The 71,611-nt window shown below is 36.4% G+C and overlaps 5 protein-coding genes across 9 annotated transcripts; 3 read left to right on the top strand and 2 right to left on the bottom strand.

The window, feature by feature from the left end:
- Positions 1–15,850: 15,850 nt before the first annotated feature.
- LOC147543203 (uncharacterized) lies at positions 15,851–18,807 on the bottom strand. Its single transcript, XM_086636183.1, has 4 exons — positions 18,443–18,807; positions 17,859–18,098; positions 17,693–17,729; positions 15,851–16,554 (listed from the first exon to the last, which is right to left on the bottom strand). Exons 1-4 carry the CDS (start codon positions 18,495–18,497, stop codon positions 16,158–16,160), a joined length of 729 nt encoding a protein of 242 aa, XP_086492309.1. The 5' UTR covers positions 18,498–18,807; the 3' UTR covers positions 15,851–16,157.
- A 3,680-nt stretch (positions 18,808–22,487) lies between these two features.
- LOC147543202 (uncharacterized) lies at positions 22,488–26,474 on the bottom strand. Its single transcript, XM_086632433.1, has 3 exons — positions 26,308–26,474; positions 23,436–23,848; positions 22,488–23,349 (listed from the first exon to the last, which is right to left on the bottom strand). The coding sequence occupies exons 2-3, from the start codon at positions 23,844–23,846 to the stop codon at positions 22,711–22,713; spliced, it is 1,050 nt and encodes a 349-aa protein (XP_086488559.1). The 5' UTR covers positions 23,847–23,848; positions 26,308–26,474; the 3' UTR covers positions 22,488–22,710.
- Positions 26,475–28,066: 1,592 nt separating this feature from the next.
- LOC147543201 (U5 small nuclear ribonucleoprotein helicase) lies at positions 28,067–51,787 on the top strand. Of its 5 annotated transcripts, none has more exons than XM_086632420.1 (50): positions 28,067–28,239; positions 28,413–28,623; positions 28,784–28,845; positions 28,929–29,097; positions 29,206–29,656; positions 29,929–29,994; positions 30,338–30,442; positions 30,621–30,920; positions 31,166–31,282; positions 31,375–31,434; positions 32,417–32,488; positions 32,567–32,683; positions 32,787–32,948; positions 33,351–33,416; positions 33,494–33,646; positions 33,731–33,814; positions 34,671–34,745; positions 34,832–34,963; positions 35,048–35,113; positions 36,099–36,164; positions 36,292–36,414; positions 36,661–36,810; positions 36,892–37,104; positions 39,586–39,741; positions 39,841–40,065; positions 40,151–40,252; positions 40,336–40,416; positions 40,525–40,605; positions 42,215–42,418; positions 42,500–42,616; positions 42,711–42,833; positions 45,112–45,201; positions 45,277–45,402; positions 45,511–45,573; positions 45,814–45,902; positions 46,378–46,468; positions 46,661–46,810; positions 46,885–47,076; positions 47,188–47,253; positions 47,600–47,755; positions 48,415–48,558; positions 48,684–48,751; positions 48,847–49,012; positions 49,107–49,169; positions 49,633–49,728; positions 49,820–49,987; positions 50,267–50,437; positions 50,612–50,761; positions 51,056–51,187; positions 51,431–51,787. In XM_086632420.1, exons 2-50 carry the CDS (start codon positions 28,517–28,519, stop codon positions 51,527–51,529), a joined length of 6,285 nt encoding a protein of 2,094 aa, XP_086488546.1. In that variant the 5' UTR covers positions 28,067–28,239; positions 28,413–28,516; the 3' UTR covers positions 51,530–51,787. The 5 variants fall into 5 exon arrangements, with proteins under 5 accessions (XP_086488546.1, XP_086488550.1, XP_086488547.1 ...); XM_086632424.1 differs by having other exon boundaries at positions 28,089–28,239; positions 28,491–28,623; XM_086632421.1 differs by having other exon boundaries at positions 28,089–28,239; positions 28,419–28,623.
- A 6,009-nt stretch (positions 51,788–57,796) lies between these two features.
- Positions 57,797–60,766, top strand: GRF12 (general regulatory factor 12). The gene is made up of 7 exons (XM_086632418.1): positions 57,797–58,182; positions 58,636–58,942; positions 59,312–59,399; positions 59,521–59,630; positions 59,741–59,889; positions 60,279–60,346; positions 60,478–60,766. Exons 1-7 carry the CDS (start codon positions 58,110–58,112, stop codon positions 60,481–60,483), a joined length of 801 nt encoding a protein of 266 aa, XP_086488544.1. The 5' UTR covers positions 57,797–58,109; the 3' UTR covers positions 60,484–60,766.
- A 2,296-nt stretch (positions 60,767–63,062) lies between these two features.
- On the top strand, positions 63,063–65,071 carry LOC147543199 (Pentatricopeptide repeat (PPR) superfamily protein). Its single transcript, XM_086632417.1, has one exon. The coding sequence runs from the start codon at positions 63,193–63,195 to the stop codon at positions 64,687–64,689; it is 1,497 nt and encodes a 498-aa protein (XP_086488543.1). The 5' UTR covers positions 63,063–63,192; the 3' UTR covers positions 64,690–65,071.
- Positions 65,072–71,611: the final 6,540 nt, after the last annotated feature.

Genomic DNA, 71,611 nt, shown 5'->3' with positions numbered 1-71,611 from the left:
ATTTTAGAAGTGTTCTAAAAAGAGTAGTTTTGACTTTAGGAAGCTCTCAAAACAAATTTGGAAAAATTTAAAAGTTTCTAAAAGTTTTAAAAAAAATTTTAGAAGTGTTCTAAAAGGAATTTCAAAAATTTAAGAAAAGTTTTAAAATTGGAAAATAGCAACTTAGAGTTGCATAAGAAAAAAAAAAAATTTATTTTTTTCTTTTTGGAAACTAGGGTTTTGAAAAACCCTAGTGTCCGGCCAGGAAGCTTCCTGGCCGGACCAGAAGCTCCTGGATGCGTCCTCTGGACGCGTCCAGAGCAGCTGCTGAGATGCGTCTTGAAGACGCGACCAGCAGCTGCGACAGAAGCTTCTGGACGCGTCTTTGAGACGCGTCCAGAGCAGCTACTAAGGACGCGTCTTGAAGACGCGCTGCTTCCTGGACGCGTCTAGGACGCGTCCAGAGCACTCGACCAGACGCATCTTGGAGACGCGCCTGGGAGGTTCTGGGTGTCTCGGACTAGTCCGAGACACCTAGTGCTGGTCCGGTCCAGTACCAGACACGTCTAGGACGCGTCTGGTACATGGACTAGCGTCCTGGCTCCGGCCAGGACGAGACCAGGCCTTGATAGGCCTCGACCAGGACATGCCGGCCCTATGGGCCGTGCTATGTCCGGACCTTGTCCGAGCCCTTTTTGGGCTTGGGCCGGGACTTGTTTAGGACTTGTCCCGGGCTTTTTCGAGGCTTTTCGGACCACGAAAAGGGACCATCATTCGAGTGGGAGTTTTTGCCAAAAATTTTTCCGATTCCAACCAAATAATTCCAAAATCAATCCGGGCCATCCAATAGCCCAAAACGGATTTCTCTTTAAATTGATTTATGAAATCATTAAGAATCGAACCAATATTTTTTCCGAAATTGACCCGGGCTTTCTCGAGCCCAAAACGGAGTTTTTCTTAAAGATGATTTTAGAAATCATAAAAGATAAAACCGGAAAGCACCACTAGTAGAATTCTTCGAATTTAGACTTAAGGTCCGTAATGTGACATGTGATGTCAACAAAAGTATCTCCCAAGATAATCATGCATATATAATTCTTAGCCTTGATATATTATATGATTGCATGTGATGTGAATGCGGGAAACTAGTATGGCCATAGATTTATTTCTTTATTCTTGTTTTAAGCACGGATGGGTGCATGCTTTGTAATTAATTTTAATTTCAAGTTTATACGATCTGCTAATCGTTAGAATCTTGTAATTAGAGTTTAGGGTCTATGAGTCCATTGAAGAAACTCGAGGATGAAATCCAAAGGCGAGTGGGAGAAATCAATGGAGGTTCAAAGATGGCGATCTAAGACGAACCAAAAGGCGAAACAAGAAGAAAACCAAGGATGATTAGATCTTCTAGGTTAGGGGCCATACTAGGATCCATGTCTGCTTGATTTACTTTCTCGCGCGCATTTACTTACTTATTTACGCTTTATGTCGTGGATGTTAGTTAGGCTAAATAGTTCACTATAACAAACGCCAGACTAGCGTAAAAGTCTCCAAAAGTAATCTTGAGTAATCGCCTATCCAGATTAAGACACTCGTTGCGCCCTTGTTCGAGGAAGGTGGGTCGGCCTTCGCAGAGTACCTCCTCTACCTTGGGACAATGCGGGTAGGTCTATAGAAGAGGCCTACACGTCTAAATGGTTCTACTCAACGAGATCAGCAAGAGAGTCTTGGATACTCGAGGCAAAAGGATAGATTAGTCATTCATTAATGAAATCTATCAACCAAGAGTCATAAGGTATGATCAGTGAAGTAGTTCGCTCACCCGGAACGACGGAGTCAAAGGGTAGGGCCTTCGTCCGCTTTACTTCGAAGAACTGGGGTCTTGGAATCACTTATTCAATCGGGGACGATTTTATATTGAATAATGTGGGAAAACTAATGTTTTTCAAAAACGATAACGAGTTTTAAAACTTTGCCATTTCTTTTATGTAGTTCAAAGATGACAAAAGATATTTTCAACTTCCGCTCACTTCTCGACAAGGAGAAGCTGAATGAGCACAACTTCCTTGACTGGGAAAGGAACCTAGGAATAGTTCTCAGGATGGAAGGAAAGCAACATGTACTAGAAACTCCAATTCCTGTATTGGATGATAATTCGACTAAAGAAGAGATAGATGAAGAAAGGAGTGTGCGGAAAAAGGCAGAGCCCGTAACTTGCTTAATGCTAGCAACCATGGAACCGACTCCGCAAGAGCAGTTCATAGACATGGATGCTTACTCCATGATGCGACAACTTCGGGAAATGTTCCAGAAACAGTCGAGATTGAAGAGGTTTGAAACCTCTAAAGCAATTATGGACATGCACCTTGAAAAGGGAAAACCAGTTGGGCCTCATGTTCGCCAAATGATCAGGCTCATAGGCAAGCTGGCTAAACTAGGTTTCCCTTATAGCCAACAAACGGCTACCGACACTATCCTTCACTCCCTCCATAGTGGTTTTAATCAGTTTAAGATGAACTACAACATGAATGGATGGGATAAAACGTTGGAGGAACTTCATTCTATGCTTCTAACAGCCGAAAAGGACGTCGCTATAGTGGAGACTAAGAAGGACGTTCTTATGGTACAAAAGGACAAAGGGTTCAAGAAAGGTGGAAAACAGAAGAAGAAAACCGCGTCAAAAGGTAAAAGCAAACGAATTGCCAAACCTAAAGACAAAGGTCCTCCTCCTGACACCAAATGTTTCTACTGTGATGGCAAGGGCCACTGGAAAAGAAACTGCCCTAAGTTCTTGGAGGACAAAAAGAATGGAACAGTAGCTTCCAATTCAGGTATAAACAGTTAACTTATCAAATACTGAAAATTCCCAAACCTTGGTATATGATACCTAAAATTGCCCTTTCATTGTGAATGTACAGGCGCAGCTGGGAACTGAGTATTTGGCTAAGGAAGACAAGATCCAAGAGGGAGCAGAAGCCTCGACTGCTAAGGATGCTGAAAGGGATCGAAGTCTACTTTAGGCACTATTCTAGATTAATCGTTTTCTAGTTTTTTAACATCATCTCTGTACTAAGTATTATGGAGAATCAATAAAGAACTTTATTTCTAAATTGAGATGTTAATAAGTGCTAAATTTAACAAACTATACCAAAAGATTCTAAAATTGGTCAAAAACCTATAAGATAGGTTCATCCCAATCGGAAAGGGATGAGGACAACAAGTCCACTATAACCAAAACATGAATCAAACTGACAAGAAAGAAAGCCTTGAGTCAAAAACAGAGATTGATCTTCAAACGTACTTCTAACCTATCCATATTTGGAGTGTCCAAAAGGATTAAGATGAAGAACACGAATCAAACTCTATCCTCCAAAATCCATTTAGTCTAGACATAGCTTCTCACAAAACTACCAAAATTCCGTCTAACAGCTAAGCTTGTAAAAGCATTACAAAACTAGCTAATATCTGACGCAATTTCTTTTAAAATAAATTTGGGCTTCTTCCATAACCAATCAAGAGAACAAAGTGTTTGTTGCTCATGATAGTATTCTTCTAATAATTAGCACACCTGGTCGTCTGGGAGAAAAACACTAATTATTACAAGAATAAGTGGGAGAAAAGTACAAGTCGATTTAATTCGATCATGAGAAAAATCATGGAGGGTCATGAAGAACAATCATGAAACTTGTACAAGACGATTAAAGTCGACCAAGAGCAACAAACTGCGGCTCCTCGGAAAAGGAAAGGTTAAAGATATGATCTTATAAACCCACCGCACAAAAGCGAATGTCATTCGCCGGAGAACTCTCAAAACAAGTGAAAGTGTCTCTAAAGGAATATCTTAAAGTAATTGAGAAAATTCCAAATTGTTGTTCAAAAGCCCTAAAAGGTCAAATCTCAAAGACACAGAAAATAAAGGTTATTTCTGAAGAGATAAAAGACCTGCGCAGAAACGGAAACTGACTCTAGATTTTGGCTAGAACCCAAAATCATCGTGGAATCCATATCTCGTCAAGACATGAAGCTTGATAATTTAAGTCAACAAAAGACCTAAATTGGTTTTCCAAAATAGAAAACTGAGAAGGATGGAAACATTCGTGTTTCCCGAAATGAGACAAGAAGAATAAAGATTCTTCCAATCAAGTTATGTCCACAAGCATGCTTCAGAAATCTATCGACGGATTAAAAGCACGCAAGAGTTAGAATCTTCGATTCAAAAGGCAATCAGAGAAATTTGATTCCTGGAGAATGAAGAAAATCTTGAATCACGAGTTTCAAGAAGGTAAGTGGGAGTAAACAAACCTTCCGGGTCCGTATGCAGAGTACATACAAAAGATTGAGTACGACATAAGGTGTTGTATAACAGTAACGAACTGACTCAATAAAGGACCACACACAAAAGGATAAAATGCCATTTTGGGCATCTGAAGATCTATAAGCATAGATCAAAAGGATGATAGGATTAGAGAGACTCAGTACGCTGAGATGCTTGAGATCCGAAACAGAAAATCTAAGACTCGGAAAGTCTAAAAGAATTTCGACCCAAAAACTCATGACAGAGGGCGTTGCAAAACTCGGAGTCTAAAAGACACCGATGAGCTAGCACGCATGAGAGAGACATTTATGTTCGAAAACATAAAGTCAATCATGTTGGACATGATTAGCATTTAAACATCCGAATTCGGATTGGAAAACCGAAACACTACTTAGTACATCCTAGAAGGCTAAAGGATGAAGTAGTACAAAGTTGAACATGTCATCGTAGCAAACTTCCAGACATGGAAGGAAAGTAGGCTAAAAGTGTTTTAAGCCGGGAACTGTTGCAAATACTACACAAAGAATTAAAGGCCTTAACTCTAGTAAAGATTACTAGATATTATCAAGGTTGAAGATAGTAATCTTCAAATTAATTGATAATAAGCAAAGTTTAAAACCGACTACCACGATAGTCAAACTAAGCTGTCACCTAAGACATAGTATGAGATTCATACACAGTCTAAGGCATGAGGTATAAATTTTAAACCTCGACAAGTAAAACTGAGTGGGTAAAAGGAGTTTTACGGAAGAGGCTCAGATTTACAACTCTCGTTATCAGAAATAATATGAATTATTTCACCAGTCGTCTAAACTTGGTTTAGTGTTTAAACGACAGTCCATCGATAATAAAACGTTCCGAATAGGTTTGTCAGATACGTGATCTGATGAATGAAACCCTATTAAGTGAACTTGGAATATTTATTATCAAAAATCCCTGGTCCAGGTCATTGCATGGACAACAATGACTCACGAAGACTAGCACGGGAGTCGATGGGATAGCGCAGTTTCATGGGCTATAGGAATAGTATATTCTATTCGACTACGTGGGTGTATAAAAGGTTTATACACTGGATAACCCTCAAATGAGAAGTACATCATTCGTGATGAACGTCAATACTTCTCATAAAGACAATTGGAGAGATTCCTCAAAACATGAGTGCTCCACTCATCTTATGTAAGGAATGCCTGACTTTGGTTCCGTTAAACGCCGCGCCGTAAAAGGAGGTTATAAAGACGGATACTGGGAAGGACAGGATAGACATGAAGTTAAGTGGGAGCGCAAGAATGGATTGTGTCACCCTAATCACATTAGGTACAAAGTGTCTCAAGGCCACTTGATGAGTAGCAACTGAAAATGCGTGGCCGCGCTCAAACAGATTAAAAGTTAATCGTTTGTCTTTTACAGTTGTACTCGGATATCAAGAAAGTCTGAATGATGTGACGTATCAGATGGGATACTAAATTGACACGGGAATCGAGGCATTGCACTTGTTCTAAGTCCAAGTGGGAGTCTGAAGGAGTTGAAGGAGATGTCCTTCGACCAAGGTGACAATGCGAACAATTTGTCGGATAGGACAATTGATGTGGAAGATCATCAAGTCCGATTGATTTAGGGATCGTAGAGTTGTAGCTAGAGACCAACTACGATCGTCGAATTACGAAGTAATTCGCGGCTAACTTCGATCGGATCCTACAACGGGTTACACATAAGAGTGACAAATTGATCTAGGATATGACTAGTGGGAGTGAGATATAATCATGGGAGTGTCCCATAAACATATCTCATAGGCCTAAAAAGGAATTAGGCAAAGATAGTACAAAAAGGCCAAAAACAGGGTTTTTGGGCCTTAGCCGATTCGGGCACTTCTAGGGCTCGGATTGGGCTGATTTTTGGAGGGACGTTTCCTTATGTTATGAACATTAAATCTGCCAATTTTGGCTGGGTTTGGACGTAATCTCCTTAGGGAATTGAGAAAATACCAATAGTTGCTATTTTCGACTATTTCCCTAAATCTTATTCTAAAGGGTGTTTTAGGAAACCTAAAAGGAGGTGGATTCTTATTAGGGTTCTATATAAACACTCTTAGGGCAGAGAATAAGTGTGGAATTTCTCTCTAAGCTTTCTTACTCTACCACATCAAGTAGAGAGGAGAAAGTGAGCTAATTCCCATTACTATCAATCTAGTCAAAGAAGAAGGTGTTCTTCTTTTCCAACCACCATTGGTGTGCTAGCTATACAACAAGGTGGGAGATCAAATTGATTGCTCGTGTCCCAAGTAGAGGAGCTACACTTGAAGCTCTTGGTCTTCTTCAATCAATTCAACTAGTTCGAGGGAAAAGCGATTAAGGTAATCTACTATCTCCATTAGATTAATTACTAGTTTTGCATGTGATCCTGGGAATACTAGTGTAGACATTAGATGTCATATTTCCGCTATAAACACTAGTAGAAGGGTGTAAATCCCTACACCTACCTCAACTACCACCACCACACCTTAACCACCACTTTGTACCACCACCATACACCACCACAACTCGACAACAACCACCTCGTAGCTCCACCACCACCACTGTACCTTCACCGCCACCACCACCATCGTACGTTCACCACCACCACCACCGCCATACCTCCATTATTACCACCTACATATCTTATCCACCACCATCACCATAATTTCGTCACTATCATTCACATACCCTATCCACCACCACCACTGTATCCCAACGACCACCTTATTTCCACCATCGTGCTTCCACCATCGTGCTTCCACCATCATACCTCCACCACCACCCATACCTCCACAACCACCACTGCCGCCACCATCATACTTCTACCACCACCATCATACTTTTACCACCACCATCATACTTCTACCACCACTACCATCAAACCTAAACCGCCCCCACAACCCGTAACTATACCTTCATGGCACCACCACTAACACCAATATCACCACTACTTCGAATACAAGAGTAATCGTGGAAAGCATAAATAAATTCAATTAAAATCAAATATCTCTATGAGAAAGAAAAATAGAATTATCAAAAGTAAATTGAGTTACCAAACTAACTTTTTGACTTTTTTTTTACTTATAAGTAACATTTTTGTCAAATATACTTTTGAAATTTTTTTTATTTTTTTAAAGTAAAAGAACTTCTACTACAAGCAAAAGTACTTCTACTTTTGGTTGCCAAACGACACACCTAAACTTTATAACATGAAGTCAAATTTTAACTTAAGTGAAGTCAAAAATTCTCGCGTTACCAAACTAACTTTTTTTACTTTTCCACTTAAATAAGTAGAAAAGTAACTTATTTAGTGTTGTCAAACAACAAATAAGTCATTGATACATCATAAAGAGATAATTCAAAGATACATCAAGATTCATAAATTGAATGACCATTATATATAACTGCCTGAATTGAACCTTAAAAGTCATTGTATCAGCACTTAACGCCTATCTTGAGGGGATTAAAGCCCAACTAATCAACATCTACTTTATTTATACACAAGTTCAATAAAATTTGGGGTTGCACTTCCAAGGAATTGAACATGTGACCTTCGTGTTGCAGAATGGTGTCTAACCACTACACCAAGGTGGACCACACTTCTTTCTTCATACACATATTTCTTATCATTGGAAAATTGCACCGTATCAGAAAATTGTCGTTTATAAGAAAAAAAAAAACTCAATCTCCTTCTACCTCCACTGTCACCACCACCGCCAACTTCCACAACCAACCATCATCGCTGATTGTCTAAAAAATAGTCATCAGTTGAAAGGGTCAATAAGTTAAGAAAAGACCAAAAATCCAACTGGTCGCCTCATATCACGTCATCTGGGAGGTTGAATCCGAAAGAGGTCTACCACTCAAGCCTATAGGTTGGGGGTCGGTATGATTGCCTTGGGCGCCTAAGCCCTGCTCCTGCTCAAATATAACCAGGTTTGTCATGAGATTTTAGAGAAAATAAGGGAGCCCGCATAAGTGGAGTCGATACCTCAATCTCGAATATGGGAGCATAGAAGCGTGTCTATTGTTTTACCAACTTAATCTCGAATTTTGTCAAATATCCCAATCGGTGAGGATTTTAAGTATTTAATAAACGTGGGATATAATAGTCCTGCGGGGAGGAAACCTTCCTTAAAAGATAAACACCTATATTATACGAGATAATCCCAAAGAGAAAACTTAATACATCAAAACTACAAAATAGTAGTTTCAATCCAACACGGCGGATCTCAACCACCTCATCTCAGCCGCTCGATGAAGTCAGGTACAAAAGCTTATAAAAGATAATGAACTCTCCTCGCAGAAGGCACGACACTCAGACCACGATCACAATCTAAGCTTCAAGCTTAACGATCAATCAAAAATCCAATTCCTAAACTCGAATCACTTAAAACTCAATATTTTAACTGCAAGAACAGTCTAACTGTCTTGAGCGTCGGGTTTTCGAGTTCTTTGCAGGCTTCGCCCTCCAATTCCTGAGAAGCAAGCACGAGCTTAAGTGAAGCAGTCTCTCGTCTTAAATGATAACAGAATGACAAATTTTGGCATCATTAGATTGTCGCTAGAAGGAGGGCATGACTCCAGAAATCCCCACAAATATTCCATTCCCTCGAATTCAATAAATCGATTTTCAAAACAATGGAGTTATCTTCATCCATTGCTACTTTACCATCACGTTTTCTCTCTCAAAGGAGGGATGTGATCGGTTTTTCAGACCAAATTCCATCTCTTGTGTTTCTTCTCTTCCTCATGGTTATACTAGTTGAGATTGAAGTTCCCGAACTTAGAGAAAAACATCAATGGCGGCAAAAGAAGGGAGAAGAGTGGATAGCATTTTTTAGGTGATAATTAGACTCAAATCCATGTAACATTGGTGCAAATCACACTACAACACCTCTGCTATCTTCGCTTTCTCTCTCCAGAAACAACAATGAGAAAGATGATGAAGTAGAGAAAGGTAGAGAAAGAAAAAAGTTCTCATTGTTGTTTCTGGAGAGAGAAAGTGAAGATAGCAAAGGTGTTGTAGTGTGATTTCCACCAATGGTACATGGATTTGAGTCCAAAAATTGTTGGTTTCATGTTTGCGGATTCGGTTCTTGACAACTAATCATATAACACTTTAAGATTATATAAATATAAAAATGAAAAACTTATCTTGTTTGATCGAGGCGAGTGGTCACTCTTTCCTTAAGACAATCATGTCCCCGCAACGGTGCTAACGGTCTACGGACATTTGTCTCCCAAGATACAACGATCACGTCATATAGAAAGAAGCACTACAATTCTATATGCTCCATCGAACTATCGAGTTACTATGCTCTCAAACATGACTCTAGACGACTCAACTATTGTCTTCAAATACTCTACTAAAAGTTGTCCAAAACCTTATCTTAAAAGAGAAACTAAATTGGGTATTTATAGAGTTAGTCATGACTCTACAAATCCACAAGATGTCTCTCCATTGGGGTATGACTAACCATAACTTGTGACTTTTCACAAGTACCTATTAGATATAATTTCACTCAAATAAAAAATTATTTATACCATAAATAATTTTCCAACAATCCCCCACATGAGTGAAATTACCAACAAAAGACAGACAACATACAAACACATGACAGACAAACATACATACATATGAGAGCATAACAGGAGGTACCATGCATCGGGAAAGATAGCTTTTGGCTTTGAATCTTCCGTAGTGAATAGATACCGGGTTTACAAGAACCTTAGTGAACTATGTCTTGAACTGGGTCCTATGAACTGTAAACCGATGCAGTAGCTATCACACATGACATTCCTTGTAACCTTCAGTTCTCGGTTGTGTTCATTTCGGCCTTGAACATTCTCGGGATTCATGAGCGCTTTAGAGAAGTCGGCCATTACGACCTTCTCACGGAACCGGCACCAGTTCACACTCATATAGGTGATCTCCTATTAAAGGTATCCTGTTATACCTCATTTAGAAAAAAAGAATTCTAAACTATAGGAATCATTAAAAGATAACCTTATCCTCTCTTATTACAGGCAACACTGATTCATCCTAGGAATGGGTAAGAGATAAATCTCTTTCAGTGTTACTGGCGAGTCAGGATATAGCTTCAGTTGCCCTTTGAACCTAGATCGTGGGATCTCCAGTCATTTAGGTAGGGTTTCACCATGCCTTTACTCATTTACTTTAGGCGTTTTAGCCCCATTCACCTTGATGATAATTGCTCGCAATTGACACACCTTTATCTAATTGGATCCTGTTAGGTTGTCGTTCAACTTTATATGCATGCATAATTGATTCACAATTTCAAACTGTATAGAGCAATCATTTAATGGTAATATTATGTCAACACAAGTACGATGACTTATCATATTCCATTTTCGAATATCCTTAAAGATATTCATTTTTCTTTAAGTTATCTATTTCAGTTGAAATACACACCTGCTATGTGGATTTGGACAACTGATTGGACATTCATTTAGTTTTATAAAACTAATACATTGGTATACTATTGTTTGTAGTCAACAACCAAACAAGACATCTATCTTATATACCATTCCCAAATTAATCAAAATCGACTTCAATTCCAACATAAAATCTTCAACATTAATGGAAAAACAACTATGACATACCATAGGTCCATGTTTCCCCCACATTTCATGACTAAAACTAAGTTGTCATGAAACCAAACTCAGAAAACTAAAATTGAGTCCGTCCAACTAGAAAATGATGTTGAAAGATAACAATACTAGAATTGCTATTTTACTTTTCTCGTACAAGAGAAATAATTTGGTCGTTTTTTATCCTTCTTCTCGGATGACCTCGTCTCCTTTTTTTAAAAATAAAAAAATAAAAAAATCAATTACTCAAAGTTTTTTTTTTTTTTATAGGAATTTAGGCTAATAAAAACACCCTTCTTTTGTAAAGGCTCCACACTAAGATCGTTTACAAAATAATTCACTGTTCAGGTACTGCCTTAGTTCTCTTCACTTTTATTGTGAAACTAGGACTAGATATTTAGCCTTTGTACTTCCTTTACTGGAAGATTTCATGTTTCTCTTCTTATGGTTTCTCCGATGAAAGATAACACCAATTCATCTTGAAATGGGAAGAACATGAAAACCACCTCATTGCTTCTAATGATGAAATTATGTCTATATGTATGGTTTTACAAGATGTACCTGGATGCATCTAATAGCAAGTGAATGCATTTGTTAGTAAGTGTTTTCTTTATCACTTGATATTCTTTTTCTCCTCCATGAAAATTTTGGGCAGAGACATCAATGTCCTTATACAACCCCCACAATGTGATTATTCTTGACTCACCATTTCTATGAGAGAACCCTTACCTTACATAACGTATCTTACCTTCATTACCCCCACAATTTGAAATGAGTTTATCACTGACTTAGTTTGATTTTACAATCAACCAAAGAATGCGTCGTCCTCTTGGAATTTAAATTCGGTATCTTAATTAATTGAAATAATTAAGATATTTCAATCTGGTTATACTCAAATGCCTTATTAGGCGTGAACCAAGTTAAGCACCTATTAATGTACTGAACCACAACAAGAGACTCCACAACAGAAAATGGGTTTCATTGTTTGCCTTGATTCCATTTGGTATAGTCACCTTTTGACTTTGTAATACACACCATGGACTATGAACATAACCGTTGTAGTATGAATACAAACAACTATTTTTCAGAAACCCAAACGAGGCAAGTAAATATTAATTTCCTTTTGTTCCTCATGTCTGCTCTTGTCATTGAGTTAGAGTACCTCCAACATCAGTAAGTTGTTATGATAATCATAATTTAAGGAAAACTGTTAACAATAAACAAACCAGAGATCATATAGTTAATTGGTTGCTTCCTTATTACATTTCCTTCAGCTACACTATTTTGTGATGTCAAAATCATTTTCTTTTTGTCTACTGTTAAGGTTTCAAAATGACCATCATTTCTCATAATTCATATGAAGATATAGTCGTCATTTTAGTTTATTTAATTGGTAGACAGACATGCTAAGCGCATACAAAAGACCCTCTTTGGAGCCTCTCCATCTTCACCTTCACTTCTAAACTTGGTTTTCAATTCCCAATCACTGACTTTTCAATGTAAAGAATTGATTTTTCTCCAAGAATTAAGAACTTTTCTCATGACTCCACAAGAACCCTGATTTCATCTTTCTAAAGATCGACCAACACCATACTACGTATGATAGTAATTTACGTAATACTAATAGTATTACAATATGACTAAAAACAGAATCCTAAGCAATGATATATAGCATATTTACTGTCAAGAAAATAAAACTTATCTGGCTTAGTAATGTTCTTGTTTGCATCACCCAATACTCATTTAACAATGTTGAGAAGTCACCTGGTTCATGTTTGCATCACCCTGGTTCATGTTTGAAAAGACACCTCTTCGGCAAACAAGGGACAACAGCATACTTGTTTTTTTTTTTTTTCTCACAAAATTTTCAATTTCTCATCTGACTTGGTCATATGACTGAACAACAAGAGAAAACAACTCTTCCTCCCAATTAGTTGATTAACAGACCGATAAGGGATGAATTTAAATCTTTATCAATTGTTGAATAAAAGTTGATTACCCAAGCTTTCTGATTGTCATCCCAAGTTTTGTTTGGAGAATTTCACCTTGGTTTCTGAAAAGATGCTCTTTTAAGGTAAACTATTCGAATTAACAGGAAGTGTCAATTTGATAGTTCCCTCTGGAATGAAACTAAAACATCCTTCATTGCGGTGTTTGACCTCCACATCAATCTCTCCGACAGGTTCTGTGGTAAGGAAAAACTTTAAAGAGGCTACTTGGATCGACTACGTTCCTATCCATTAAATTTCAAACTCCACACATTAACGTGTTAGTGACTAAAAATTAGTCACCCAAAACTACTGTAATCATGTGCGATTTCATTTGACATACCAATGTTAGTACACCAAAGTCAAACTTGTTTTAAGAAATTACAAACATAAAATTGAAACAGGATCAGAAAGAAGTGATAAGCATTTAATATTGCAAGAAATCGAATCCGATAAATTGATTGTCTTAAGATTGTTGGTTTCATGTTTGCAGATTCGGTTCTTGACAACTAATCATATAACACTTTAAGATTATATAAATATAAAAATGAAAAACTTATCTTGTTTGATCGAGGCGAGTGGTCACTCTTTCCTTAAGACAATCATGTCCCCGCAACGGTGCTAACGGTCTACGGACATTTGTCTCCCAAGATACAACGATCACGTCATATAGAAAGAAGCACTACAATTCTATATGCTCCATCGAACTATCGAGTTACTATGCTCTCAAACATGACTCTAGACGACTCAACTATTGTCTTCAAATACTCTACTAAAAGTTGTCCAAAACCTTATCTTAAAAGAGAAACTAAATTGGGTATTTATAGAGTTAGTCATGACTCTACAAATCCACAAGATGTCTCTCCATTGGGGTATGACTAACCATAACTTGTGACTTTTCACAAGTACCTATTAGATATAATTTCACTCAAATAAAAAATTATTTATACCATAAATAATTTTCCAACAAAAATCGCCTAAAAAACGCTACCCTCTCTTTTCCTTCCTTTTGCCGCCATTGATGTCTTACTCTAAATTCGGGAACTTCAATCCCAACAAGTATAACCAGTAGGAAGAGAAGAAACACAAGAGACTGGAATTTCGTCTGAAAAACCGAGCACATCTTTCCTTTGAGAGAGAAAAGAATGCCTTCTGCATAGCCTCCTCAATTGTCGGCATTGAATGGATGAGTGTTTATGAGGTCCCACTATCTAATCATCTCATTTTCTATTTCGGGCATTGAAAGCGCAAATCAAAAGACATCAAGGCCTAATGATGATCTTCTCAACAAATATCTGGTAGAGGGGAGTGGGTAGCATTTTTTAGGTGATTATTGGACTCTAATTCATGTAACATTGATGCAAATCACACTAAAACACCCCTGCTATCTTTCACTTTCTCTCTCCAAAAACAACAATGAGAAACAGGAACACACTAATTTTTCCTTAATTTTTTCTTTCTCTACCCTTCTCTACTTCATCATCTTTCTGACGTTATGGCAGATGAGATTGCTTATCTTATGGAACTATCAACATGTTTTTCTCCAACAATTTGGTTTGGCTCTGCCCTTGTAAGTGGTCTATCGTATACTGTGATTTTTCATGTTTGTTGGCTCTCTCTTAAGCTTGCAGAATCTTAAGCTTTCTAATAATAACCTCAATGGTGTTCTTCTAAGTTATTTAGTTGGACCTGATATTAAAAAATTTTGTGTCAATAATCAACTTTTCTCTCTCCACATGCTCCTCCAACGGGAGCCAGCTATGTCATCTTTAGGTTTGTAGTCGGCCTCCATTTTTAGGCCAAATAGCATTTCTCGCAAATAGACCTCGATCAACGCTAGACAAGTAGCGCCCCAAATCCTGAATCTCAAGCTAGCCGTCTTGAAATTGAAGATTTGAAACCTTCAAACTGGAACCACGAGCAACACCTACCATGAATGCACAATCAATACCTGAAAAAAAAATAACTGGGCAAAACTCAACTACAATAGATTTCCACAAACTTAAGGTCTGGATAGCAAGCTCAATGTGTGGAGCTCGGGCTCCCAATTTTGAGAATCCGCAACTCTTTCAGTTTCAATGTCGGATTTCCAACAGTCTCCAATCTAGATCTAATATGTTATTATACGTGGCAGGTGGGTGGAATTTTAATTTCAATATTCAATTATGAATGATTAGATCTAAATATAAAAGTTTAAATCTTATGTGATTCTAGACAAAGATAATTTTAAAAAGATAAACAAAAAAAACTTGTAAAAAAATTAGACAAATTCAAACAAAGAATATTCTAAAAGAGTTGATTAAAAGACTAAAAAGAGGAGATCCATCCAAATATAATCGTTGGACCCCAGCGACTACATTTGGGGTTGGAAACCCCTCCCTCGGACGACTACATTTGGGGTTGGAAACCCCTCCCTCGGACGGGATGAGAATGTGAATTTGGGGTTGGAAACCGTCCCTTGATCCGGATGGGAATGTGAAGGGTTCGAATTTTGGGAGCTCACCCCATCACATTGGGTTTGCTCTCTAGGGGGAACGCAGGAAAACACTAGTGTTTGTCACCATCAGTGCATCCGAAAGTTCTGTATGTAAGAAGTTGGCTAAATTATTAGCCATGTTATTATCGAAATAAAACCCATTTAATCACCTATCACCAGCAAAAAGTACCCTAGAAAGTCAATATCTATCATAAACATAACACACCAAACTTTGAAAGGGACCCCCCACACTTTGGCACCATGTGCTCAATGTTATTATTTAGGGTTTGCAACAAAAAAAAAAAGGTTATGATCTAGGGTTGTAACTCTACAGAAACAAAACAAAAACGTAGTCTGACATTTAATCCAAATCTTTGCTGATTCAGAATAGAAGCACAGGTTAGTAAATGATTAAGTCAGAGATAATATACTTAATAGTATTATATTAGTATAGAAGAGAAGCATCTAATATGGTGCCAAATTCTCATTTAAAATTAATAAATTACTGCTTCTCTAAATATACAAAAAGTAGAAGAAGAAAGAGGGGAAGAGAAATAGAAAGAAGTATCCAAAAAGGAAGAAAAGAGATTTAAAAGATTAGGTTCTTGAGCCAATACAACCATCCATCTTGCTTTTCTATCCCTCAGAAGAAAAAGAACTAGTGGTAAGGAATGTCTTTGTAGAAGAAGAGATTCCCCATGTCTGACCGCCACCCATAACCACCGCGTCCGCCTACCGTCACCACTCGCCGCCAGTTGTTATACTAAGCTTATTCAAACCCACATGAAGAGGGCTAAAGAGAACCAAAGGCTAAGAAGGAAAGACAGGAAATTAGTTCTGTTTTGAAGGGCATCACTAGTGTCAGTATTCATGCCAGAACCAGTTGGGCCTAAACCAATTCCACCTCCTCCTAGTCCACCATTTGTAGGATTGAAGCCACCATTAGTTGGTGTGAAGGTTGAAGGGGTTCCAATTGTGGGTGTGGCTGTTCCAGGAGTAGTAGTGGATGGAGTTCCAGGATTAGTAATTGATGGTGTTGTCCCGGGGGTAGTAGGTGGAGATATAGTCACTCCACCACCACCAACACCGCCACCACCAACACCGCCACCACCAACACCGCCACCACCACCACCACCGCCAACAACACCACCGCCAGCTCCACCTGCCGCACTGCAATACATAGAGCAAAATCCAGTTCAAACCTTTAAACTCAATAAAAAAAAAAGTTCAACTTTCATCTTTTCTGTAACCATATCAAGGGGAAAGTAGTTCGATACGAAAGCCATGGATCAATACTCTAGCCTAGGTGGGACTTAGAGTTCGGGCACAATCAACTAATCCCATAACTACGTCATACAATGAAAATAAGTGGGCGGGTATCAGATTCCTATAACCCAGACACCACCGTAGTGATTAGTGACAATGCGAACTCATGGATGCATACAGAGGACCTCAAGAAGAGGATACCCTCTCCAACTTCGGGAATACATGGAAGAGGAAAAGAGAAATCCTTTAGGAGGAAAAAAGAAAGATAAATACTTCTTTCCCTTAAGAATCTTACCCAGAGTAAGAGTTTGACTCAAAGTCGAACCATCGTCTCGGCTATTTATTTTCATCAACTGTTTTTTGAAATTCTCAATGATTTAAAAGCAAATCTACAGATCGACATTAAGAGCATCTCCAATGGGACACTCTAACAAACACTATAAATCCTAATTGTCAAGTGTCAATAGAGATTCTCTTTCCTAAATGTTAATATAGAGACACTCTAATTTTTGTTGATCTCCAATGGAGATCTAAGTTTCTATACTTAATACACATGTCCATCTTTAATTCAATAGATAAAAAGTAGTTGAAAAGCAAAGTTTTCTATTGGTTGGAATATTAAAGTAACACTTAGAGAGTCTCAAGTAGACACTCTCATTTTAGAGTTTCTCTCTCTAGACACTCTATAATAAATGTGTCCACCTCATATTAGAGTGTCTAACAAAGTGTTCCATTGGAGATGGTTTTTTAACAAAATCTCTCAAAAATCAAATGTGGCACTCTAAGTGTTAGAGATTGAGTGTCCCATTGGAGATGCTCTAAGGCGTTCACTAAAACTCCAAAACGAACTCCCAAAATTCACTAACTAATACTATCTGAACTGCAAATTACCTCTTTCCTAAACAAGCATAACTTCTAAGACCACCCACATAGGTCTCCTCTATAACCATTTTCTTATCTTTACCAACTTTTAACACTCCATCTTAAATAAACAAATCAATCAAATTTAACAAAACCCAAAGTGAAATAGGGCAGAAAATACCTAGGTGTTGCAGGGTAAGAACAAGAACCACCAGGACCTGTAAAAAATTAAGAAAAATAGAAAAACAGTAAGTGTCTAACCAATTAGATCTGAAGGCTATGTTGAACCAAAAAAGAAAAGGGAAAAAAAAGGAAGTGGGTAAATAAGGGATTGAATTAGGGCTTACTTGGGTCAGATGTAACAACAGTGGCAGAAGTTGAGAAATCACAAGTACCTGGACCTTGATTTTTCCTTTGGAAATAACTATTAACAGCATAAGAACAATGAGACCTTACATTATTAGGCTGGAAACAAGCCCCATTTTGTATTATAGGTGAACAATCAGCTCCAGCTCCACATGCATAATCTAGGGCTTTCTGAAGTGCTGAATCACTCACATCACTCCTACAAACACACCAATTTGCATCTGCAACCCAAAATACAACTAGATCAGCCACAACACCAAAAATGAAAGATCCTAAGTTTTATAACATAACCAAGAATCTAAATCTTGTCTTAAATAAGCAAAATTTAACAAGGAAATCAAACAAAAAGAACAAAGTTTAAGAACTCCAAAAACAAGATTCTAACTTGATAATCTTTCATGTAAGAGATAAAAATAAGAGAAACCCATTACTTTAAACAATCTTAAATGAAGGTTTTAGTCCTTTTAGAGTCATTTTTAGACCAGATTTGAAGAATCAAAACAAGTAAAAGTAAAGAGGCATACCCATGTAAAATTTTAGAAAAAAAAAAAAAAAACTTACTTACCAGCTTTATGACTAGTTATGGCTAAGGTGAGAATTAGTAAGAGTAAAAGAGCCATGATATAGACAAGATCTCTAATATAGAAGAGAAGGGGGAGTGGGAATTTATGGATTTTTAAGGAAGTTGGTATGTAATAAACCTGAAACAGAGAGTGTGGAGTGAGAGATTAAAGAGAGAGAAAGATGGGGTTTTGGTAAGATGGAGAAAGGTTAGAGAGAGAGAGAAAGGGGTGTGTGAGATAGTGATGAGAGAAAAGATGAGAGGAAGGAGGAGATGGGGAGATATCTAGAAACAGAGTGTATGGAAGTGTGATGTTGACGGTAGTAAGGAGGTGGGGTTGGTGATTGTCTGTATGTGAGAACTTTTTCGGTTGTTACTACTTTTTTTTATTTATTATATATTTTATTTCAACCCAATCTTCTTCTTGAGTTAATTGTTGGTTTTTAATGATTCTCTTACAACAAATGTCCACATATATGATAGATCAAGTTCTATTACTTTGTAGTTCAACAAAAAAAAAAAAAAAAAAAGTTTTATTACTTTGCTTATAGCATTAGGCAAGATTCTTTTGAAAATCGAAATATTTGATTGAGGCATGTATACTATTAGTCATAATCGATGAGGATAAACGTTTGTTTGCACCTCATCGGTGCAATCAAATGCCTTAGTGAATCTAGGAAACCTAGAACATTCTCATAGAATTATCTTCGAGTTTAATTCCATAAGATCAATGGCTTATAGGACAAATTTCAAAGTGGTTGAAGAAGACGTTTGTTGGCTTTTGTCTTAACTTGTTTCTTTGTTAAGTATGGAAGAAATTATCGTATCTCAAACACATAACAAATTACATAAGTTATCTTTATATTCCCTTACTTTTGCTATTTATGATATTACTTTGATTTAGAGATCATTTAAACATAAGTAACTGTTCAAGCACAGACGAAGATATGTCAATGCACCTGATTGATAAGGATAATCACACGATTGTCAAATATTAAACTCTTCCTTCAAACCTCCTTCCATGAAATAATAAAGAAAAACTAGTTTGGGAGGATGTAGAAGTTACTATTGGGCTGAAACATCAAAGCCAAATTACATTTTTTTTTGCTCTGGGGATTTTAATATATTTCCATGGGTGGTAAAGTATTACGGGAAGGAGAGCAAAAACAGGATGAACTTTTAGACCGTTGAAGTGATTATACTTCTTTGTAAAGAAAAGTATTAAACTAGAATGGGCTCATGATGGTTCACAAGGTAACCCTATGCTCTGGTTGTTCCATAGAGTGTAATGTGATGCGGTGTGAGTGTGTGACTGTAAATGGGTCTTGGTAAAGTGGTTTGCATCCTCCATATATTTTTAAAATTCCACCCAATCTTATATAATCGGGTTATATTTCGTCTGGTTCCGTAGTTCATGTTAAATATTCAAATGACATATTTTGTCACTTTAATGTATTGACTAGAAAGTCAGATCTTCACTAACGTAAAATATCTCTCTTTATTTTATTTTTCTTTATTTTGTTTTGTTTTTCTTTTTCTCTCCCATCTTCACCTTCTTCCTTTCTCCCCTCCACTACATCCATTGCCGCTCGGCAACCACCGCCGACCGACAACTTTTTTCTTTCTCTCGTTTATGCTCTCTCCTTTGTCTTTTCTGTCTCTTTCTCTTCCACTCCTCGAAACAAAGAGTTACTTTGGATCCCAATTGACTACTTAAAAATAAGACATTACTAAAGTATGTTTGGTTTGAATCCAAAATCATGCATTTAGTATATTTGTACCTAGGATGCCTATGCGTAAGTCAAAGCTAGATAGATACGTTCTATTAAAACTTAATATTTCGAACAATTAGAGTTTCACATAAGAAATTCTCTTTCTAAATCACCGCAACATATTGAACCAACTTTATTTTAATTAAAATGTGAGAGAATATGGAATAGAATAATTTCTTTTGTTTGATCATGAAGAAGAAAGAAAATAGTTGAAAAGCAAAGAGAAATGTTCCTTTCTCTTTTCACCTTTGTTTTTGTTACCCTTGATTCTTTCCGATAGGAGTTCACTTAGAAGAGCCAAAGGAAACACAAAAGAGTATTCCTTACAAACTTTTTGGGTTTCCTTTTCTACTAACCTTTGGAATATATTCTTTAAGGTGTTGATTGTGTGTTTGAAATTCCTTTCAATTAATTCAATAATTTTTGGATTTGAGAGATTTGAGATTATGAAAGAGTTTATACTACAAGTTAAGTAATCAACTTAGTTAGCAACTTCTTTTAGCTGTCTTAATAAACTAAGTGAAGTATTAAATGAAAGTTATTTTTTGGAGTTAATTAAGGGCAATCATAGATGGGTTATAATATGTTTCAAAAAGTGTCTAAAGTGTCACTACATCTTCATCATTCTATATTAAAGCACCCAATAATTATCACCATTACCAATTTTAGGGGATTCTTGATTATTAATTGCTTTTCTTTATTTTATGTCTACCATTTGAATGGATTGGGTATAAACAAGGTTTACTATCTTCAAAAAAAAAAAAGGTTTATTATATTTTTTGGGTTTTTGTTAAATCATATATAAATTTTTCTAAATGTCACAATATTAGAGAACCATTAGCCTCCTCAATCTCATGATTTTCACCAAGATCATTAGAGGTATATCTCATATGAGGATCCAAATTAAACATGGAGCAAAATTTGCAAGTAGTTGTCCTTGAGAGTGATGATATTGTTTCATAATGTACAGCCAATATCAAATTGTTTAATAGATTGGGTATTTTTGATAACATATTAAGTTCAAATTTCACCTACATCAAATATATTTAGTGAACCACGAAAATCAAGTGCCCACCTAAAATAATAAGACTATCAGACGACTTCTACAAAAATTATTAGTATACTAACTCAGATACTAAAACGGGTTTTTCTCCTTAAAAAGAAACTCAAGTCGTTTAACTGGTAAATTCGTCCCGAAGTGGTCAAGTAACATTTTTAAGCCTTATGAATAAAAGGCACGGTGAACTCACAAATATCTTTTTTGTGGTTAGAACCCAAAGGTTGGATTCTTTATATTTGATATAAGAAAGAAAACCGGATTATCATTCTTACGAGTCCTTTATGCATTAACTAGATGAATATTGCAAAAAAAAAAAAAAAATTCCACCCACTTCCCTTTACTTTACTTGAGAAGAATCTACTGGTGTGTTTGGCAACTAAGAATTCTATCATTTATTATTATTTGAGTATTTTTAAACGTCTTTAGAAAAAAATATGTTTTTTGAAAAAAATAATGATTTTGTAAAAGGAAATATTTTTTTGTTGATTTTAAGTTTGAAATTTAGGTTCATTAATCCAAAATCCTAACAAATCCTAGGGGGTAGGGTGGGATTTTGGTCCAATACAAATTTTGGAATTAGGAATCCTTAGGATTCAAGAGTCCTAGGATTCCTGGTAGCCAAACAGACCAAGGATTCATGATTCCTACCAAATTCCACTTTTGATAGGAATCCTACTTAGGAATCCTGCAACCAAACACACCATACATATACTTTTGCAAAAAGTCTGGAAATTTGATGCTTTCTTCCCCCAACCCCTGAATCCTGATACTAGTTCAAGACATAAGCTTTGCCGATGAGACTAGTATATATGGTCCATGCGTTTGGAGGTCTTGGATATCACTAACGGTTTTTGTTTTCGAGGGATCGTATACGTATAGACACAGACGGCTAACCATAGGAATCAAGGGTTCTGCTAGAACCAACCCATTATGGTGTTAAACTTTTTTTTTTATATTCCAATGCGACTTGTTTGAATGGTAACTTCTTTTTCAAATTCAGATGCAACTCGGTCTGAATGGTCTGAAATGGCTGACTCAATTTGATTTTGGATTGTCTCTTTTCGCCTGACTCATGGTGTCTGACTTGTCTGAATGGCTGAAATGTGGATTCTTGCCAACTAGTCTGCACCCAAATGAGACTCAAATTCAGCAGGGTATTCCCTAAAATGAAGTATGATCACATAAAATACTGGAATCTTAAATACAATGCACACCCTAAAACCAAAATTCATATTCAACTGCATATGACCACTACAACATTACTACAGTTTAAACAAAACCGATCCATCATTCATCCAAAATATACCAAAGTTTTTTCAGTTTATTTCAATCAGTACTCAGAACCATCAAAGCCGAGAAGTCTATATTACAATCACTACAAATATTCTAGATATTCTTAACTTAATAATTCAAAATATTTTTTAGTTCCATTTTCTTCTCTATCTACCCAAGAGAGTATTAATAAAAGAAACTTGGTAATCAACACTAGGTGCACTCACAAACAATTTCTGCCAACCGGTGAGCTCGGATGCTTTTAGAACAACCTGTGCAACATCGTTGAAAGTGATATGACCTGCTTCTTTCAAATTTTCTAGAGCTTTCATGAATTTGGAAGCTGCCAAGTTTTCTTCTTTGTCCAATGTAATTTGATGCTTCTCTAATGCAATTTGTTGTTTCTCAGAGGCAATTTGTTGCTTATCTAAGGTAATTTGTTTTCGTTGAAGATGTTTATCAATCACGTCAACAAGGTAATCAACCTTATCACCCACTGGATCATCTGAAGAAGTCTCAACCCTTTTTCGTTTCTTTTGTTTCACTCTTGTTCGTGTGAATGGTGTGTTTTGTGCATCTCCAACTACCATAATTTGAGAGTTTGCATGATTTAATGGTTGTTCTGATTCTTCTGAAGAAGAAGAACCGACTGGAGAAGCAACAGCTAGTTGTGCCAAAGTTACAGTCTTAGGTTTTCGAGGTTTTCTTGGTGTATACCCGATGATGAGCTTACCCTCAAACAGACACTTCAGAAGCTCAACGTCTTCCAAGCCTTTTTCTTTGAATTGGCTAGAATGCTTCACCTTCTACAAAGCAGACGAATAACTAATTAGTACTATTATGAAGCCCGTATAAACAAAATACGACAATGTGAAGTAAAGGTAAATCTTGCCTTGCTAATCTCATCCCATTGCTCTTGAGGGCAGTTAAACGTATTGGTTTCTGCATTATATCCATGTCCGGGCATGGACATAATAGCACTCCAAGCCGTGTATTGCTTTTTAAGGTAGTCCCAATGGTTCCTCAATTTTTTCTGTGACAAGGGGCATCCGTACTTCGCTGAAAGTTTGATACCAATCCTTTCCCAAGAAATCATTTTCAGTGAAGATCCATTGAGACCTACACTATGAACTTCTTCCAAGCAACTATCAATGAAATCTCTCCTGAACTCCGGAGTATTCCTGAACGTAATCCTTTCCCCGTCATATTTACTCGACTCCCCATTGTCAATGCTCTTCTCCGCATCATTATCGTCCTCGGTGTTGGTACTTCCTTTTGTCACTAACAATTTATCAGCTTTCATACCTACAAGTAAGTGAAGATCTATCTAATAAATTATCACGTGTCAAAGAACTATGTAATCATGAATGAGTTCCATTAAGATAGGATAAGATTGATAGAAATCCCTAAGCTAACACCATAGCATCAGTTTTACATGACGAACCAGCAAGGAAAAAGAGTTCCACTTATTGTGATCTCTTTACTAACTTAAAACACATGAATAAAAATAATCATTTCATACTCCAAATGAGCTGTAGTAGACCAAACCGTTACATGCAAGATAGAATATAAGAAACTTCTAAGAAAATATAAAGAGTGTCAACGAACTGCAAACTTGAAGTACAAAAAATAAGATCATTGTCATCAACAAATTTGAACAGTATCTCTAAAGGGTTTCATGCTTCGACAACAAGCATAACGTACACCCCTCCATCACAGTATCAACTACTTAATATGTGATACCTATACTTCCACGAAAAATAGCACATTATGAGTCCAACAGCTAACCAATAACCAACAAGAATGACGCACTTCTTGTCTGGAAAAGGTAAAATGACCTCAGTTATAAGCTTATATCAGTGGAACTCTGCCTTCCAATGGTAAGTGTGGTAAACATACTATGATCATGTTAACGAGTTTCAATTATATAACTGGGTGCAATGAAGTCATGCTGGAAATGTTAGATATGGCAATATGGTACCCCCCCCCCCCCCCCCCCCCCCCACAACCAAATTAACTCACTCACTGATCTTGGGGCCATCCACTTGGTGTTTGTAGCACTAAAAAAAATCCATAAAGCCGAAGTAACCTCACAATGTAAAAGTAAATGGTTCACCGATTCTTCCTCTTCTTTACATAATATGCATCGTTTAGCACATATAACTTCACGACCACGTTTCTTTAAGTTGTCTATAGTTGGGATTTTCTAATTTTCACACAAGTCGTCCACGCAAAAATGTTTGCCTGAAGTGGTACTTCTACTTTCCAAATCCATTCGACTGCCATATCCACCAAAGAGGTACCCCTTCTAGAAAGAGTCTTGTAGCATGATTTCACTAAGAAGTCTTCATCTGTAGCTGGAATCAACGTTCTCCTATCCTCTTCCATTGAAGGAGATATACTTTAAATCAATATATCAATTACGTTTATTCATCTACTCAAAAAAAAAAAGTTTATTCATCTACACGTTGCCCGACTTACACACATGTTGCCCTACTTAAGAATTCCACTTCAAAGACTGAAGACTAATGATATGCCTATATTTATCAAACTCAAAAACACTTTGAAGATGAATAACATTTGGCTTAGGTTACAACTGAAAATCCACTTCTATGCTAACAATTAGTTTACACATAAATAATATAACTGGAAGTCAAGATTATGTCATCATAACCTCCAGCTTTCAACTCAAACATCGTATTCAAGAAAATCAGATTGTTTTTTATTTAAACAGGCGAAGTAATATATATAAAAGAACAGTGAAGATACAAATATTCTCCAAAGTGGAGATAAAAGCCAAATTCGATCACCAATGCAGAGAAAAGGGAAAGAAGCTAAGGAAAACAACGTGAGGAAAATTGAATGCAAACTATCTGCATTTTCAATTTATTTTCCAAAAGAAGCAAGTCGCAACTTTCTTCAACTACACTCAATCCAATACTATTTTACAAATCGTTCCTCTTTTTCAAATATCACATATATTTTAGGAGGAAACTCTAGTAAACTAATACTTTACAGGATAAGAGGTCATAAAGAACTATGAGCACACTAAACCACGAACATACTTCGACACATTCTGGATTTAGACTAGACGTTCTCCCATTTTCTACATTACCCATATGTCAAAAAGTCTCAAATGATAAGATGCTATTGTCTGTGCTTTTGTGATAACAACAAATGATTTGATACATAGGTAGTTAAGAACAAGTTGTATTTCTGGACGGAAACCCTAACAGCGACGGATCTCTAGTTAGTACTACTTAATACAACAACCCAAACCTGATAGATAAGATACCCCTTTTCTGTAAAATGGAAAAAGGCACACCCTTTTCCTTACTGATATTTGTTTATAGTCTTCTACTTTCTTCCTGTGTATTAAAACAGAATAAGGTCTCCTTTCCTTCAAACCTCTTAAACCTCACATTAGTTTAGTACTGACGTGAGATAGATAACCTAGCCATTACTGTGGGGTGTCAACAAACAACACAAAAGTTTAAATTTTGATTTGGGATCTGTTGGTAGTTAGATCGAGATGACTACAAATTGCAAATGAGTCTTTGTAAAGAGGGGTTTTGGGTTGAAGAAATATGGATCTAGAATAGTAAAGCTTTAGATTACCCAAACTAAACTTAAAACCCTTAATTAAATTGATACCCTAAATCCAAATATGAACAAGTATGAGTAAAATTAAATTGATAAACTCAAATCCAGTTTCAATATGCAAGAATCCAGCTTAAATCATGGATATGTAGAGAGATGTATACCTGTGAAGTTGAGGCGCGGTGGCTGTGAGCTTCCGCCACTAAACAGACTACTTGAAAAGTTGAAGATAGAGAAAGAGAGAGAAGGCGGGAGATGGGAAAAAAATAATGAAGGGCGGAAGGAACGAAGCACATAAAAAGCGTAAATTAGAAGGGTCTCATCTATTCTCCGAGTCAATATTAACCAATTTCACATGGCGGGCCGGATCATGTGGCTGGAGCAAATGTGCATAAGGGTAACCATATCGGTCTAGTCGTTTGACCCGTGTGTGTGACGCAACTGTACATATGTTTTGCCCTCATGCCTATGCTCGCTCCACCTTTTGCGCAAGTCATAAGCTTGTTCAAGCTAAACGGTTGTGACACCATATTGCACATGACACTGACATGGCAGGTTAGATACACCCAAGTGTCACGACCTCTTAGTCTGGATAAGTTTATGATGTGTTCTATTGCTAGGAGAGAATGTACGAGCTATATGGAGGTGGGTTGAGATGTGGTCATGAGGGGCAAAAACTCAGATGGTATGTGATGGTAGGGACATTGTTGCATTCATTTAGCATTTGGATATAGGCGTCATTAATTTGAACAAGTAAGAATGGTGTTCTTTCGGTAGGAATAACCTATCCACGAAACTTTAATGTATATAACGGTGTGGTCTCCCTTCATTTACGTGCCTTGAGTATATGCTCCTACGAAACAGTAAGGGTGTTCTTCTTTTTTAGCCAGTAGACGTGAAAGTAAGCAAGACTCTAAGGCGTAATCTTCAAAGAAAGTCTAACAGATGTGGGACAAAAATCTAGCAGTACACGAGGGTGTAACCCGTGCCCGAGGGCACGAAAAATATTTTTGAATGAGCTTCAAGGTTGCGCATTTCTTCCCTTCGGATTGACGTTGCAAATTGACAGCTTATTTAGTCGAGCTAGTTATAATATAATCTAGTCAAATAACTTTTCTTGTTATAAAGTAAATATTCGACTGAGTATTTATCATCTGGAAACCGTCCCGACATAAACAACAAAACCACGAGCTTCAAGGTTCGTGGATAGGTTATTCCTACCGAAAGAACACCGTTCTTACTTGTTCAAATTAATGACACATGTATGCAACTGCTATATATATGAAACAACGCCCCTACCATCACATACCATCTAAATTATTGGGCCTCATGAACCCATCTCGACCCACCTCTATATAGCTCGTACATTTCTTTCTAGCATAAGATCACAACATAAATTTCTCTAAGCTAAGAGGTCGTGACACTCGGATGTATCTAACCTGCCATATCAGTGTCATGTGCAATTTGGTGTCATGATCATTTTGTTTGAACACGCTTACGACTTACGGCAAAAGTGGCATCCGAAAGGTGGAGCGAGCATAGGCACGAGGGCTAAACAATTGTACAGTTGCATCACATCGCAGGTCCAACGACTGGACCGATATGGTCACCCTTGTGCACATTCGCTCCAGCCACCTGATCCGGCCCGCCATATGGAGAGAATTATGTTATATAGGGGTGTTTTTTTTGGAATTTGACTACGATCTACGATAGTCATTACACTGGCATTGACACATCAGAGATGTGATAAACACGATTACTGTCAAATACAAACTCTTACAAAGAACGGGTCTATAGCCCAACTAAACTATGGCCTAAAGCCCTTCAATAATCTAGAAATTCCAATTTCTCTCGAGATCGGACCCGGGACCTCCAGGGACCTTTGGAGTATATGTCAACATATTGGACCATTGGGGCAACCAGTTGTCGACTTACATAATAGACTAGACCCCTCTAACTTACGTTTTATGTGCTTCGTTCCTTCCGCCCTTCATTATTTTCCCATCTCCCGCCTTCTCTCTCTTTCTCTATCTTCAACTTTTCAAGTAGTCTGTTTAGTGGCGGAAGCTCACAGCCACCGCGCCTCAACTTCACAGGTATACATCTCTCTACATATCCATGATTTAAGCTGGATTCTTGCATATTGAAACTGGATTTGAGTTTATCAATTTAATTTTACTCATACTTGTTCATATTTGGATTTAGGGTATCAATTTAATTAAGGGTTTTAAGTTTAGTTCTCGTCTCTTTTCATCGTAAAAACTCGTAGTAGCAGGAGGGAAGTCCTACCGCCAAATTCCTCACTCTCTGTCTCTCTCTTTCCATCTCTCATTGCCGCCAAATTCAGCAATTCTAGGGTTTTGAAGTATAGAAATGATGGTTCAGTTGCCTCGTTTAACTAATTCCCTTAGGGATCCATACGACGTTGATCACGCTTATTTGCAACGCAAAACTATCCTTCAAAATCACAAACCTCAGAGGTACTTGTTTCAATTCAATCTCAATTTGAGTTTATTTCATCTTACTTGATAGAATCTTCGTAATGTTGTTATACTGATTCATTCAGTTAGAACCATTTTTATATGTTTGATTTTGGTTTATGATTGATGTTGATGAGTGCCGTTTTGATTGTTTGATTAGAGCTGGAAACACTATTGATAACTCGGATCTTGCTCGAAAAATAGTTCATCGTTGGGAAGAAGGTTTGATAGATTATGAATTATGTTCTTGTTTCTCTATAGACTAGAAGCAATATAGATAACTCTAAATGTTTAAATTTCTGTAGCTTCAAGTGAAGTTCGTCAAGCCTACAAAAAGTTTCTTGGTTCAGTGGTGGAGTTGATTGATAGTGAAGTAGCATCAGAAGAGTTTCAGGAAGTGGCAAAGACGGTCTATGATCTCTTTGGCAGTCCTGCGGAAGAGTACAATGATTCAAGAAGGAAATCAGAAAAGAAGTAAGATTTCATAAAATGCTAACTGATAAATGCTAAAGAGGAAATTTCGATACTAAAATTATGCGCTAATGTTCTTGTGTATTAAGCATTGATATGGTGCATTGTCAGGGAGGAATTACGGAAGCTTCTTGGGTATAATGTCCCGGATGTGAAGATTGAAAAAGCTTCTTCGCTTGCTCAAAGGCTCTTTATCTTGCAACCTGGTGGTCATGAGGCTTCAAGTGTGGCAGAAGGGCAAACCGAGGGAACTAGTGATAGTTCGAGGGAATTTGGCAGTGAGCTTGTTTTCAATGCGCCCTCTCGTTTTCTTGTGGATGAGCATTTCGAGAACGGGGTATTTATGGAACAGGAAAGCTCTACTTTTGATTCTCTACAAGGACAATACGACCATGTTCAGCCAACGCCTAATCATTTTCATGTGGATAAGGGAAAGGTGAACCTGAGATGGCTAAGGGAGGAGTGTGATCATATAGTGAGCATAAGTGGCTCTCAACTATCCGGGGATGAGCTAGCAATGGCTCTTTGTCAGGTTCTTGATTCAGACAAAGCTGGTGATGAGGTACAGTTCATCGGTACATATAGAATTTACCGGGGCAGCTTATCCTGCTAGTTATTTTAGCACACACAGTTGAAAGTTGAAACTGATAAAAACTTGTCTATGTATTAGAGTTTTTTTTGTTCAAAAAGACTTGCAATAGAACTTAAGATTAGAGGGTTTTATGCTATAACTTTGAATCAGTTAGGATCTTAACAAACTAGTTATGTAACTGCTATAGTAGTAAAACCTTATATCAGTACTTGTATTAATGCTTTGGGGAGTTCATTGTTTAGATTGCTGGTGATTTGTTGGATCTTGTTGGAGATGGTGCATTTGAAACAGTTCAAGATCTATTAAAGGTAAGGGTCACGAGTTGTGTTTCTTCACTTGAATCTTTCATTATCTTGCATTCTTGCTTGCACACTCGATTTTAACATTTATGTGTAAAGTGTTTCTTGTTCTCATGTGGTAAATGTTATTTTTTTTTCAAATGCTTGTATTCGCATTCGCTTCAGAATGAGAACAATCTGTTATCTACATTCTACAATTGGTTGAATACATGTGAACGGCATAATGCTTTAACCGGGTTCACAGATTTTTTGTTACAGTGGTTAGTGGTAGCTCCGTTTCAAATTTACAATCTTGCATAAAAAATGTGCTTATCTATGCAGTTGAAAGAACTTCTCTTGTTTCCATTTGCAGCACCGAAAGGAACTAGTTGATGCTATTCGACATGGGATTTTTCAGCTGAAGTCCGAGAAAGTGGCCCCTAACAGCCAACCTCGGATGCCTAGCTATGGCACACAGGTACGAATGTCTCACTCATAACGTGATATTATAAGTTTGCATTTTCACGTACTTACATTCCATAGGGTTTTATGACTTCCTTAGTGGATTACTGAACAGCTGATTTCAAAGAACTGTTTCCTCTGCTCTTTGTTATTTACTTACATATAAACATTCTCATTTTCAACTTAAAATTTAGGTCACTATTCAAACGGAATCCGAGAAGCAAATTGATAAACTTCGACGCAAGGAAGAAAAGCGACAGAAACGCGGAGTGGACCTCGGGATTGAGAATGAGTTATCTTCAGAAACTTTTTCATCTTTACTTCAAGCAAGTGAGAAGAAAAGTCTATTCGATGATCTGATTGGTAGTGGCCAAGGACCCCAGTTCTCAGTTAGTGCTCTTCCTCAAGGAACTGCGAGGAAGCACTTTAAGGGATACGAAGAAGTCACAATTCCCCCTACACCAACAGCACAGATGAAACCCGGGGAGAAGCTGGTATCTTTCGTTTCTTTCAGAATTTTAAATTGAAGTAATCTTATCTGGTAAACGAAGATTAGAGCTTAATGAGAGTTGCAGCTTGCGTTGTCTATATATAGTTTAATTAGATATTGTAAACCAGCAAATGGTCTATGGTGTGGACTTTTCAGTTTAAACACCAATTACTCTTGCTGCTCTGAGGCTGATGTTGATTCCGGTGATAGTTGTAGTTGATTCATCCTCTCCCTGTTTGCTGTTTCCAGATAGAGATAAAAGAGTTGGATGACTTTGCTCAAGCTGCTTTCCATGGCTACAAATCTTTGAACCGTATCCAGAGTCGTATTTATCATGCCACTTACAACAGTAATGAAAATATATTAGTGAGTCTTATACTTTTTATTTGACATGTAAGCCAGTTTCAAAGTTTGCATATGTTTTTTCCGTCAGAAGTGATTTGTCAAATTACTTGCAGGTGTGTGCTCCAACAGGAGCTGGTAAGACAAACATAGCTATGATTGCTGTTTTACATGAGGTATACAATCAGTACAGTTAATGTAATAATCCAAGATCTGGTTATAGAACTTATAGGCTGAGGGGTCTTTTCTAAAGCTTCCTTAGTAAGAAGCTTTAGTATGAAAATTGTCTGGTTGTTAATGTAAGCTTTAGTAGTTTATCCCATCCAGCGATTACAATATTTAGCTTGTCATGATAAATCAACATATATGGGATTATTTGATTTCACCACCTACATAATTCTGCTTTTAAGTTTTTTCGTTGAAACTCTTTGCTTTTAAGTTGGGTAGTGAACTTTGTTAGTTTGTTCAAGATAATGCATTGGATCATTAAACTGCCTCTTTCTCTTTTAGTAAGACCAAAATCCAAAAATAAGCCGAATCGCCTAATGGTTAAATTATATCTGAGGCATATTGAATATAATATAATACACAGGTTAAAAGTTTAAAGTATCTTCCTGGTCTGTTATATGGTTGATTTCTTGCAAGAAACTCAAATCTTCAAACACTGTTTGTAGATCAACATCCATCAGAATATTAAATTTATTTGTCGATTAGGAATTGCTCTTTCTCTGAGAAGAAATGAGTTATTTTGGGATATTAAATGCTGATCAAGTTATTGAAACTAGTTTATAAAGTGTGTCACTCTGAAGATTCTTGACCAGAGGTTTCTGATTGGTCCATTTTTCACGGAAATGGAAAGATGTAAAGTGGACGTTTTCCAGTAAAAGAATCATCTTTATTTGGTGAAATTCAGTTTTGAGTAAATCCAGGAGAGGGCAGAGAATTGCGTGTATTATTAAGCTCACCGGTGCACCAAGATTGTTATTCTTTTCTAGAAGCTAATCTATTCCTTTATTTTGGATGTACTTTTCTTGATGTTCTTCTGGACACTACTTTATATCAAGCACTTGATGTTTCTTTCGTGCGGTGTGGATTTACAGTTTAATTTGTCCTTCAAAGCACTATGTCTATTGGTTTCAAACATGGCTTCTGCTGCAGATTAAACAACACTTCAAGGACGGGTTTCTTCACAAAAATGAATTCAAAATAGTTTATGTTGCTCCTATGAAGGTAGAACTCCCTCATGTGTTACTCTTGAATGTGATAATTTCAAGCAACTCTATCTTATTTCTAGTATTGCTCCCCCAGGCATTAGCTGCAGAGGTCACATCGACGTTCAGTCACCGGTTGGCTCCTCTAAATTTAAATGTGAAAGAACTTACTGGAGATATGCAACTTTCTAGGAGTGAACTGGAGGAAACACAGGTCGATTTCTTCTCTAGTTAGAATGATTTTCTCCAATGTCGTAAAGTTATAAGTTCAAGAAGCAACGGGTTCACCTACTTCTGTTTTTCTGCTTACTACTCAGATGATAGTCACGACTCCTGAGAAATGGGATGTCATTACTCGCAAAAGTAGTGATATGTCAATGTCAATGCTAGTGAAGCTATTAATAATCGATGAAGTACATCTATTGAATGACGATAGGGGACCTGTAATAGAGGCATTAGTTGCAAGGACTCTTCGTCAGGTAAAGCTTCGAAGCATCTCATATTCAATTTCAGTTCCTTTTCTGTCTACTGCATATATTGGAGTATTCGTGGAAACAAAGGGCAAGAAAATCCTGTAATATGTGATCTGGTAGGAACAAATATTTAATGATATCAGCAAAATCAAGATTTAAGTAGTGAGTGGAAGTGAACAAACTACACCAATGAAATTAAAAACACTAAAACAGCAAAACTGTAAAACAACAAGCAAGGAATGATTCAACTTCTTGCATTAGGAATAATACTGGGATAGTAGATTCTAGATGTAAAAAACTCTTCACAGAATCTAGATAAAATAGAACATGAAAAGACAATTATAACTACTCCTTCAACTACTTCAGTTTCCTTATTATTTTCAACACTTGTTTCCACTTTTCTTCTAGGTGGAGTCCACGCAGACAATGATACGCATTGTGGGTCTTTCAGCCACTCTACCCAACTATTTGGAGGTTTGACTAGGTGCTTTGATTAATAGATGCGATATGAATTATTTTATTTTGTAACATTTATCTTCACTTGTGGTCAGGTTGCACACTTTTTGAGAGTCAATCCTGAATCAGGACTCTTCTTCTTCGATTCTAGTTATCGTCCTGTGCCTCTTGCACAACAATATATTGGAATTAGTGAACAAAATTATGCTGCACGTACCAATCTATTGAATGAAATTTGCTATAACAAGGTTAGTCTTGTTATTTGCTGCAATGGTGATTGCTGTTTTAGGCATTGTCAATTCTCTGCGTACTTGATACGTTATTCATTCCAGGTTGTAGAATCGTTAAAGCAGGGTCATCAGGCAATGGTTTTTGTTCATTCACGAAAGGATACTGGAAAAACAGGAAAGACACTGGTATGTCATATGCGTTCTTGTCTTCTTCCTGTAATAAACAAAAGCCGTCAAACAGAGACCAAAGGGTTACTAGATGGGACCAATAATATGAAGCGCCCCGAGGATCCTAAAACCATAAGTAACAGATTATGAACATCTACTATGTACTATCACATCCAACAAAAGGTTTTCCCACAAGAATGATTGTGGTATCATTTTCATATTCCCGACTGTATCCGTTAGTTTTAGAAGTAATCCGAGAAACAGCCTTCTTTGTTAAACTAACTTCTACTTCTCATCCTCACCATACAATTTCTACCAATACATATTAGAAAAAACAAAGCATATATACCACATTCAAGCAATACATATTTTAATTATAAAATATGTATGCTAGAAGATTACAGTATCACACTAGATATTCCTTGCCCATAAAGGTGAAATTTGAAAGAAACGTAACTTAAATCTGACCTAACTGGAGCCCATAGGATTAGAAAAGCTTTTTATCTCAACTCATGATCATTTCATCCTGGGAGAAGCCTTACTGGAGCAGTGTTTTCTATGTCAAGGTCCCGGATGCTGAAGGATTACAATATTACACTAGGCACTCCTTACCATATAGACAAAATTGAAAGTACACCATTTAAATCTGGCATAAATGGAGTCCATAGGATCAGTAAAGCCTTTTATCTCAACTCTTAATCATTTCATCGAGGGAGAAGCCTTATTGGACCAGTGTTTTCTGTGCAAAGATTCCGGATGCTTGCACATCGTAATGGTTATACTAGTAATATCTGCAGATATATTATATTTGAAATTTTGAACCTCCATTACTTACTTTCTGTAATTATATGTGATGATGCAAATTGTGAATCAGATTGAATATGCTCAGAAGACAGAAGATCTCGATTTGTTTGCCAATGATGCACATCCGTTGTGTGGCGTAATGAAGGTACAAATGCTAGTTGGTTTTCTCTTTTTCAGTTGATAGAACCTTGTCAGCCTCTATTACACGGATTACCATTTTAAGCATTGCAGAAAGATGTACAAAAGTCAAGAAATAGGGAACTTGTTGAGTTGTTTGATTATGGGATTGGTGTTCACCATGCTGGGATGTTACGTTCTGATAGAGGGTTGACCGAGCGCCTATTTTCTGAAGGTCTCCTCAAGGTAATATATTTTCTGAACTAGTGTTTCACCTCTTATAAGTATTTTAGTATTTTACTACAACTTCGATACTTCTCTGATGTCCAGGTCCTTGTGTGCACGGCTACTTTGGCATGGGGAGTCAATCTTCCTGCTCACACTGTTGTCATAAAGGTTAGCTTGTGCAACTCACTATTATTTTGTCTTCTCATTGTCTCTTTCCTGAGGTTCTTATTTATTATTATTATCTTTTAATAAATATGCTGGCATCTTTTCCACTACTAGACTTGAAACTTTTATGTTTTGTTGGGTACCTTAGTAATGCAATCCAACTAATATTCTATCTGTGAGGTAACACCTAGTAGATGTTCTTCATGTATCACACTTTTTATGGTCTAACAAAATAACATTTTTTTTTTCACTTGAATCTAGAGGCATCAGTATGTAATCCATGCACTCCTTGCTAGACCACCATACAGGTTGTTGTCCTCAAGGAACTCTGAGTTTTCCATTTTTATCAGCTTAAAGGGATATTATAATTGTGCTACATGGAGTTCCTTCTCATGTCAGATGGTTGCTAAGCTGTTGGTGTCGGGATTCAGCAAGGGATAATCACCGATCCCCTACGATTCAACTCTAGTAACTTGGCAATAACTCGGCAGAAACTAGACCGACTTTTCACTAACTCTTACCAACACACACACACACATGTGTATGTATGAGATGATAACTCTTATCATACGTAAACCACAAAATCAGAACTTGGGGGGTTCGGCATGGGGATCGTCTCAGGATACCCCCTACTCCGATCCGATCCACGAGTTACTCGGGTGGTTTGACCTATATCAACTGCTTAAGATGGTTGAACAAGTGTGTCTCAATACTGTGGGAATGAACTGTTCCTTTTCATATTGGGTTGCCCATTTGATCTTTTAGGAACACATTTGATAGTTATCTAGGAAGATCTCAGATAAGTGCATCTTATTGCAGTGAGCTCAGTTGACCACATGTCAATGTAAGGTACAATTTACTTTCGTTTGGTACCTTGAATGAAGTTCTCTTCTTTGTCCCTGCTTCTGTATCACACTCTCCTTCAGTTTGAGGCTTATTTTAGCTACAGTCTTTGTAAGTCTAATTCGTCTCTGTGTAATCACTCCAGGGAACCCAAATATATGACCCAAAGGCTGGTGGATGGCGAGACCTTGGCATGCTTGATGTTATGCAGGTAAGACAAACATTCAGACACTAACATGTTTTGGGTTATGACTTTGCCTTTTGACCATTCGCTGTTCCTATAATATACTAATTTTGTCTGACATACTTCTACTGATAAACGAAATGTTATCTCTTAGATCTTTGGACGAGCTGGAAGACCACAGTTTGACAAAAGTGGTGAAGGCATTATTATAACATCTCATGACAAGTTAGCTTACTATTTACGACTACTTACAAGTCAGCTTCCAATAGAAAGTCAGGTATCTCTGGAGTTTGTTTCCTATTTGATATACATATAAACCTTCTATTTTGGATTATTTCTCATTTACTCGTTAACCTGCGTACCCAACTTTATGTATCTTCATTTGTGTAAAGGTACTTCTTGAGTTCTGTATGACGAAACATCTTAACCTCATAATTTGTTTGATCACTTGCTCAAAGTCCCAAAGCTTGAGGCCCACATTCAGTTCACATTGACTTATTATGCATTTATGTTTTTGTTACAGTTCATTAGCTCGTTGAAAGATAACTTGAATGCGGAGGTGGCATTGGGTACTGTAACAAATGTTAAAGAAGCCTGTGCATGGCTTGGATATACTTATCTTTTTATAAGGATGAAATCAAATCCTTTGGAGTATGCCATAGGATGGGATGAGGTCGTTTTTTTAAAGTTTTGATATGTTTTGACGTCAATTATACATTATTTTTCTTTGTTCTCATCTCTTTCTCTTTTGTAGGTCATGGCAGATCCTTCTTTGACCTCAAAGCAGAGATCTCTCGTAGTAGATGCCGCACGTTCCCTTGACAAGGCAAAAATGATGCGGTTTGATGAGAAGAGTGGCAATTTTTACTGTACAGAGCTTGGTCGCATTGCAAGCCACTTCTATATTCAATACTCCAGTGTGGAAACCTACAATGAAATGCTTAAACGTCACATGAGTGACAGTGAGGTAGTTTATGATGGTCATTCAACATGTACCTCACATATATACTTCTCTTTTCTCTCATTTTCCCCACATGATTTGAAATTGAAATACTTAATCATTCGTTTCTGCTGAACTTGAAACCTTTTTGTTGGTCTGTTTTTCATTAGGTCTATATGTTCAAAGCTGCAGGCAGTTAATGATGTTCTAGGGCATAACTAAAACCAAATAGTTTTCTCTGTAGGAAATGATGTACTCCCTGTCTCAGTACAAACATATTGTCCTTGGTTAAGGGGCCAACCAGGCCCAATCTCTTAGTTCTCTATGCTATAAGGTTTTGTTATGCAAGAGCCTGTCCTTCAGAAGCTTCTCTACATGATCTATCTAGGTGCCAAATCCATCTAGAAGGATTAGATAAAATGTAAGATTAGGTGTGAATGTGTTATGTTATAACCTGGGTGTAGAAGGTCTTGTGGGATTAAGTGCCTTATACATGAAACTTCTGCTTGACATCATCTACTACCACTTAAGTGAGAGCCTTCTAGGGCTACGCATGACACAAGACCCATCTGAACACCAACCATATTGCCCTAAGGTACCACTCTGGCCCATCAGCCTAGAGCTACATGGTTCAAGTTTTCCTTGGTATGAGCCTACTCCAGACAACCTAAAGGATTCTTCACCTGACCAATCTAGGCAGCAAACCCACCCAAAAGACCAAGTGGATGTGTAAGACAGGATGTTTTGTTATTGCAAATAAGGTGCTGGTCTTCCTAAGCAATGTGGGATGTAAGTGCTTTGCACATATTTTGTTGGTGGAATTGCTTTACACATGAAACTTGTACTTCATATCATCCATCTGTTGGGACTTGGGATATGGTGTACTCTACCTAGTACTCTAAGCTAAATTTCAGACATCTAATTTCTAGCACTAGGTTGCAAGTTAGGACACATGCATAAATTCGATATGAATAAATTAGAGGGTGCAGTTATACCGTAAAATACTTCCTCTCTATGATCCAGTTGCTCCTTACAATATGAAGATCCAAGAGCTCCAACTGTAGCTCCTCTACTTCAGACACATGAGCACTATAACTTGATCGTCGCTGGAGGTTAGCTAGAAAGACGAACTAAGACCTTGTTCTTGTCCTTTGATGGTGATTCAAACTTAAGGAGACTAGAAGTATTCATCAATAGATGACATAAAATTTTGAAGATATCCTTTCTGCGGTGTTTGGAAAGGTATTGCGACAAGAGGAAAAGAATTCAATAGAATTACCAAATGGAAACTAGGGGATGGAAGATACATAAGCTTCTGGAGGGACATATGGTGTCATCACCCACTTCCCCTCAAAGATCGCTTCCCAACACTACACCATATCTCCTCGAGTAAAGAAGTCTGTCCATGATAAATTAAATTGCCAGCATCAACTTTGGGGGCTGGTGTGTAGGAGGCATTGACGACTGGGAGATACCCATATACTCGAACCTCCTTCAACTCTTGGAAGTCTTCAAGCCTCCGATAGATGAGGAAGACAGCAAGGTATGGACTCTAGAAGACAAGGATAGCCTCTCGGTTAGTCAGTGCTATAAAAGACTAAATTCAAGAGGTTCGGAGTGGCAATTCAAGCTACTATCCAAGATAATTTGGTCTCCTCTATCCCTCCTAGAGTTAGCTTTGGAGTTTGGGCAGCCGCGATAGGTAAACTTCCAACCTCAATAATCTCAGAAGGCGTGGAATGATCCTCCCGAGTAGATGTATTTGCTGTAAAATCCAAGAAGAATCGACAGAAAACCTCTTCATTCACTGTAGTACATACAACAAGCTGTGGTATTATTTTGCAAAGGCTTCTGAGATCCAGTGGTGTATTCCGAGATCTCTGCAGGATATTTTGGAACAGTGGAGTAGGTTGGGAGCGAGAAAGCAAAATAAAGACCTTTGGAACCTAATTCCAAGTGCAATACTTTGGTCCATTTGGAAGTTTAGAAATATGAGAACTTTGAAAGAGGGTAATGTTAATAGTGGTCTAGAGGTCGAGGATATCCAAGGACTTCTATTCCATTGGATTAGAATTTTTTTTTTGAATTGTTCAGCGTGTGCCTCGAACCCTTGACCTCTAAGGTGGAAGATTATACCTCTTACCACTCCAACCAAGGGTTGTTGGCTTTTAGATTAGAAATTTGCAATGGGCCTGAGGCTAACTTATATGGATTTCATTTTGCACTGGGAGAATCTTAAAGTAACATAAAACTCATAAGCACTCCCAATTTATATTGTACTTTCTCATTCTTTTTAATTAAGATTAATTCAAACTTTTCAAAAAAAACGTTTGAATTAATATAAGAGAAAGAAGAAGATATCCTTTCTGAAATACCTAAATGCTAAAAGGTTTAGAAGATTTTTGTTTTCATTTATCGTAGCTAGCTAGGGTGTCTTTCATTATTCTCCTTTCCTAAAGTTACTGAAACTACAGTTATTTTTTTGGCTAATTCTTGTATCTATAACAGGTAATTGATATGGTGGCCCATTCTTCTGAATTTGAAAATATTGCTGTCAGAGAAGAAGAGCAGGATGAACTAGAAACCCTTGTTCGCAGATCATGTCCATTGGAAGTAAAGGGTGGTCCGTCCAATAAATATGGGAAAATCTCAATTCTTATTCAGGTTTTTTTCTTTAATTCTGATATGCAGAAACAGTCGTGTCTCCTATTTCTGAGTGCAGAAAAATGACTAAGGTTAGAAATATGTGTTGTTTATTTACAGTTGTACATATCACGAGGCTCGTTAGATAGCTTTTCGCTGATATCAGATGCAGCATATATAAGTGCAAGCTTGGCTCGTATAATGCGAGCTTTATTTGAAATTTGCCTGCGTAGAGGATGGTGTGAGATGACTTCTTTTATGTTGGAATATTGCAAAGCCGTGGATCGCCAAATATGGCCTCATCTGCACCCTCTTAGACAGTTTGACCGCGATCTATCTGCAGAAGTTTGTCTTATCCCCCTAACGATGCTACATTATTATTACACATAGTCATGTCCTAAATTTAATTAAAGAAACCTGTTGGTTTTAGATACTGAGAAAGCTTGAAGAACGTGAAGTTGACTTGGACCGGCTCCAAGAGATGGAGGAAAAGGATATCGGATTGTTGATTCGTTACGCACCTGGGGGAAGGGTAAAACAGATTTTGCGTCAATTTGTAGGTAATATAGTTTTGTATATATCCTCATACTTGGCTTCATTTTGTGTGTTATATAGATGGTTAAACAGTATTTAGGGTATTTCCCATGGATCAACTTGCACGCTACTGTAAGTCCGATCACCAGAACTGTTTTGAAGGTAAGTTTGCGCTAGTTTTTTCTTGAAGTTTGAAGGATGATTTAATTGCCGATTTGTTATACTCTAGGATGTTAAGCCCCTCTATTCTGGTGTCTGCTCGTTTTTCAGGTGGACTTGCTTATTACACCTGATTTCAATTGGAAGGATAAGTTTCATGGTTTGGTTCAACGTTGGTGGATTCTTGTTGAGGTGTTAACTTATGACTTCTATTATCCAACAAAGTACTGAAATTTTGATTCTGTCAATGGCCTCGTCCTTTTGTAGTTAGATTGTTATGCATCTAGAATTTTAGATGCCATTGCTTTATGTATGAAATGCTACGCAACATGGACGTCGAGATCAGTAGTTCCCACGGATTAGGTGCCAAACATATTTAAAAAAGGCTTAGATGGGGACAACAGTCAGTACACTTATTTCCTTTCTCTTAGTTATTAGGCCATTCATTTTTTATTGAGAACTGTTTCTTTTCAGTTTTTGTTAGATTATACCCAAGCGTTAAAACTAGAGTTGCTGTTTGTGGTCCTAAGATGATTATGTGTAAGTAAACACAAGATATGTATACAAAATTTCACATTATACCTTTTATGCGACTGCTAGTTTCCTAGAAGGTCCAAGTATCTTATAAGAGTATCTCAGTGTCTGGCACGCTTATCCGAGTCTTCAAAACGTCAAAATACTAAAGAGTGATATCCTTGACTCCTTGTTATTTAGTGATTATAGCTGAACTTTTTGTTGTTGTGGTTGACGGGTTATGGAGTTGGAACTAAATAAGCTACGAATTATTAATTACAGAGGACTTTATGAGGGATCAGGATTCTCACGAAAAGATATGCCTCACTTACTTTAAAATTAGAGAAACCTCGCAATGGAAAAAAGAAGAAGTGTTAAATCCGTTAATTATGCAATGTACCACACTAGACACCTAAAAGTAAATAGGGCAAGAATTGGATAATTATTATCAACAAAAGATTCACTTAAAATAAAGAGACGTGGTGTTGTGGAGACATTTTTGGAATCTCAAGGAGTTATCATGAGAAGTGTTAGTTGGAGAGTACAGAAAATCACTAGCATGGAAAACTGTAACGGACAACTTTGCTTACTTATTAACCACCTGTAATGGATGCTGTGATTCTCCTTACAGATACAGCAAAGGAATTCAATAAGTTTACTGCAAATTCCTCCATAAACCTTTCTCTTGTTGTCCATCTTGGAAATTTACCAAGTCCTTCAATATTATTTATATACTGCTGGTTCAAAGGGCCATCCTATCATCAAAGTCTTGTTTAGGCGCGTCTCTTACATGTTTTAATGATAGCGTAATCTTGAGTAGGCGAAGTTGGTATTTTACTATTGTGTAAAAAATATAGAGTCCAAATCTAAATTCAATTCTTTTCGTTGCTTTTAAATACATTGCACCATGAGAGAGTTGAGGTAGTTCCATTCATTAGCTTATATGGACAGTCCCACCCGCATAAGTAATAAATTTTGAATACATTAACACACTTCTTATATTAGAAAATTTTACATGTCAGGTACCAGGCTCTCTAACTACGGGTTGCTATGCTTCCGTTGTTTCATACTTCATTTTCAGTATCTTACCAGACTTAGCTTTGTAGCTTACTAATCTGTAACTGTTAGTTCGGCTGCACTATTAGTGGTAGAGATTGTCATGCTTAAATTTGTTTCTCTTACAGTTTCACTAACTGGTGTTTATTTTGTGCTTTAATAGGTAATGGTTCTTTTTGTTAGTTCTGATCTAGAAGCATTCAACTGATCCCTAACATTACTTTTGAAATAGGATTCTGAGAACGACCACATTTACCATTCAGAGCTCTTCACTCTAACAAAACGAATGGCAAGAGGGGAGCCTCAAAAGCTCTCTTTTACTGTGCCAATTTTTGAGCCGCATCCTCCGCAATACTTCATCCGTGCTGTGTCTGACTCTTGGTTGCATGCAGAAACTTTTTACACTATCTCTTTCCTAAATCTTGCGTTGCCTGAGGTAAAAAGAACTTAGTAAGCTTTAAAATGGTACACTCATAATGCTTGTTTACTAATTTATTGTTGAAAACCATGCAATCAGGCTCATACATCACATACAGAACTTCTAGATTTGAAACCTCTTCCTGTGACTTCACTTGGGAATAAGTCTTATGAAGCATTATACAAGTTTTCACATTTCAATCCAATTCAAACACAGGTTTGCATCCGTAATGTTTAAGCAGCTTTGTCATAGTTGTTGTATGAATTCATTCTCTCGGTCAACTGATACACTACTTTTTGAAACTTGTCAGACTTTTCATGCACTATACCACACAGACAACAGTGTCCTCCTTGGAGCTCCTACTGGAAGTGGAAAAACTATATCAGCTGAACTTGCAATGCTTCGACTCTTTAATACTCAGCCTGACATGAAGGTACGGGGTTCTGTCTTAATCAAGAATGATTAGAAAGCAGTAAAGCACTACTATTAAACACATCAGCAAGATGGGCCTAAAAAGTTTCCTAAATAGGTCTACACCCCAAGTGCACGGGTGTCAAGTTGTAAATTCCGGTAAGACCGGTTCGTTCCTCAGAGACTAAGTCAAACTCAAATTCTAACTTTAAAACTATTGAGATTTAAAAAGTGAATTGATGATCGTAAGATGATTCAAATAAAAATAGCACATAAAACTCAAAAAGAAAACAAATAAGTTGATATTCAGCAAGGTTACCTGGAACGCGGTACGTTCCGGTACGTGGTACGGGTACGGGTACGCGTACGCGGTACGTTGGGTTGGGAATATTCGGTACGTTAGGGTATGCTTTTTCGGTACGCAATTCGCTAGGGTACGTTATTTCGGTACGCTATGTCAAGTTTATTTAGAATTCCTAGTTGCATAGAAAACTATTTCTAATAAAATAAAATAAGTTACTATTTTCTTATTCATTAATTTAGATAGTAATCAATAAAAATAAACTGACTTCTAGTAGTAAATAAATTTTTTGAATTGGTCCATAATAAAATTAGTCACATCACATGTCTTGCAAAATTCGGAAGTCTGATTCCTTATTTTTTTTATTTAGATAAGATTTCAAATTTTAGAATAAAATTATTTGGGAAGTTTCCAATGCATAAAGTTACTTTAGCTTTTTCATTAACTTGGGAAACTTCCCACTACATTCACAATTTTCAATATTTGTTGCCTAAAACTTCTTGATCTGTCCACATTGCCATGTAATTGTTAGTAAAGATCCTTCGGTTTGATAGGGAATTCGAATTTTATAATCCTTCTAATCTGATGGTCACAATATAATCTTATATTATGTTTTAATCTGACGGTGAGAGTTTACCTTCATTTATCAAACAAACCCTAACCTTTTGGTCAAAACCCTAATATGAGAGCAGCTCAGCAGTCTGTCTTCCTCTTCAAGTCTTTCTCTCTCTATTCATCAATGGAGTCCGAAAACTACCAGAGACCATCTAACAAGACACCCCCTAATGACTGTCATCTTCCTCTCTATTCGACTTTGTATGATGTGAAGATCTCAAAACTCGAAAGATAATACAGGTTTTCATCTTCTTTTTCTTTAAAAACTAACAAATTTTTTCATTTTTCCATGTCTTCTTCGAAGTTAGGGTTCGTTCTCAACCGCGATCTGGTACGCGAACGCACCCTAAAAGGGTACGCGCGAACCAGGTCGCGGTTCGTCAATGCTATGAGCGAATCTGGCAACCTTGATATTCAGAAAAGGGGAACCTAGGGTTTTCGAATCCGTCCACGTGACAATCCTAAAGACGATGTATTTGCCTTAGTCAACTAAGTTCTTTGTTTTACTCGGGTTCTATCACATGAACGCTCTAGAATCCGGAAGATGTTGTCATTAAAAGCAATAAGGACTTTAAAAGATATGAAGATTTAATCTAAAAATTAATTGACTTGCATATAAATTGAATTGATAAAATTCTCGTTATGGACTTCATCTAAACCCTAGATGGAAAAATTAGTTTCTCATGATGAAAGATGAAAGGTTAACTATATAAAATGTGGGAGAAAAGTAGAAAAAATTGGATTTCTTACTGATTTTGCAGCCAGACAGAGCCTTAGGGAAGTGATTTCCTTCTGTTTTTTGCATTGCAGATGGGTCCTAGTCATGGTCGTCTAACTTAGGCTTTTCTCTTTATGCTTTTATGGATTTGAAAACATGTTATCATATGTAGTTTGTTTATATCATATAGAGCAACAACTGCCAATGGGACTGGTAGTCTTTCAATTGCTAGTCACCTCTTAGATGAGCATAGCACTTCCTGTAAACTCGATGAATGCACTAAATTAAAGAGAATGGAGGGAATTTTTTGCGCAGATATACATCTACTATATGGTAAAAATATCTATTATGTAGTCCTTGCCTCCCTGGTCGAGGATCATAATTGTGAAGATTGATTCAGTGTGATAATCTCTTATAGATTTATTTCTGTCAGTGATGAATCTGATGATGATTATAATAGATTAATAGCTTTATTTAAAAGAATTTATGCTTACAGAGTGATCATGTGGTTATCACGTCTATGGGGCGCTTATGGGAAACTTTAACTTTAAGACACTTAAACACAGTATATATATATATATTGGGGTCAGCAGTTCTGTTCTCTGACATATGTGTCACTGGTACTGGGGTTAACTCATGTAAGCTCTACTATTCCCCATCATGCAGGTTATTTACATAGCACCCCTGAAGGCAATTGTTCGTGAAAGGATGAATGATTGGAGAAAGCGTCTTGTGTCTCAGCTTGGGAAGAAGATGGTAGGATATTTATTTATTTTGCCAGTGCCCCGTCATTGCTGTGCAAGTTTGACCTGTTAATTATTTCATTATCAGGTTGAGATGACTGGGGATTTCACCCCGGATTTAATGGCTCTTTCGACAGCGGATATCATAATTTCCACTCCAGAGAAGTGGGATGGAATTAGTCGTAACTGGCACACTAGAAGCTATGTAACAAAGGTATGTTATTTCTTTTCCCACCAATTATTATCTGGTATCGCCTTTATGGATGCAATGCTATATGCACTGTCCATTTTCTGTATTACAACGACACAAGTTTCTTGGCAGGTCGGGGTCCTGATTTTGGACGAGATTCACTTACTTGGAGCTGATCGAGGACCAATTCTTGAGGTAATTATTTTGAAGATGTTCGTTAAAGTTGCGACACCACATCCTCAAATAACAAAAGATAACCGTTTTCCTTCTTAAAAGAGGAATCTTCATGGAATACTAGGTTACGAGCTTAATATTTAAGAACACCATTATTAAATTCCAATTAGGGGTTCTAGATAACTTCTGATTTTCTTTGTATATGGTTATCTAAAAACTCTCATTTTCTTGAAATTCTTAACAGAAACATTGCATTTTCAGGTTATAGTCTCCAGGATGAGATACATATCATCACAAACAGAAAGGGCTGTTCGGTTTGTGGGTCTTTCAACAGCATTGGCTAATGCATGGTATGCTATTTATAGGACTTGGCCGAACTTACATATAACTAGATGTTCATGTATGTACCATGGCCAAATTATTAAAATGGAGTTGCCATGTCATAGGCGCTTTACTAAGTAAAATGTGTGAATTCCGGATTCCACTTTTGTAGTGGGATGCTCTTTGTTCCTGCATATAATCAGTCACAGAGTTATCAAGTATTTGAGAAAAAGGAGTTGTGGCCTACAATAGTGATAATTGTGTTGGTCATGGAAATTAGCTTTTGAATATATATTGTTGTAACTCAGTTTATTTTATTGTCCTCCATTGATAACAAGACATGTTCCTTTCTTAAACTGGCATCTCAATTGTCCTGCTTTTGGCCCATTATAGAACACGAGATTGGAATTTTTGTTATGGCAGGGACGGTTAGTACTAATCGGAGCACTCATATCATAAGCCTTGCCTTGTCCTAAATTTCTTACTCTATTCGGATTGCTGCAGTGATTTGGCTGACTGGTTGGGGGTCGGGGATGCCGGTTTGTTCAATTTCAAGCCTAGTGTGAGGCCTGTGCCACTCGAAGTTCACATTCAGGTAGGTGACTGGTGTTTCTCATAACTTCTGACTGTGATAAGGACCTCAATTATCACGATCAGTGTTAGTTTTACTTTAGGTGTTTCGAGAGTATTTAAGACAGTAAACTGCAAGCAATTGGGTTTTTACAATTGATTTTGGATTCTCCTTGTAATAGCTCAAGACTTGAAATTTCTTACTTTCCACGAACAGGGATACCCAGGAAAGTTCTATTGCCCTAGAATGAATAGTATGAATAAACCAGCATATGCTGCCATATGTACCCATTCTCCTACGAAGCCAGTTCTTATTTTTGTTTCATCTCGTCGTCAGACAAGGCTCACTGCACTTGATCTCATTCAGGTAACATTTTCATCACTTAGCGCATATCTTTCATCTACTGGTCCACAGTTGTTTACATATATCTATAATTGCAGTTTGCAGCTTCAGATGAGCATCCTAGGCAATTCATGAGCATGGCAGAAGAATCACTGCAAATGGTTCTTTCTCAGGTGACTGATCAAAACCTGAGGCACACTTTACAGTTTGGAATTGGGTTGCACCATGCAGGACTAAACGACAAAGACAGATCTCTAGTTGAGGAACTTTTTGCGAACAACAAGATTCAGGTAAGTCTTTAAGACATCTTAGCAGCTTTCTGATTTTATCATCCCAATGTCAGATGATAAAGGGGAAACGGTCATCTTCCTCCAACAGTAGATCTTTTCTTTTTGTTATAGGTTTTGGTGTGTACAAGCACATTAGCATGGGGTGTAAACCTTCCGGCTCATTTGGTTATAATTAAGGTAAAACCCTTAAATTTTCGTGTTAAGTTGCATTGTTGTAATCACTTTATAGAATTTAACAAGGGAATGTTCTATGGATGTCCTAACTTACTGGTTTTTCATGACCTGAAAGTCCTCACAAAAGTTAATGCAAATAGTTTTCTAAATATATCTTACCAAAATCCACTAAGATTTAGAAATATTTATACACGATTTTTGGTTTCTGCCTTACTTCAAAATATGTATCAATAATTTTAATAATACAGAATATTTAAATTAATATACTTGAGGTCTAATCTTGCTTACACGGTAGTGTTACCCTTTTCTGATAGTAACATTGGATAATAACCTTCCATTCTCAATGCAGGGAACAGAATATTATGATGGGAAAGCAAAAAGGTATGTTGATTTCCCCATTACAGATATCTTGCAAATGATGGGTCGTGCAGGGCGACCACAGTTTGACCAGCATGGAAAAGCTGTCATTCTTGTTCACGAACCTAAAAAGAGCTTCTACAAGAAGGTAAAGATAGAAATGAGCACATAATAATTTAAGGCCAGCGCTTTGGGGAAAGCTAAAAAGTTTCCGGGGTGTGAAGACTTGGTCAAAAATTGGTCAATTTTGTTTGACAATTTTATTTAGGGGGAAAGCAAAATACTTCTCCACCTCACCTCACTCTCTCTCCACCTCTCCTCTATCTTCTCCGATTAGGTCGCCGGCCGGAAAATTTTCCGGCCGGCGACCATTAAAAAAAAAAAAAAAAAATTTTTTCACTCTCTCTCTCTCTAGAAACTCCGGCGAAGGGAAACCCCTTCTTCGGAGTTTCTAGAGAGAGAGAGAGAGTGAATTTTTTTTTTTTTTTTTTTAATGGTCGCCGGCCGGAAAATTTTCCGGCCGGCGACCAAATCGGAGAAGACAAAGAGGTGAGGTGGAGATAGAGTGAGGTGAGGTGGAGAGAGAGTGAGGTGAGGTGGAGAGAGAGTGAGGTGAGGTGGAGTGTTTTTTTTTTATTTCCCCTTAAAATTTATTTCCCCGGAAAATCTCTAAAATTCTACATATTCCCTTTAAAATTTCACACCCCGGAAACTATTTAGCTTTCCCCAAAGCGCTGGCCTAATTTAATATTGGGGAACTCTTTTGGTTTGAAACCGCTGAGCTAACTTCCGTGCCTGTATTTCCAGTTTCTGTATGAACCATTTCCAGTTGAAAGTAATCTGAGAGAGCAGTTGCAAGAACACATTAATGCTGAGATTGTTTCTGGCACGATTTGTCACAAGGGGGATGCAGTTCATTATCTAACCTGGACTTACTTATTTCGCCGACTGGTATACTTCTTTCCAAATTAGCTCTTGCTAAAGTTTCCTGGTTGATGTTTTCTTGCTTATCGTGGACGTCTCATTGAATGCACGAGGTTGAAAGTGTATTTATGTGAAACCCTTCCATGGTGTAGGTTATGAATCCTGCTTATTACGGTTTAGAAGGCACAGAATCGGAAACCTTAAATTCATACTTATCGAGGTACATCACGAATTCATGATTATTTAATAACTGTAGATTCTTCTTCACGGGTTCGAGTACTAATTAGTATTGAGTTCATGTTATTCGTCAAACAGGTTAGTGCAAAACACATTTGAAGATTTAGAAGACAGTGGGTGCATCAAGATGGATGACGACAGTGTGGAGCCTCTGATGTTGGGTTCAATAGCCTCTCAGTATTACTTAAGCTACATGACCGTATCAATGTTTGGTTCGAATATAGATTCAAAGACATCTCTTGAAGTAAGTTCAAGCACTCTACAACAGCATTTATGGACTTTGTTTTATCCTAAAGCCTTAAAAAGTTAACTAGTTATACTTGCACATCTAATTATAGGTTTTTCTGCACATACTCTCTGGTGCTTCGGAGTATGATGAACTGCCTGTGCGGCATAATGAGGTAAACATTCTGATGCTTGTATTGACCTCGAAAGCAAAATATGTAATTGTTTGTTGGGTACTAGGTCCAAAGTCATGGATTATGGTTGTGATGTTTATTTTATGCAACATATCTATTTAAAAGTTGCCTGGCTTACTTCTGGTTCATATTGAAACTTTATCACAACTGGTTGTTCTTCCTTATTCACAAAAAGTAGAGTAGCTTTAAAGTTTTGTTGCTGAAACCTTATGAGTGTTGGGTCTTTACTTGATGATGTATATATGTAATCCATATTTAAAAGGATATAAAATGCCTTTGTACGTGTATGTGCAAAAAACTCAAACATGACAATGGTACAATAATATGATATGATGACAATCCTGCAGTTGTCATTGATTAAGAAGATAGTGCTATTTCGTTGAATCAAATGCAATTACTCTCTTCTTTAGATTTTTTTGACCAACTTATTTTTCTAATTGTGTAGGAAAACTACAATGAAGCTTTGTCCAACAGAGTGCCGTATCCTGTGGATAAGAATCGGCTAGATGACCCACATGTTAAAGCGAATCTACTTTTCCAGGTAGGCTTTGCTGGTATTAATTTATCTCATCTTAATGATTTAGCTTAACTTCTTGGTCTAATTCTACTTTTGAGTTTCTGTTGTATTTTAGGCACACTTTTCACAGCTGGACTTGCCGATTAGTGATTATGTGACGGACTTAAAGTCGGTGCTTGACCAAAGTATACGTATTATTCAAGCTATGATAGATATATGTGCCAATAGTGGATGGCTTTCAAGCACCATAACTTGTATGCATCTTTTGCAAATGGTGATGCAGGTATATCTTCTCAAGTTCTCGTAGCTTTCATTAAATCGTGCAACATCAAAGTATCTACTCATTAGCACCATATACATCCACTTCTACTATTGCTTTCCGGTTCTTACAGCTAAAATAATTGTGGTAGAAGATTAAGGAACTCGTTGTTACAAAACTGGACACTCGAAATAGTTCATTTCTTGATATAAAAGGAAAGAGAAGAAAATGAATAGAGATTAAAACCTTTATGGTTGCTCATTCCGTTTCTCCTTCATAAGCTGTTCCGTTTTTTCCTTTTAGGGATTGTGGTTCGAGAAGGATTCTCCGCTCTCGATGCTGCCAAGCATGAATCCCGCACTTATTAGTTCGCTTGGAAAAAGAGGTATCTCAAATGTCCAGCAACTGCTGAATCTTCCGAAGGCAACATTACAATCGTTATTTGAAAATGTCAATGCTTCAAAGTTGTTTCAGGTAGTTACATTTTTTCTGATAATTTTATCTGATGATAGTGTGGGATTTGCTATGGTTAGTGAGGGCTTTTAAGTCTTTTCGTGAACCCATTATATTAAGAGCATCTTCACGAGAGTCCAAAGTAAGCACTATTTGGCTTATTAAGGATTTCAATCTCTTTTCTTGTTTCTGCAGGAGATGCAGCATTTTCCATGTGTTCATTTGAAACTCAAGATTCAAAATAGAGCGAAAGAGGGTTCTACATCTCAAATCTTGAACATTAAAATGGAAAAAACGAACTCAAAACAAACAACGTCTAGAGCTTTTGTTCCTCGATTCCCCAAGGTACAAGATGTAGAGTTACTGCTGTATGCGGTGATTGTTATTTCTCATTGTCTGGACCCAACTCGTTTGAATATGACTCGTCGGACTCGTTGGAATCTGAATCCTCTACTGATGGAGACCCAAAATCAACTCAAATCAGTCAATCAAACGAGTTATACAAAAACACATATTCCAAAAGCTGGTTTGAGTTGATTCAGATTTCGGATCAAGTTGAGATCTGACGTTGAAAAAATCAATATTAATTAAATCTTTGTGGTCAGAATATCAGAAATAACTTTTTGATGTACTCCGCAGATAAAAGAAGAAGCGTGGTGGTTGGTTCTTGGGAATGTTTCGACCTCCGAGCTATATGCTCTGAAGAGAATTTCTTTATCTGACCACCTGGTCACTAACATGGAAATACCATCTTCTTTAACGACTCTCCAGGTAAACACATATCATGTCTTTCCTTGTCGTAACTCATACCGAGGGTCATTGTCACGACCTCAAATTTTCACTTTCAACGTTATATTTATGGCATACAACTAAATGTTGTACAAATCATTTCTTCAAAAGGAAAAAAGTAAACTTCTGTTATTCAGTTGTGGCGTTTGAAAAGAAGACAACTGACTCCGACTCAATTCGTAACAATCTAACAACTCCTCTTCCATGTTTGGTTGTGAATTTCAGGGGGTTAAGTTGATACTTGTTTCAGATTGTTATCTTGGGTTTGATCAAGAACATTCAATTGAAGAGTTGTCAATCCAAGCAGAAAGAGGTCATAGATAGTAGAGGATATTAAAAACGATAATTTCTGGTCTTGTTATCAAATGAAAATCTGGCAAATTATGAAGTCACTGTTTTGATCTCAACTACTTATTAAAACTACTACATGGAGGAAGATACCGATCGTTGAAGCACAGAGTGTTGACATAGTCGTGTCTGTAAATGAAAAATAACTGGCACATACCTCTTGTACATTCGAAACAGTCATAGCTATCTTAATAGTATTAGAGTTCTTTTCTAATTACAACATACTGTTATCCAGGATCATCTTTACAGGATTTATTAGATAACTCTATCAACAAGACAACAAGCCTACGTGACCCGCCTCCTTGGACTCCCATTTGAACCAGAAACAAGGATTTCTCTCTTCACGTGACTGAACATGTGAGAGGAGAAACTCTTGTTTCTCTCACAGGCTGTTAAAGCGGAAGTCCCAGTATGCGTGTTGAGTATACTTTTTGGAATTCTATTTAAAGACTTCGTTAGTGCTTTCAGCAAACAAAGAAGACAGACATCATCACTGAACCTTTCATCTTTTAATACTGTTACAACATGCAGCGGAAAGAAAGAAGTAGCCGCATGTCCAAAGTTTGAGGAGGCAAATACAAATAGACCTGCATTTTCGGGAAGCGAAGAATATCCGGCGACCACTTCCAAGTTCCAACAACACCACCATCACTTTTTGCCTCTCTCTCCATACCTTTGGATCTTCATCTCTCTGTCTCTCGGATCTCTTTCTCCCTTGCCTTTCAGATCTTTATCTTACGTAGGAGGAAGAGAGAGAGAAGGAAAAAGTTTGAGGTTGTTGGTAATGGCAGTTCCGAATATTGTTACGTCCCAAAAATAGTGGTGGGGGATTTGGAGGAAACAAAAAAGAGTTGTCCAAGATTTTGCATTGCGGAAAATATTCTTGTTTCCTCAAGTTTTATATGCATTTTGTATTCAACAAAATGTAATATTTGTAAATTTTTTTTTTAGGTGAGATAGGCAGTTGAACGATGATCGTGAAGGTGATGGTGGTTGGAGGAGGAAGAGAAGACCAACACCACGGAGTTCGATTTTTTTTTTTTTAAAATTAAAAATCGTCGGCTAACGAATTTTTTTGCAAGAAAATAAATTGAGGACAAAGAGAAAACGTTTTGAAATGAAAAATAAAAAAGTAAAAAAATATTTACTACCAAGTTTGACTAGTGACTAACATAAACATGGTATTGGAGGTCAAATGGGATACCAAGCATATTACCAATTTGAAATTAATCCAATAAAACAATCAAATCAAAATAGTGTTCATGAATTTATCAAGAAAAAGGAAACCAACTCCAATGTACGCATCTCATAAAAAAAAAAAACTCCAATGTATGCCTCTTCAAAAATAAATAAATAACTGCAACGTACGTTTTTGCCTATGTGAAAGGAAATACGATGTAAAATTCCATGAGAATAAATAAAATGATCAAACCAAGATGTTCCAATGCAAAATTGAAAAAAAGAATCTAATTAACTTATGTGTCAAGTCTTCGTCAAAAAAAAAGTCTCATTTGAGAATTAGTTCAACAAAAAAAAAATCTCATTTGAGAATCTCTTTCCTATATGGCTAAATTGAGTATCTCTAATTCAAGTCCTTCTCCAATGCAACACTCGAAAAAATTCTAATAGTTACATGTGTCACACATACATTTAATAGGAAAAAAATAGTTGAGAGAGAAAAACTTTCTATTGGTCCTAAAATTAAATTTGATGACTAGGATACTTAATAGAGGGAATGGGCCAAAGCCCCGAAATGGACTCCTAAATGAGATGCAAGTCTAGGTCAGAAAAATAATGAGATGCAGGTCCGCGGGTTAGGTTCCACATTTGAAAGACAGTAATGACCTTGTGAATTTCGGTATTTACCGAAATGCCATCTTTACTCTCTCTCTACAAATCATCCGAAACAAAATCGGCTACTCTCTCTATCTCTCTACAAATCACCCGAAAATCTTCTCATCCATCTTCTTCATTTTCCCTCCAACAAATCTCCATCGAAAAACTTTTATTCTTTGCAACAAAGACATTTACAACAACACAATCTATTTCGAAACAATAAATTTTTTCTACTCTCTCACCAAGATTGAACAAAAAAACCCTAAATCTTAAAATCTCCATTTTCACCACTAATCAAAGAAGAACAAATAACCAACAGTTAAAAACCGTAAGTTTCCTCTCTATTCTCCAACTTCTTCTTCTTGTTTTTGTTAAGAATCAAATTAATGACCTTTTGTTGATTTGGGGAAGAAATATCCTCAAGAAATATTAAGATTCGGTTTTGTGTTTCTGCTCTTTAATGACCTTTGTGTTTTTGTTCTTCAACCTATTTTACTTGATGTCTTCTTACGAATATGTGTTGATTCTCAACTTTCTATGGTGCAGAACAAACCCTAGGAAGAACAAAGGGCGAGGAGAACAAACCCTAGGAAGAAAAAGGTAAATATGACTAACTTGTTCCCTGTACACATGTTTGTTCCTGACCACCAATTTGTTCCCGGTTATAATTCTGAAAATGCTATTGTGACCTAGGCAGTTTCCTGTATATATTTCTGTTCCTTGTACATAGTTTGTTCACTGAACGTGATTTATACAAGGTTTAGTTTCCTGTACACATGTTTGTTCCTGGAATTTTTTTTTCCATGTATGCTATATTTGAATTTCCCTTTACATAATTCATTGGATGTTGCTATTAGAGATGTAGTTACCACTAAATGTTCATCTTTTACAGGAAGCACCTGTTGAGCCCCACTATCTCTTGAGTAAGCAAAAGAACATGAAAACAATATGACTAGCATTATATGAAGGAGTCTCAAGAGGGATGGGAAAGAGAATTGAAGATGAAGTATCTTAAACATTGTTGTTGTTGTGCCAAATTTATACATTCGTTTAATACCATTTTTGTAACATTTACTGTACTTTTGCTCATGCACTAACGCACCTGTAATATACTAAACAAGAGTATATGTTTTAGGTCAATTATGTTTTTGTGAAACTTAGTTTAGAAAACGTTTAAAGTTTACATACGCAAACGTACAGTACATTTGTAAATGTACAGTATATTCTGAAATGTGCAGTATATTTTTCGTATGTACAACACATTTTCAAATATATTCCACATATAAATCTGCAACCCACATTTTGAAATGTGCATTTTTTAATGTACTCCACATTTTGAAATGTACAATACATTAAGAAATCTACATTATATATTCAAATGTACTCTACATTAAGTATCTTCTCCGGACCTGGTTAACAAACATTCTAAAAGTTCATACACAAATGTGCAGAGCATACGCAAATGTACAGTGCATTCACAAATGTACATTACATTGGAAAATCTACAACACGCATTTTTCTTTGTACTATACATTTCTTTATTTACTGGACACTTTTGTACTGGGAATTATCTTGCGTACCGAGAATTGTTTTATGTACTGGCCATTTGGTTATGTACTAGACACTTTTGTACTGGGAATTTTCTTGTTTACCAAGAATTGTTCTATGTACTAGCCATTTGGTTATGTTCGAGACCCTTTTGTACTGGGAATTTTCTTGTGTGTCGGGAATTGATTGTCATTTGGTTATATACTAAACATTTTTTGTACTGAGAATTTTCTTGTGTACCGAGAATTGTTTTATGTACTTGCCAACTTGTTATTTACTAGACACTAGTAAAATATTCGAAAGAAACTTTCACGTTGCAACCTTCACAAAATAAAGAAAAAGATAGAAATGTAAGACGAAGGAAACTAAAAAATGTAATGTAAACTTCCACATAACAAGGAAATGTGGGAACTGATTGGGAACGATAAGACGTAGCGGGAACTGAGGAATGTACACTACATATCAACACGTAAACGTATATCTATGACGCTAAATATAACAAAAAATGGTACAATATCTAAGAGAACTGGGAGATCTCGTCAAATCCGGATATAGTTGCTTTAGATCTAGATTTATTGTTTTAGATCTCGTCAAATCTGGATATAGTTTCCCATTTAGATTATGATTTCATTCACAATTCTAAATCTGATTTCACACAATTTTAGGGATCTAAAAAATCGTAAATTTCACAGAGATATTCTATCTGGTTTGATGAAAATCCAGATTTGTGACTATCAAATCCAGCTTTGTTATCATCCATGGAGAAAAGAAAAACAAATTTTACAACTTCCATGATTGTGTGGTATAGACCTTGAATCTCTGGTATAGAAAAAATCAAACCATTCCAAAATCAATAACCCTAGATCAGATTTCTTTGCCATTAAATTTTCATCGTTCTTCATCATTCTTCATCATATTCACTCTATTAAAAATCTCTATTAAAGAAAAAATATGGCATCTAGATTTGGGTTCCTTATTCTAAATTTGTGAGATGAGAGAGAGAAGAGGGTGAAGAAATCTTTTAGAAAGAGAAAGAAGGCAGAGCTCTGGAAATTTCTTAGAGAGAGAGAAAGAAGAGATCTCTGAAAATTTCTTAGAGAGAGATGTAACGAAAATAAAGAGAAAAAGGGTTTTTATGGTATTAGGATAAAAAGACACATTTTTTTGTTGTACCTGTTCTCTCGGGCCCACCAAAAGATTGACAAATTGGACTGGATTCTTATTTTTGTTTTGGGTTGGGGATAAAGCTTATTTACTGCCCACTTTTTGGGTCATTCACTCATTTTGGGTACTTAATACTCTCAAAAGAGATGTCAAAAATAGAGTTTTTAATTGAGACATCTTAAAATTAAATGCTTCCGCATCATCTTACGATATCAATTGAATTTTGCATTGGAGAGGTTTTCTGAAAAAAAAAAACTCTAAAATCCTAAGTGACACTTAAGGTTTGAAGATTGAGTCTTGCATTGGAGATGCTCTAATACTTTCTAAGGGCGTCTAGATCAAATTGTAGCCACCTAGCAAGGTCAATGTAAATGCTATATCTCTCTGAACCGTTGTAGTCCCAACTAGCAAGGTCAATTTGAAGTATAGCCCTTTACAAACCTTATGCGTGCAGACAGAGAAAGGAAAGTTAGTAACTAAATAACTTTACAAATCTTTAGAGAAAGCTATCACAACAACGTCACAAAGTGGTAATATACTATCGAACTTTTCTTGGGCAATTTTTTCGGAAAAAGTTAAATGTGTTGCCAAGAGTTAAGTATTTTATTTGGCAGTTACTTCGGCAAGCTATTCCTACAAAAGATAGTGCGCTAAGATTTAATTTTGCAGTCTGTAAGTTATGCCCTTTCTGTGATAGGGAAGAAGAGACTATTGATCATTTGTTTAGGAGATGTATAATAGCAATGGAAGTTTGGGCTGCTCCTTATTGTCCCTTAGACTTGATGGAGATATAGAGTGCAAGGAAGTGTTGCTGGAATGGTTAAAGGAAGAAACTGATGTCAACAAATTAAAGTTGAGAATATACACCATCTGTTGTTTATGGAAAGCCCGAATTAAACGTATCTTTGATAATATCTTACCATGTGCAAATGCTATTGTTCAACCGACCGTCAAGATGTTAAGTGACGAAGAAAGTGTAGGCTTGGAAACGACTAGGACTGAGCTACAATTGGAATATAATTCGAGAGCGGCTGGTCTCCTCCCAATGAAGGTGATATTAAAGAAAATTTTGACGCATCGCTTAAACAAGAGTTGGCATCAGTTGTTGTTGTGGCTAGGGATCATGAAGGCTCGTTTTTAGCAGCCAAAACTGAAGTTATGGTATTGTCGGATGCAGTGGTGGCAGAAGCTATGACAGCAAAAATGGCAGTCTGTTTGGTAAAAGAGTTGAAGCACCGTAATGCTCTTAAAAAAGTTCAACAAAGCCCATCAATTTTCTCACTATAAAAACAATGGCCATTAATTTTCTCACTATAAAAATATATTACATTATTATACATACATTTATTCATTGTGGGACGAGGCATGGGGGTTGTTTCCCCTATATGTCACAATGTAGACAGTTAGTTAGCATTTGTTTAAAAATCAAGTCCGCTTCAAAGGAGATCAAGTGAAACTGAAACTACCCTCTACTTCAAAGGTGAGAAATCTATACAGTCAATTATATTTATAAAGAAAATTTTCACTTGTTCACATAACTTACACGCAGAATATTAAAAAATAGTAAATGACCAAAATAGTAGGTCGATTACAGACCGAATATTGATGTTGATGGGCTCCCATTGATCAGACTCTTTAAACGGGAAATGACCCGTCTAATTGGAGTCCTTCCATCAACCCCATTTTCTAAAGCAGGAGAGAGAGAGAGAGTTAGGAGCGATTGGAACGAAGCCACCTAATAACCTTCGATTACTTCGCATCACGCTTCAGTCGGTTATCCTTTCGATGTTAAAATCAACGGTCATGATTTAGTCTTCCTCTCCGTATTATTTTCCAACTTTGACTACTAAATATTCCCTTATATCATATAAATTCATAAACATCGTTTCAATCTCCCTCTCTCTCTTTCTCTTTCTCTCTCTAAACCTTGAACCCTTCTTCGTTTTCCTTCGTCTCCTCTCCAACTTTCGTAATCAGATTCTGTTTTTTTAGTCCTTCAGATATCTCAATGTCAACCGAAAAGGAGAGAGAAACCCATGTTTACGTTGCTAAGCTTTCTGAGCAAGCTGAACGATATGAAGGTGAGATTTTCAATCAAAACCTACTTCCTTTCTGCTTTTTTACTTCTGGGTTTTGACCCTAATACCCTAATCTAATCTCATATGATATATATATATAACTATATTTTGATTTGATTTGTTGATAGTCATTCTAGAATGTATTTAAATCTTGATTATAGTATTTGGTTTCTAGTACTCTTTCATTGTTATGATTTAATGTTTTTTTTTTCGTTATTAGTTGTGATTCTTGGTTGTTTGTTTAGTAATGTGGGTAGAGATAGTTTGGGTCATGTTGCTAAGTTAGGGTTTTGATGTTCTTAGTTTAGGCCATAAATGTGTATGTGAATATTTAATTATTTACTCGAACAAAGATGAAGGGATTTATAGGAGAGTGGTGGATTTTGTCTTTTACTCTTTGTGTCTCTTTATTTGAATTTTGTTATGATGTTCTTCTAATTCCTAAACATGGAGCAGAGATGGTGGAAAGCATGAAGAAAGTTGCAAAACTTGACCTAGAGCTAACTGTGGAAGAGAGGAATCTTCTCTCTGTGGGTTACAAGAATGTCATTGGTGCTCGTCGAGCTTCTTGGAGAATTATGTCTTCAATTGAACAAAAGGAAGAGTCAAAAGGAAACGAGCAAAATGTGAAACTGATCAAAGGTTACCGTCAGAAGGTAGAGGAGGAACTCTCAAAGATTTGTAGTGACATCTTGACTATCATTGATGAACACTTGATCCCTTCTTCCACTTCTGGAGAATCAACTGTCTTTTACTACAAGATGTGAGTAATGTCACTTTTCATACGCTCTCTTATCACAATGATTCTTCTTTGCTTAAACACCTTCTTTCTTTCCCTTTTAATGCTAGTTATAAACTCTGAATGAAACTTTGTTATTGACTTTTAGTATTATCCATTCTTTTGCCACTCGGAATATACGAGAGACCTCTACGTTATTTACGATTCATATTAGTTATACCCCATTAGAATACCTCTGTTTTAGAAATGTTCGAAACTAATTGTGCTAGCGTATCTAAACTCTCGAATCTGAATAGTAGGTTTCTCTGCTCATTTTTAATGACATATCAACATTTCCTTCTGTTACAGAGAAACTTGAACTTCCTATATCTTGTCTTATCTTATGTTATGTAGGAAGGGAGACTATTATCGCTATCTTGCCGAGTTTAAGACCGACCAAGAAAGGAAAGATGCTGCTGACCAATCATTGAAGGGCTATCAGGTATATTTTGACAACCTTTACTTTACTCGGGTTTTAGTGAAGTTACCGAGCTTTCCTTTACTTTACTCCCGTGCACCTATCTTTTTCTATTCTAACAACTTTATTGGTGGTACCTTGAAAGGCTGCTTCCAACACAGCAAACACAGATCTTCCCTCAACCCATCCTATCAGACTTGGTCTTGCCCTCAACTTCTCTGTTTTCTACTATGAAATCCTGAATTCCCCTGAGAGGTAATTCAACTTTTGTGGTTCTCTTTGATTCTATAGTCGAAAACCATCTTAAATAATCTGGTACTAGTGATTATCTTATACTTATTTTTCACAATTTAAAAACTTGGCAGGGCTTGCCATTTGGCAAAACAAGCTTTTGACGAGGCAATTGCAGAGCTCGACACCTTGAGTGAGGAATCCTACAAAGACAGCACCTTGATAATGCAGTTGTTGAGGGACAACCTCACACTTTGGACCTCTGATTTACCCGAAGATGGAGGTATGACTTATGATTATAGTCATGCAACCTTCTGAATTCTGATCTAATTACTTACTGTCAAAACTCGATAAAATTCATTACTTTGCAAGCTTCCACTCCTCAAAAGATAGTGTGTTTGGTGACAATTTTGAATACCCGTGACAAACAATCTTTTTATACCATTTCTTTCATACCCGATAACGTATGTGCATTAACTGATTGCACCTTCACTTTTCTCACTATTTTCAGTAATACACAGTCCTTTGCAAAAAAAGATTGAAATACTCGAAATATTTTTAACCATTTGATTGTTCTCTTTTTATTTTTTACTTTTATAAGGAGTCTCTTCTTTTAGAACATAAGAATATAAGATATCTTCATTCGGTTTCTTCTGTTTTTGGTTATTGCAGCTGAGGATGGAATCAAGGCGGAGGAGCCAACCAAACCCGCTGCTGCTGCTGCTGCTGCTGAGCCTGAGGTAAGTTTTCATACTTAACTGCAATTTCAGGATCATAAACCAGGAAATTCTATTCTCATAAACTGGCAGCTGATAAGAATCCAAAATCAAAATTGAATGAAACTTTGATTTTTTTTTTTTTGTGTTCGCAGCACTGATACTAAATACATGATTGTCTTGAAGAAAGCATGATGAACGTCGTCCATTATCACAGAAGACAGATCTATAGTTCCAAAGGAGCATTTCTTTTTCTTGGGATGGAGACACTCAATGTTCTTCTCTGATGATGCTATAGGTAGGCGGATTAATAGTATTTTTTCCCTTTTTCTTCTTCTACCTATTTGCTTTTTTCCTTTCACCTATGAAGATGATGAATATGAAAATGAACCGGATTTGTTGAAGTATGGAATTCACTTTTATTATGCGGGAGTTGCTATTAAATTTCCATACGCCCACTTTCATTTAAAGTTGATCTCTAAGTTACAAGTTTTCAACAATTGTACCAGTGCATGTGGGGAAGTAAAATGGTTTTCGGAAGTCTTCTCTTTATCTGCTTATCACGCGACTCCTTTTAGCTAAGGAGAATGCGACTTTCTCATAAAATGGGCAACTCACCAAAATGGCTCTATAAGAGCATCTTCAATACAATACCAAATCTTTGAAACTCTAAGTGCCATATACGATTTTTTGAATTTTTCTTTTAGAACTTTCTTCAACGTGGAATTAGATAAGTTCAATTTCGATCTTTAAAATAATGTGACGGTAGTCAAATAGAGATATGTTTAGAAGATACTTTATATTCCTGGAGTGCTTCTTGAGATATTTATAATTGTCTAACTCATCATTTTTTTTAAATATAGATCAATTGAAATAAGTTTTCATATATCTTCTCAATAATTAAATATTTGTTTACAAGAATTATCATGTAAAATAACTTCAGAGATTTGCATTGAAGTCACAAAATTGGAAGGATGTTAATTTTGCCATATAGGAGTGAGGAGTGAATCTCAATTGAGAATCAAACTACTAAAGTTTTTTCTTTAGTTTTGCTTCTGAGATGCCCTCAAGATAATCAACTTTTAATACGGTATTCCTTTTCATTATTCCGTTAGTCAACTTTAACTGTTGACTTCTTTTTTACATTTGTGTACTTCGTCTCAAATATTTTTCTACATATGCTTACCTCGTCACCTGTCGGCAATACTTTAACTTAAAAAACTTATGAGTTTCATAAAGCTTTATAACAAATCCGAACTAGCATCGTCTCTATGTTTGATCGAAACCCTAGGGTTTTTTCCAGAGATTTTACAGAAAGAGAGGGGATGTTGGTAGCAGTGGTTAGGGGTGGGATAACGGCCCGGAGGCCCGATACCCGCTTGGGTCCGCCCGGGTCCGTTAGGTACCGCGGGTACTCGATACCCGTGACGGGAAAAGCCCGGCCCGCCAGTCGGGTAGTTAGCAGGCGGAAAATGGTCATATCCCTTTGACCGGGTGACCGGACCGATTAACCCGTCCGATTAAAGACCGATGGTTAATACCGATAGGCCCGACTATTAAGTACCGAAATAACAACATACCTCGACCGATAGGCCCGTCATATCCCTTTGTAACTAATATACTAATATCTCACTTTTCCCTTTTGTTATTTTAAATACCCACAATATTGTAATGTTACTTTTTTTTTGTTGAAAGCATTAGTCTTACATGTAAATTGTAAGTGACCAAGTCTAAGTCTAAGTGGTATTTAAGAGTATAAGAATAGTTAATGAAATCTAATTTTAACTTTTCATTTAGGTATTATTTAATTGTAAATTAGGTGGTTTGGCCCGATACCGTTCGACCGATACCGGTGAGTCCCGACCGGTCTCTCGGTCACAAGCGGGATTGAGCAATGAACTTCTTTTTAACAAAATAACGACAAAAAGGAAAAGATAAAGTCAATAGTTAAAGTTTTTTTTTTTTTTTTTTTTTTTTAAAACCATTGAAACCCTTTTCATACATAAGTGATTAAATCACAAGTTACATGGATAATTGTTATTTCTCTCGGTTCAGCAGCATGAGAGTTACATAAGTAAATTCTCAGAATTTCGAATGTAAAGTGCCTCATGAAGTGAGAGAAATGGGACTAGACACCGACGAAAATAAGAAAGAAGAAAAATGAAAGGATCCTATAGATCACGGATGAAAAGACCCTAAAGGCCAACAAAATAACTGAAAATACAAAAATAAAGAAAATCCTAATTTACATCCCCGTCTTTGTCGCCGGAAAACCGCCATTGTCGCCGGAAAACCGCCATTGTCGCCGGAAAACCGCCATTATCGCCGGAAAATACTAAATATCCTCTATCTTCCACCTTTCTCTGTACCACTACCACAACCACGGATCACACCAAACATAAACACCACCATTGCTAAATGCCAAGCCCATACCACCATCACAAAAACACCACAAAATTCATCACCACTGCCGCGAACCATATTCATCACCATTGCTAAATGCCAAGTCAATAGTTAAAGTTGACAGACGAAGTAATGTAAAAATAACAATCTTCCAAGGCCATTTGATGAGTTGCCATTTTTAGGGGTTAAAATAAATTAATCCATAAAGAGATTAAAAATGCAAATTTGAAGTAGAAATAGAATAGAGGAAGATAGTTTTGGTTAGGGGTAATATCGACATACAAGCACACGTATCTCCCATACTTGTGCTTCAAGGAGGTGAGTCAAAATTAGTAATAATCGAGGAGGTAAACTCAATTCCTAATACGGTGCAGGTGTAAGTTAAACGAAACCCTAGCATCTCCTCTCCTCCAAAATTTCACTTGTTCTACTTGACCCAAACCTTAGACGACCTAATCGAATTCCCAATGATCAGACGTTCATCAAACCTTATTTCTCTGATTAAACTTTACCATCAAAATCCCCAAATCCAAACCCTAACAACAACCTCTTGTAATCTTACTAAAATTTCTTCTAACCCCCCTATTTCACCAGATGAGCTCCTTAGGGTTTGTACAATTCTCTATCAACAACAAAATTCACCACAACCCAGACTCCATTCTCACCTCAAAAACTTCAATTTTAATCTCTCTCATGAATTCTTCCTTCAAGTCTGTAACAAATTTCCTTATTCATGGAAACCCATTTACAATTTCTTCAAATTCACACAAACTCAACCTGATTTCACTCACTCTTCTATCACATTTAACAAAATGGTTGATGTGATTGGAAAAGCTAAGAACATTGAGCTTCTTTGGGAAATCTTACAAGAAATGGCGAAATTAAGACTTGTTACTGATAAAACTTTTAGAATTGCTTTGAAATCTTTAGCTTCATCAAGGGAATTGAAAAGATGTGTTGAATTCTTCCATTTAATGAATACCCATGATTTTTCTTACAATTTGGAGACTTTAAATAAAGTAATTGAAACCCTTTGTGATTCTAAATTGGTTTTTGAAGCTAAATATATTGTTTTTAAGTTAAAGCAACAAATTAAACCATCTGGGGTTACTTATAAATTGTTAATTATTGGGTTTTGTGAGATTGGTGAAGTGATTGAAGCTTCAAAGATATGGAATTTAATGGTTGATGAAGGGTTTAAACCAGATATTGATTCAATTGAGAAGATGATGGATACATTTTTCAAGATTAATAGATTTGATGAAGCTATGAAACTTTTTCAAGTAATTGATGATGTGGGTTTATCAACTTATAGGGTTATGATTAATTGGATGTGTAAGAGAGAGAAACTTAGTCAAGCACAATTCTTGTTTGATGGAATGCTTAAGAGAGGGATTCAACCAGATAATGCTATAATTGCTTCATTAGTTTATGGGTATTTAAGCAAAAGAAGAGTTAATGAAGCTTATAAATTTTTGGAGAGAATAGAGAAACCAGATATAAGTATTTATCATGGATTGATTAAGGGTTTATTGAAATTGAGAAGAGCAAGTGAAGCAACTAATGTATTTAGAGAGATGATTAAGAGAGGAATTGAGCCAATAATGCATACTTATATCATGCTTTTACAAGGTCATTTAGGTAAGAGAGGGAGAAAAGGACCAGACTTGGAAGTGAATTTTGAGAGTATTTTTGTTGGTGGATTGGTTAAGTTAGGAAAGACTTTAGAAGCTACTAAATATGTGGAAAGAACAATGAGTAGTGGAATTGAAGTTCCTAGATTTGATTATAACAAATTTTTGAGAGACTTTTCAAATGAAGAAGGGATTGTTATGTTTGAAGAAGTAGGGAAGAGATTGAGAGAAGTTGGGTTGGTTGATCTTGCTGATATATTTTCAAGGTATGGAGAAAAGATGACTACAAGAGAGAGAAGAAGAAGGAGAGTGGACGATAACGAAACATGAATTGCATTTGCATTTTTTAAGTACCAAACACTAGAGATTTCGAAGATACGGTGGATGAAATGCCAATAAAAGTTTTGGCGAATTTCAATGAAAGATCAAGAAAGAAAATGTCGCAATATAGCCGAGGGAGAAGGTGAGGATCTAATGATCTTCATGTACGACCAACAATCCATTGTTATGCATAGCATTACTCGTCTCTCTAATAGTCCGAGTTCTCAGAGGAAATGACTTCGAAGGCAACAATAAAGCCAAATATCCCTAATGGTGGTGGTGGTACGAGTATTTTGTTATATCTTTTTTCTATTATAAACCAACAATTTGTTATATCGATGTTTTGTTCCTATACTTGCAATGCATAGAAGTGTATAGTCTATTTGATCCATATCGTATGCATCTCATCTGTTTTTCAGGTAATTCCAATATTTTATTGTTTAGTTGGTCACGAATAAAATTGTAGAGATTGATTGTCCTTCAAATATTTAGTAGACAATTCGAAAGATATAGAATTACAACCCCAACCATCCCTCTCGGTTTGGATTCCCTCTTCTCATGGAAATCCCATGCCTTCGGGCTTCGGAAATGCTGGTGTATTTCTGCCTACCAAACACTATTGTAGAAAGCGTTCCAGTCGCACCACCCCCAAACACTCACTCTCCGAGCCTGAGCTAGGGCTCCCCTTACAATGCTTAACCCATTCCACTATTAGGATGGTCCTTTAAGTACACAAGCTTTGTTTTACATCCCCCTCCAAATAATAGTAGTTTAAAAAATAATAGCATGTCGGACTGAGGGCCCAATTCCAGGGCCGAGGCTATACAAAAATGAGATTTAGAGAAACAGGCTACAAAAATGAGATTTAGAGAAACACGCGGAGTTCCCTCTCTAAATTTTACCCGTAGACAAATGAGATTTAGAGAAACTCACGGAGTGAGAATTATAGAAACTCACGGAGTTCTCTCTCTAAATCTTACCCATAAACAAACGAGATGTCGAGAAACACACAGAGTTCTCTCTCTAAATCTTACCTGTAGATAAATGAGATCTAGAGAAACACACAAAGTCCCCTCTCGAAATCTTACCTGTAGATAAATGAGATTTAGAACTCTCCAAATCTTACCCGTAGATAAATAAATCTTATCCTTAGATAAATGAGATTTGGAGAAACACATTGAGTTCTCTCTCTAAATCATACCCGTCCAAAACCTAAAACTAGATCGACACCCTCACATACCATCATCACATCATGGTTAAAGACTTAGAAGTAGATATTTATGGCACATATCATTCTCCATGCTTCACATCATCTCCATTGCCAAATCTTGGGATCTACCTCCCCCCAAGCAAGGGTCCCAAAAATTACAACTTTATTGCTAAACCAATCCAACATTCCAAATCCCACCATCAGACTACCCAATCACAAAATTAAGAATGAAAAGTCAAATGACAAAAAACTGAAAATTAGAATGAATAAATCAAATCTCTTCTTCCAAAATAATAACAGAAGAAAATTTTCCTTCAAAATATAAAATACTAAAAAACAGTTTTAATTAACTGCAATTTTTTTTTCTTTCTTCCATTAACCAAAGTTATACATCTACTCCTATACAACCTTTTTATCACCATTCTCAGTAGTTGTTGTTATTGATGATGATGATCCATAGAAATTGATTAATTTCTGCAAAATCTCAACTTGGGTTTTCAAAAAAACAATATAATCAGCTGTTTCTTCATATAATTGATCTGCTTCAACTTCCCCTGTTTTTGAAGGAATCAAATTCTTGAGTGCTTCTAATTTCTCTAAAACACCCAGATTTTGTGTTAATCCTTCTGATGATGGCAATGTTTTTTCATGATTTTTGAAAGGTTTTGAAGAACAAGACATAGTTGTTGATAGAGAATTACTAGATTTTAATCTTCTTCTTGAACTTCTTCTTCTTGTTGTTGGTGCTGTTGGAACCCTAATTAGATTCCTACTTGGTAAGAAACTCATGAAGACTAAGAATCTAGAGAGAGAAAGTAGTGAGAGAAAGAATTGAGAGAGAGAGAGAGAAGAGAGCAGAGAATGAGAGATTACGTTGATGTGTTTTTTCCGTTTGAGAAAACGGGTTTCAGGCTGTTTAAGTAACGCCGAGTTAGGCAAAAGCCATTCCGTTTTCCTTTTTTTACTATAATGCCATTGTTTTTTCAATTTCTATTTAACGACTTGCTTTATTTCATGTGTTTATTTCGGGGGTGAACTTTTACTACTTCCCCATATATATTTATTTATTTATTTATTTTGAGAAACTGATTACGAAAGTCATTACAATAACATTTGATACATCAAGGATACAATAAGCACGATAACTGTGGAATGAAAACTTAAAACAAACAAGCCTAAGGTCGAACTAAACGTCTGGCTTAAAGGCTAAAGCCTATGTACCTCTGCATTATTCATACTTTTAATAACCTAAGTTCAATAAACAATGAATTTCACCTCCTCCGGGAATCGAATCTTAGACCTCCAAGATGTTGGAGTTTATGTCAACACATTAAATCTTTGCCTAAAGCCCAACTAAATTCTGGCCTAAAGCCCATGTAACTACATTATTCATACTTTTAATAACCTAAGTTCAATAAACCATAGATTCCACCTCTTATAGGAATCGAACCTGAACCTCCAGAATTTTTGAGTTTATGTCAACACTATCAACCACTTGGACAACCAAGTGTTGACTCATCTTTAACAATTGATCCGGAAGTTAGATAACTAATTTCAAGTTATGAATCCAAATATAGAGATGAAGTTCGTAGACTACCAAATTTTAGTTTATTTGCTTATCACTTTAGCAGCAACTTAGCTGGTTGCTATTGTCTCCGTTGAAAGAGTTTTTTCAGCCATGAAGCTAGTCAAGACACGCTTAAAAAAACAAGATGAGTAATCCGTGGATAAATGATACTTTAGTAGTCCTCATTGAAAAAGATGTTATTTTAGTGAAATTGATAATGAGTTGATTATGCAAACATTTTAAAACATGAACTCTCATAGAGGTCAATTGCGTTTGTAATCGTTGATATATTAATATAATTAATGAATATGAGTATTTTATTTATAAAAAAATTATTTGGTTATATAATTTGGCACCTGTAAACGAAAATCCTATATATATCGCCGATAGAACCGCTCAAAATTTTTATGCGTGTTGAAATTTTTTTTGGGTGTTTGTTATTTAGCTTGAGAAACGTGAGAATTTGTTTGATGTAAAGTTAGTGAGTTTGGTGGTAAACTTTAAACATCGCTTTTTGTACGACAATGTCAAAGCGAAAAAATTAAGAATCCAATGAGTTCCATTAATATTAAAGAGAGTGACCAGATAAAAGAAAATGTGGTTCTACAAAAAAATAAAGAGAAAGTGTGGCACAAAATTTGGATGATGTTTATTGTTGTCACAATAATGAACTTTAAAAACTGGTCTTGCGTGGTAGGAGCAAACACATCCTTTATATCTAAAAAGTTTATTTAGACTTGTTAACAACTCTTGATTGGAGTGGTAAGAGATTCAGACTTCTATTTTAGAAGTTAAAAGTTCAGTCATGTTGGCAATTCAAAAAGAAAAACAGTATATTTGATTTTAAATTTGTAACAATCCCATACCTAAGTACTAATTTCCTCCCAACTCAATTATAATTACTTAAAGGGGAGCTACTTAAAACTCCATTTTGGTTCTTGTGTTTTTTGTTTTTCAAAGTAACAAAATGAGTAAGATGAGTACATATATTGTTTTTTTCTACATGCATTCCAACAATACATACAGGGTCAGGGTCAGGGTCAGGGTCAGCGATAACATATTTGAGGCCCAAGTTCAAATAAAGAACATGAGCTCCTTTTTATAAAACAAAAAGTGAACATAAAATACTTAATGTTGATTTCTGGGAGGGATTAAACCTTTGACATTTAACTCATAAACCAACTGTTTGACCACGAAGTTATAGCATGATTCTTGTTAACATTCGAGTTATAGTTTTATGCATTGAAACAAACTACTTTATAAAACTCCAAAAAAGAGGCTCTCAGGTAGGATGGGACAAAAAACAGTCGATTTGACGGCTTTGGGTCTGGATCGCCTCTGATTATATACCATGAATACAACATGAGTATATAATATGTAGATACATCATGAATTAATACACATTATAACTACCATCATCAAAGACATTTTTTATTCTAAAATTCATATAAGCAGTGACGAATCAGAATTTTAAGTCCGACTACACTAGCATAAAATTACTATAGAGTGAAATTCCTCGCATATGTGTACTTGCAAACTGTCAAACTATAATTGAAGGGTAATTTTGTAATGAGTGTGGTATTTTTCATGTTTCTCACATATAGCTTGACTAAGGGGCGGAACCAAGATCTCATACGAGGTCGGGCAAGACTAAAGTCTATAAAGGAGAGTGAGAGTTGGAACCAAAATAAAAATGAAAAAAATATCAAGGAGGCAAACCCAAAGAGTCAAACTCATGTCTTTGGATTGGAAGTATGCAAACTCCACCACCAAAGCTAAAGCAAATTGTTGTAGATCATGGTAGCTTAGCTTGTATATATAGAGATCCGGCCGGGTAACTTACCTGATATATGAGAAAATTCAAATTTTTACAGTGACTAGCATATAAAATAGTTTGATGATGTAACTTACCTGATATATTTTCATACAAATACCACTCATCTCTCTCCACGTCAGCTCTCTCTCCAACTCACCTAAATTCATACAAATGCCATAGGAGGAGTAGTTATGGCATTTGTATGAAAATAGGGGGCTATATTTGACTTTACATGAATTTGGAAGCCATATTTGAAGCTGGTCACAAAGTAGGGGGGCAAATAGGAATTAACTCCATAAAGTATCTTAACTTGGTACAGGGATCCGATTTGGTTGATGGTAGGTCCCAAATAAAATGGAGCATAATTTTCTTCTTTTAAGGAGGGATAAAATTGTAATTTGGACGTTAAGAAAAGACGGTAGAATTGACAACTTGCCAACTTAGAGATTATGGAGGATAGGAAAAGCCTGCACTTTGGGGAACGTCACTTGAGTACCTATTTTGACGTTATTTATTCCCAAAATATCCCTCCTTCGTCACCACGCTCAATCTTTGAGAATCATGAGATAATTCACAATTGTTTGTCTCAAAAAATTATCTCCAACGAATGTAGTCGCAGTAGAGTCTTCAAGCAACCCAATATGGTTTGTTTTTTAAGGATATCTCATTTTTAGTCATCCTTAAATTTAAATCAATATAAATTTCCCCGCTTAATTGTTTGTAGTACTTTTGCATTACTTCACGGAGCGTCAGATCGTAAGTTGTAGGCATGAATAAAACATAACAAGTATCGAGTCATTTTTAAATAGTTTGAAAATAACTTTTATGGAACAAAATTATGTACTCGTCGGACTTGGGGTGGCAAAATAGAAAATCAAAAGGCCGGAGCGAGATTTAAAAATGTGAATTACATGCGTTCCACAAAAAAAAACTTTGTATATAAGAAACTCTCATTTTCCTTACATCTAATATCAAATCTAAATATGAAACTCGCGTTCGTAACTATTGAGTCAGACTTAAACTTTCTGATTGAGTTATCCGAAACTTGTTTTGAGAATACGGAATAAAATATCTAAAAATTTATATTCTAGCGAATAAAACAATACAAATTATAACAATGGTCCTTTCAAATCAAATTTGAACATGTAAGATTCTTTTAGAATATATTTGGCATTAATTAGAGGATGTTGTTATAAATTAACCTAGTTAAACAGCTTGATCTGACGTAAGAGAAACTAAATGGGATGAGGTCATTGGTGTTTGCTAATTTATTCTTAATACTCCAATATTAATCTAGTTAACCACAAGAGGAGGGCAGTTTGGATATAAAAAAGGAAAGAGAAGGGTAAAGATGGTAAAGAATGAAAAAGGTAAGAGTCCTAGGTGTTGGGGTTGTGGCCAACCTGAGAGGGCGCATGTGAATATTGTATGGGCCAGCTGAAAATCCTGGTTGGAGGAGAGAGAGAGAGAGAGTAGAGAGAGAAAGTGAGAGAAGAGAAAGTAGAGAGAGAGAGAAAGAGGGCAGAGGGAGTGCACATGGAGGAAGGAGTGTAGGAGTGAGAGGGTGCATGTGACACGTTTGGACAGTGAACCATGAAACAAAGCTCTGTTCACCATGTTCTCCACATTCCCTGCATACCCATTCATGTCTCTCATCCCCACTCCCATGCATGTTACCCCCCTCTCTCTCTCTCTCTCTCTCTCCCCACCTGTTTCATCACAATCAAAGTTAAGAGATAGATCAACAACTTTTATCTCAGATAAAATTTCAGGTAGCATGTCGATGGAGTTTGTTTCTCTCATACTCCGATCAATTTTTTAAATTAAATAGAGAGGACAATAAGGGAGATAACGTAGATATTATATTTGTTTATTATGAGTATTTTTATGTCTTTGAGTAGTCTAAGTGGGTGACGATGTTGACATAAACTCTAAAATTCTCGAGGTCATAAGTTCGATTCCCAAATGAAGTGGATTTGATAGTTTATTAAATTTGAGTTATTAAAATATAAATAATGTATTGGGCTTTAGACCGTAGTTTAGTTTACTATAGTCCGTTCTTGTAAGAGTTTGAATTAGACAGCTATTTAATATATCGTCATTGTAATGTCTATCGTACATCATACTAAATTTTCAAAAAAAAAGAAGAAGATATTTTTGTTTCTTTTTTTTTGTTATGTGAGACTATTTTCAGGCACTATCTATTCATGTGTAGCTACTATTGAATTGAAGTGTATTCTTTGTTTGATACGATATTTAGTTTGAAGATACTAAATTCAAAACTAATTGTCAATAAGTAGAGGTGAATCTGGATATATCTAATAAAAAAAGATACTTA

This window comes from Eschscholzia californica, unplaced genomic scaffold (genome assembly GCF_041429995.1).
Source record: "Eschscholzia californica isolate CP2 unplaced genomic scaffold, dmEscCali1.0.p SCAF_4, whole genome shotgun sequence".
In the NCBI taxonomy this organism is placed as follows: domain Eukaryota; kingdom Viridiplantae; phylum Streptophyta; class Magnoliopsida; order Ranunculales; family Papaveraceae; genus Eschscholzia; species Eschscholzia californica.
This window is presented reverse-complemented; position numbering and strand designations above follow the sequence as displayed.

Coding starts and splice junctions, on each gene's coding strand:
- LOC147543203 (XM_086636183.1), bottom strand. CDS start 18,497: ATGGCTCTTTTACTCTTACTAATTCTCACCTTAGCCATAACTAGTCAT. Junction 18,099..18,442: donor CATAACTAGTCATAAAGCTG/GTAAGTAAGTTT, acceptor TTTGGGTTGCAG/ATGCAAATTGGTGTGTTTGT. Junction 16,555..17,692: donor TCTTACCCTGCAACACCTAG/GTATTTTCTGCC, acceptor TATGTATTGCAG/TGCGGCAGGTGGAGCTGGCG.
- LOC147543202 (XM_086632433.1), bottom strand. CDS start 23,846: ATGAAAGCTGATAAATTGTTAGTGACAAAAGGAAGTACCAACACCGAG. Junction 23,350..23,435: donor AATGGGATGAGATTAGCAAG/GCAAGATTTACC, acceptor TCTGCTTTGTAG/AAGGTGAAGCATTCTAGCCA.
- LOC147543201 (XM_086632420.1), top strand. CDS start 28,517: ATGATGGTTCAGTTGCCTCGTTTAACTAATTCCCTTAGGGATCCATAC. Junction 32,949..33,350: donor TTGCAAGGACTCTTCGTCAG/GTAAAGCTTCGA, acceptor CTTTTCTTCTAG/GTGGAGTCCACGCAGACAAT. Junction 45,903..46,377: donor ACAGCATTGGCTAATGCATG/GTATGCTATTTA, acceptor GGATTGCTGCAG/TGATTTGGCTGACTGGTTGG.
- GRF12 (XM_086632418.1), top strand. CDS start 58,110: ATGTCAACCGAAAAGGAGAGAGAAACCCATGTTTACGTTGCTAAGCTT. Junction 58,943..59,311: donor ACTGTCTTTTACTACAAGAT/GTGAGTAATGTC, acceptor TATGTTATGTAG/GAAGGGAGACTATTATCGCT. Junction 59,890..60,278: donor TGATTTACCCGAAGATGGAG/GTATGACTTATG, acceptor TGGTTATTGCAG/CTGAGGATGGAATCAAGGCG.
- LOC147543199 (XM_086632417.1), top strand. CDS start 63,193: ATGATCAGACGTTCATCAAACCTTATTTCTCTGATTAAACTTTACCAT.